We start from the raw sequence: 72,089 nt of genomic DNA, 5'->3' as shown, positions 1-72,089 counted from the left end.
CTATTCCGCCTCTTAAACTCCATTTCGTTGAAGGCGTTGCAGACCCAAGGTGTTTCTAAGGTATATTGTAGAACAAAAACAAACCTTTTTCGTTTCTCCTGCCTATGAAATTCTGTACTATGTTATGTTACAAGTTTAGAGGTGCTTTTGTTTTAGCACCATCCCCATCCCCTGAATATAGATGTTCATAATCCCCATCCCCTGAATACGTAATTGATAACATGCACCTCTGACTAACTCATATATAGTTCACAAAGATTAGTAGTAGTTTGTAACCAATTATTTAATAGAGATCCGTACGTTTTTATTTTATTTTCTTTATCAAATCAAGTTAAAAACAAACATATAATACGGAATAGATACTAGTTTCTTCGTAATTTTAAAAATACCAAATTACAACATTAGATTTTGTTTGAATACTCACTTACATCCATCTGATTTCAATATATAATACCAAATTATTACATCAATTTGTTTTGCTAGAAATACAAAATGCCTACTTGAACCAAGTCTCTATCAAAATTAATTAGTCAGACAATAATACCGTCCATTTATTTACGTAAAATTACTTTTTTATTTTAAAATATTTTATAAAAATATTTAAGACTTTATTTAGATGAAATCGCATATTATTTTTCTTACTCCTTTCTCATGAAATTCTGGCCAGGTTGGTAGAGCTGGTAGGTTCGGCACGAAAGGGCTTGCCGTAACGTTTGTTTCTTCCAGAGCAGATTGATACTTCCACATAGAGTATGTTCTCTTTTTATTCTGGGTTTATGTCATTATGTCTAGGGTTGTTCCTTCCAGCTTGTTTTGTTAGGCTAATATTAGGCTGCCATTTTAATTTATCTAATTATTTAAAAAAATAAATTAGCCTTAAAGTCAAATAATAATTAATTTGTAAAATTATTATTATTATTACAAATTAAATAATTATGAATAAATAATAATTTATTTTTAATTATTTTTTACTAATTTAATTAATTAAATAATAAAAAATAATTAAATAGGTATAAATTACATAAATATAGAAATTGATAATTATATATATAATAAATTATTTTTTGATTAATTTTTAATAATTTAATGAATTAAATAATAAAAGTTTGATATAATATTATCTAAATAAATAAATTAATTTAATTTGTTTATTGAATAATATTGTTAAATATAAATTACATGAATATAGAAATTGATAATAATATTTAATAAAAGTATAACATAATTAAGAATAAATAATTATATAAATAATAATTTAATTTTTGATTAATTTTTAATAATTTAATTTATTAAATTATAAAAGTTTGATATATTATTATTTAATTAAATAATTTAATTTAATTTGTTTATTGAATAATATTGTTTAATATAAATTACATTAATATAAAAATTGAAAATTATATTTAATAAAATTTTAAAAAATTATGAATAAATAATAATCTATTTTTAATTATTTTTTATTAATTTAATTATATAATTTAATTTGTTTATTGAATAACATTATCCAATATTAAATAGTTATAAATTACATGAATATAGAAATTGATAATTATATTTGATAAAAGTATAAAAAATTATGAATAAATAATTATATAAATAATAAATTATTTTTTGATTAATTTTTAATAATTTAATGAATTAAATAATAAAAGTTTGATATAATATTATCTAAATAAATAATTTAATTTAATTCGTTTATTGAATAATATTATCTAATATTAAATAGTTATAAATTACATGTATATAGAAATTGATAATAATATTTAATAAAAGTAGAAAAAATTAAGAATAAATAATTATTTAAATAATAATTTAATTTTTGATTAATTTTTGTTATACCCAGATTTCGAGCCATAGTAAGTATGGCCTCGAAAGCTGAGTTCGCATTAAATGATCTCGTGAGGGTTAGGGTGAGCTCTAGGATGGTAAATCAAGCATGCAAAGTATGATATATGATCTCGAATGCGATGACCTCGAAATGATATTGATCTCGAAAGGTAGCTCCGAGAACACCTTCATCTTCAGGAACTTCGGAGCATGGGTCTTGAGCTCGGTGTACTACCTCGAAAGCAATGTTAGCTCGGGAGATGTCAGTGGCTCGCACCATGACATGAAACCTGAGAAGCTGAAGCCTTGGAGATACGCTATAACCAAGTATTTTAGACATGAGATGTAATCCTCATTTATTGATGTAAATCCCCAAGAATCATGGAATATTATTTAGTCAGTTATGCGTCCCCTGGTTTACAGGGACGTTTCCTTTTTTATCTGATTAAAGGCATTTAAAGCCATTTATTTTTATTCACAAAAGAGTAACTACCCAAAATATGTGGGATAGTATTCTGCATCATTCTCTATAAATAGAGAAGCCATGCACCATTGTAAAGGACCGAAATTCTGATCCTTGAGAGAAAACTCTGGAGAATTCATGCTAAAGAATTGTTCAGAGATAATCTTAAGATTAATAACAAAGACTCGTGGACTAGGCAGAATTAACTGCTGAACCACGTAAAAAATCGTGTGTTTGATTTGTTTGTTCCGTTTGGCCATCGACATCCATTGTTTTTGTGCTCTTCTTTTATTTATTGACGAAAAACGGCGTCAACAATTTTTAATAATTTAATGAATTAAATAATAAAAGTTTGATATAATATTATCTAAATAAATAATTTAATTTAATTTGTTTAATTTAATTTCTATTCATGTCGAGTTTTTATTTCATATATTTGTTGGTAGCTTTCATTTACATCAGCAATAATAAATTTCTTTATTTTTTTTTATGTAACTTATCCATATCATATTTTATACTTTCATAAACTTAATTCCTAGAATTTAGTTACTCAATGTAATTGAATTTATTATTTTAATTTAAATTAAACAAGTGCATGCATTTTAAGCACTTGCAAAAGTTAGATTAATAAATTGACTAAAATAAATATACTTGTGTATGTCATTGTTGTAAGTGGTATAGAAACACTTGTTTTATACTCGCTACTTTTGTGCTCTCTGCTTTAATGATCTTCAATGGTGAATAATGGTGTAATGCCTAACCAACATATTGCATTTTTTTTATACTTAGTTTTATATTATTTTGGTTTGAATTTTTTTCGTGTATCTTTTGGTATTAATTTTTTTTTATCAGGACAGCGACACACCCACAACCCCGACACACACACGACCTTGGCACACCTTCAACAGGTGTGGATATATTTTTTGTAATTAATATCTTTTGTATTTTTTGAATAATTTATTTTGTATTTGTTTAGTGTATAATATTTGAGTTTTGAGTCCTTTAGTTAGTATCCTTGGTATGTAAATCTTGACATCTATTGTTAAGATATATATGTTTATTCTTACTTTATTTTGTAATCTTGGTATGTAAATAATTATAGGACTGTTTTGGTTAAAAACAAAATTTAAGTGATAATTTAAATTAATTTATAAAATATAATAATAGATGATTTAGTATTAAGTAAAATATAGTGTTTTTGTTAATATTGAATAAAGAGGATTTAAAATTGATCAATCAGATTATTAGCACCCATATTTTCTTTATCACCATTTTCTTAATTATATAATATTAATTAAACTAAGTGCTAGAAAAATATCCAAATTCAATTAAAATTAATTTAAATTTTAAAATATTTTTTTAATGTTTGAATCATTTTTAAATTTTAGTAATAAATTTTGAATTATTTTTTATTTTAAAAAAAATTGTAATTATTTTTTAAATTAAAATTGAAACAAACTAATTATATCACGTCTGTGTTACTCCATTGCCATTATTAGCGGCCACACCAAATTTTTTGAACTACTTATTAATTTTTGTCAAAAAAAAAAAGTATTTAGTCAAATAAGTGAAAGCTTTTATACTACTAACTAATTTTCACCGCAACTTGATATTTTTAATAGGGAAACTAATTTTGTTTAGATTGTGAAATTTTTTGAAACAAATTTAAGATAGTTTATTTAATAAAAAAAGTGAGTATAGAAAAAAAAAACAACAATAAGTGCATTTTATCATGTTATTTTGTTCTTTTTTCTCCTTTTTGCTTGAACATATATTATTATTATTATAATTTGTAAAAATAGAACAAAAAAATTAATTAGTAGTTAATTTATTTTCTTAGTCTCGGTGTGTTTGTGATTGATGGTTGTTGACTACAACCATCAATTACATGGATATCGGCACATAAATGATAAGTTAAAAATATTATTAATAAAATTTATCTAATTATTTAAAAATATAAATTAGTCTTAAAGTCAAATAATAATTAATTTATAAAATTATTATTATTATTATTACAAATTAAAAAATTATGAATAAATAATAATTTATAAATTACATGAATATAGAAATTGATAATTATATTTAATAAAAGTTTAAAAAATTAAGAATAAATAATAATTTATTTTTTAATTAATTTATAATAATGTAATTAATTAAATAATAAAAGTTAGATATAATATTTAATAAAATTTTAATAAATAATAAATTAGTCTAGGAAAAAAAAATTAATTTGTTTATAAATAACATTATCAAATAAAACATCATAAAATAGCATAAGATATTATAATATTGCATAAGATTTCAAAAATGATAACAAATCTCCTTTGTTATCCATTTCTATTCACATTACTAAAACTCACACTCTTATAACACTTTAGATGGCGATTGACAAGACTTGGACAACATTGAAAAATCGTGGTTGTCAAGAATATTGGAATGGTCTGCAAGCTTTTTCGAGGATGGCGTCGGAACATAAAGATTCTGATGGAAGAATTAGGTGCCCGTGTGTAAGATGCAATAATAATAGATTTGAATCTTTGGATGTAGTTCGGGCACATGTATTCGATAGGGGTTTTCATCAAGCTTATGATAAGTGGATTTTTCATGGTGAGGTGGAAGAAATTGTTGCTGATGAGGTTGTTGATGAGAATGAAGACGATGAGATGATTCAAGTTGTGGAAGACTTCCTTTTACCGACAACTGAGGAAGTAGAAAGGGATCCCGGTGGGAGTCAGTATTATGACGAGTTATTTGAGGAGATTGAAGCGGAGTTGTATCCTGGCTGTGATTGGATTTCATCCCTGAACTTTTTAGCAAAGTTATTGCATCTAAAAGTTAGAGGGAAGATGCCTAACAACATATTTGATGAATTGCTGAAGTTGTTAAAGCTTGCATTTCCTAAGGAGAACAAAATCCCCGGATCGTACTACGAGGCGAAAAAGAGATTGAAAAAATTAGGGTTGGGATACGAGTCCATTCATGTGTGTCAGTATGATTGCTGCTTATTTTACAATGAGCATGCATCTAAAGAGACATGTCCAGTATGCGGAAGTAGTAGATGGATTACTTCCGAAATGACGAAAGGAAAAAAAGTGCCACACAAGGTGATGCGTTACTTTCTGTTGACCCCTCGGTTGAAAAGATTATACAGTTCAAGGATTACAGCAAAACACATGATATGGCATCACGCCGGGAAATCAAAAGATGAAGGGGTGATGCGACACCCGGTGGACGGCTCTGCGTGGAAGGACTTTGATGCCAAGCATCCTGATTTTTCAAGGGATCCTAGAAATGTTCGTCTGAGCTTAGCTGCTGATGGATTTAATTCATTTGGCAACATGAATCTTGCATACAACATGTGGCCTGTGGTGTTGGCACACTATAATCTGCCACCTTGGTTGTGCATGAAAGACAATTATTTCATGTTGACCCTCCTTATTCCTGAGCCAAAATCACCCGGTAAGGACATGGATGTATTTCTGAGACCATTGGTGGATGAGTTGAAGGATCTGTGGGTTAACGGAGTTGATACAAGAGATAGTACGACCAACAAGATGTTCAAGATGCGGGCAGCCCTTTTGTGGACAGTGAACGATTTTCCAGCTCGCAGTAGTTTGTCTGGATGGAGTGGTCAGGGATACAAAGCTTGTCCTACGTGTAATGAGGACACAACTTCCATCCGAGTGATCGGTAAGACTTCTTACGTTGGTCACAGAAGATTCTTGCCAAGTACTCATCGAATGAGAAGAGACAAAGAGTTCAATGGAGAAGTTGAGAGAAGACGTCCTCTGAGACGGTTTACTTGTGAGGATATACTAGAATAAGTTAATGCTCTTGCAGCGCAAGTTCCAGGAAAACATGTCCAGTTTGGGGGTGTGAAACGTAAAAGAGGAGTAGATGAAGGTAATTGGAGGAAAAAAAGTATTTTTTACGAGCTTGAGTATTGGTGTACAAACAAATTAAAACACAATATAGATGTCATGCATGTTGAGAAGAATGTGTGTGATAGTCTCCTTGGCACCATCTTAGACAGTGATAAATCTAAGGACACCACTAATGCCAGACATGATTTGAAAAAGATGGGTGTGAGAGAATCATTGTGGATTTATGAAGATGAGAATGGGAAGCTGATGAAGCCGCACACTCCTTATGTGTTAACTCCGGCGCAGAGGCAACAATTTTGTCAGTTTATAAAAGGAGTTAGATTTCCAGATGGTTTTTGTTCAAATTTGAAGAAGAAAGTGTCCGAGAATGATACAAATATTCTTGGGTTGAAGTCACACGATTGTCATGTGATAATGCAACGATTACTTTCTCTCGGTGTTCGTAAGTTTCTTCCAAAATCTATATCGACCACTATTGCAGAATTGTGCAATTTCTTCAGGCAAATATGTTCGAGGACTTTAAATGTTAAAGATATGGAGGAAGCACAAAATGATCTTATTCAGATATTGTGCAAGACAGAGTTCATTTTTCCTCCAGCTTTTTTTGACATAATGATTCATTTGGTATTGCATTTGCCAGAAGAAGCAATATTGGGTGGTCCGGTATTTATGAGGTGGATGTATCCTTTTGAAAGATACATGAAAAAATTAAAGAATTATGTGGGAAATAAAGCTCGCCCTGAAGGGTCGATCGCCAAAGGCTATGTTGCAGACGAGGCTTTGACCTTTTCTTCAATGTATTTCAAAGGCATTGAAACAATATTTAACCGTCTTGATCGAAATGAAGATGCAACTTATATCCCACGAAATCTTGCAGTTTTCCAATCTCAATGTCGTCCACTCACAAAGGGAACTTTGAAGACTCTCGATCATAAGACTCGTGAAATAGCTGAGTGGTTCATACTTGAGAATTCTCCTGAAATTGAGCCTTATTTAGAGTAAGTTTATTCTCTTATAAATTAGAACATGTGTGGTTATTATCATTTTTTTTGTTATCAAGAAACGTAACACTATTCTAATTAACAGCGAACACCTACAAGAGATTAAACAAAAATACACAGATGGTGATCATAATCGTTTGCATAGGAAAAATTTATGTTCGTGGTTTCATAAAAAGGTAGCTTTGAACTTTGAACTTTGAACAGTGATTTTATTAATGATATATTTTGTGAATCTAATATCATTCTATGTATTTAGATATATGACCTGCACAAGCTTGGGTCTTTGGATAACGGTGATGAACTGTTAGCTTTAGCATCTGGGTCAGATCATTTGTCAACCTTTTACCAAGGTTGTATAGTCAATGGTGTTCGATTTATTGCACACGATCGAGACAAAAAGCGCACCACACAGAATAGTGGAGTGTCTGCTGCCGGAACAGAAGGTTTTAATTTTTACGGCACGCTTGAAGAAGTGGTGATACTTTCTTTCACTGGTGCATATTCAGTGGCATTATTTCGGTGCAAATGGTTTAATACAAATCCAATAATGAAGAAAACAGTCATTGAAAATAATGTCACCAGTATAAACGTCAATGGTGAATGGTACAAAGATGAGCCGTACATACTTGCTACTCAAGCTAAGCAAGTTTTCTATCTCGATGATTTACTTAGAGGTCGTGATTGGAAAGTTGTAGAAGATGTGAATCATCGACAGATTTGGGACATTAAGGACAATTCTGATGAGGTTAATGCTCAACAATAATAGGCATTTGCACAACCCTTTCTTCTCCGCGTCTCTTCTCTTCTCCGAAAGAAAACTTCTCTTCTCCGACGAGAAATTTTGCACAGGTTTGTTTTGGGTCTATTATATATATATATATATTAATTCTCTTTATTTCTTTTCTTTTTTCGTTTGGTTTTGATAAACAAACTCCATTTCTTGTTTTCTTTTTTGATAAACAACTCTATTGTTTTTTCTTTTCTTTTTTGGGTTTAGTAATAATGTTCTTGAAGAACGAAGGAAAAAAGCTGGGAAACCATTGGGTCTAGAGATTGATCCTGTGACCAACAAAGTGGTTGGGCAAGAGGATCAAGCTTTTATTCGCATGTTGGGAACTCTAGTTTCCATGTTGTGTCCGGGGCATTATTTGGATTTTGCTGATGTACCTCAACAGTTTAAGGATCAAGTGCTTGATCGTATGAGGGTAAAAAAATTACAAATCTTGTACTTTTCATTATTTAATTCCATTATTTACAAGTTATCTAATTTTTTTTTTCCTAATGCAGTATTACTATAATATAGACGGTCATCCACAACGTGAGTCAGTTCTGGCAACTCTCAACAAGGAGATGGGGGAAAGATATCGCGAGAGAAAGAACTATAGACATAGACACTTCAAAAATCATTATGCTGGACCAGAAGATTTGGAGAATGTCCTCTCTAAGCCACCTAACCATTGCACTAAGGAGGCTTGGCAGCTTATTTGTGAAATGTTTTTGAGCGAAAGATTTTTGGCTCGTTCCGCTAAAAATCAAGCAAACAGAAGACAAATGAAGTATGTAACAACACAAGGCACAAAGTCGTTGGCAGCTAAGCGTCACGAATATGTAAGTGAAGATGTTAATTTAATTTTATAAAATAACACATTCTGAAACATTTTTTTTACATTTGTATAGGAGAACCCGCATGCGCATGTTGTTGATACTTGGAGGGATGCTCATATGAGAAAATCGACAAAATCTTTTGTCAATGAGGCAGCTCAACAAGATTATGTAAGTGAATAGTATTTTTTTCTTGTTTCTAATGTTTATAATGTTTCTAATTTTTGTTTATAATGTTATCTTTATACAGGAAAAAATGGCGGCTGAGGTTGAGAGGTCACAGAATGAGAGGCAAAGTCAACAGCAGAGTGAGGCATCTCTAAATGTATCTGGTGTTGATTCGTCCCCGGTCGATCAATACGAGATACTAAGTAAAGTACTCGGGGAGAGATCTGACTACCAAAGAGGAGTGGGTTATAGGGTGAAAGGGAAGGCAAAAAGGACATCCTCTAGCTCTACAGATCAAAGTCAGTCCCAAGCAAATACTGCTGCTTCGCCTAATGAAGATATGAGAGTTATGACTTTGCTGGTGAAGGCAATTCGTGAGACGTTTGAGACTTCGACAACTGTGCATCCCAGTAAACTGTATAACCCAATGTTTGACAGTTTTCTGCAGAGGCATTTGCCACCATAATCCGAAGGTGCTTCGTCTTCTCAGTCTCCGTCACAGCAGTATCAGCCTCCGTCACAGCAGTATCAGCCTCCTTCACAGCAGTATCAGCCTCCTTCACATCAGCAGCATCAGCCTCCTTCACAGCAGCAGTTCCAGCCTCCTTCACAGTATCCGCCGCAGCAGCTGTACCAGCCTCATCCAATGTATACGCCACATATGTCGTCGCAACAACCTCCTCAGTATCAAAACCAATACATTTTTGGACCCCATTCTCAGTCTCCTCCACAATATTTTAGTTTTACCGATTTTCCAGGAGGATCGATGCAGCCTCCGCCACAGCCACAGCCTCGAGATCTGTTTGGGGACCTCACGCTCGGACGATCATCACAACCACCATATATTCCTTCACCGCCACCGCCACCGCCGCCACAGCCACCGCCACTGCCATCGTCGCAGCCATCATCCTCACAACCAGACCAAAATGTTGAAGATGAGGACAATTTCAATATTAATCTTAATGACTTTCTTTAGTTACTAGTTTATATATTTGGACTGAATTAATACTTTATTTATTTTTAATGACTATAGTGATATTTACTAGGATGATAAATATTAAAACTATTTATATTAATTTTAATGTTAGTTATGTTTAAATTAATTAAATGTTTATTTTTATTAAATTATATTATAAATTATTTTTAAAAATAATTAAATTTAATAAATATTAATTTATTAATTTATTTAAAATTTAATTTAAAAAAAATTATAAATACAATAATAGTGGCGGACCCCGCAGCTAATATTAATGCCTCGGACATAGTTATTGTTGACGCCGTTTTTCGTCAGCAGATAAAAGAAGAGAGCACGTAAACAATTAAAGACAATGGCTAAAACAAACAAACGAATCAGACACACGGTTTTTACGTGGTTCAGCAGTTAAATCTGCCTAGTCCACGAGTCTCTGTTATTAATCTCAAGATTATCTCTGAACAATCCTTTAGCATGAATTCTCCAGAGTTTTCTCTCAAGAATCAGAAATTCGGTCCTTTACAATGGTGCATGACTTCTCCATTTATAGAGAAGGATGCAGAATACTATCCCACATATTTCGGGTAGTTACTCTTTTGTGAATAAAAATAAATGGCCTTAAATGCCAATAATCAGATATAGAAGGAAACGTTCCCCAAATATCAGGAAATGCATAACTGACTAAATAATATCCCACGATTTTTGGGGATTTACATCAATAAATGAGGATCATATCCCATATCTACAACACTTGTAGATATTCAAGGTAGTCATTGCGTATCTCCAAGGCTTCAGCATCTAAGGTTTCACGTCATTGTGCGAGCCACTGACATTTCCCGAGCTAACATTGCTTTCGAGATAGCATATCGAGCTCGAGATCCCTGCTCCGAAGTTGTTTCTGAAGATGAGGGGCTCACAGAGCTATCCTTCGAGATCAAGATCATTTCGAGGTCACCATATTCGAGGTCTGTACCATACTTTGCAGGCTCCGATTTACAATCGTAGAGCATACCCTAACCCTCACGAGACCATTTAATGCGAACTCAGCTTTCGAGGTCATATTTGCTACGGCTCGAAATCTGGGTATAACAGTTATTAGCGGCGGAACCCGCCGCTAATGTTCGCTGCTAATAATTGCTTATTAGCGGCGGGTGTGTCAGTCCGCCGCTAATAATCATTATTAGCGACACTTTTTTAGGCGCGGGGTATTAGCGGCGGAGGCCCGCCGCTAAAGCCTATTAGCGGCGGACGTGACATTTATTAGCGGCGGAGTCCCCCGCCGCTAATAATGAAATTTGTTGTAGTGGCAGTAAGAACTTGTTCGTTTGAAATGTCTCTTTCTTCCAACAATTTTGTATGCTCACTACAGAGATCAAACTGATATAAATTCATAAGTGAAATATATTTGTATATATATTGTTGGACTAGTAAAGAAGATTTTTACTTACTCTAGATATTCTTGAATAACATCAACACAATTATTCAATAAATACCATTGAACCACTTTACTAGAAGAATCCAACAACTTGACAAATGATGCACCTAATGGACGAACACTGGAATTGAAAAGATCAAATTGATGACTTGGAGAAGGTAAATCCCAATTACGGTAAGATCGTTTGTATCTTATCTCTATGTTAGAAACATATCTTGACAAGAAAGTTACAGCTTCGTCTATAACAAAAGCTTCTACAGTTGAACCATCAGGTCGTGACATATTTTTGACATACTTTTTGTACAACCCCATATGACGTTCTGTCCCAAACATCCATCGTGAAGCAAATTGGCCACCTAACAACATTTGATTTGGTAGGTGCACAACAAGATGAACCATTATGGTAAAAAATGATGGAGGGAATTAGAGTTATAAATACGGGTCGGGCTTTCTAGCACGACACGAAACCGGCACAAGCCCAGGAGGCACAAGCACGACACGACACGAAAAAATATGGGCTTGGGCCAGGCACGATACAAATTGAAAATTGGCACAACACAGCACGACGTGACATAGGCCTGAGCACGGCATGGCACGAAAGCACGAACAAGCTAGCCTGAAAGCATGATACGATAAAAAGCCCAATATTTTGACATTAATAATGATAATAGGTTTTTATTTGTCAATTATCTATAAATCAAAATGATAATAACAGTCTATTATTTTTCTCAATGTTTATAATTTTATAATTATATTAATTTATTTTAAGATTTGTGAGTTAAAATTTTTAGCATTTATTAGTAGGTATTCAAATTCTCCTCACATTTTTTTGGCAATAATAAATGGGTCTAAAAGTGAGCACGAATAAGAAAAGTGGGCTGGCCCGACACGGTACGACATGGGTTGTGCTGGGCTTACTCTTTCAAATATGGGCAGTGTAACGCCCTGGTTACCCCAGAACAGTTACGGTGAACAGTGAACCAGAAATTTGACTCGCTACCTGAGTCCTTTGGTTAAAAACGTGTTCTAAGTGCTATTATCAGGTTAAGGTGAAAAACCAGTAAAAAGGAAATGATACATTTCATTAAGTAACTAAAATGCTCATGAGCCTTTCAAAATGTTTACAAGATGTCCATGATACAAATGAGTCACTACTGTTTCAAATTTACAGTCCCCGCCGGCCTAAGCTGCAAAAATAGGGTAAACCCCTAGTCCCTCTGAGAACTCCTTGACCGTGGCAGTCAAGCGGCCCTGTATGTACACAACATCGCCCAAGCTCTCCACTCAGGGTTGGTTAAGTTTCTCCTTCCCTTTACCTGCACCACATATCACCCATGAGCCAAGGCCCAGCAAGAAAACACAATAAAGCATGATATAATATCAACAACGATCATAATAACCATTCAGGACTATCAGTCCAACAAATAGGTGACAATAGCCAAAAGTCACAATAATGAGCATCGCTCCCTCTAGCCATGTGACGATAGGGTCACCAGGGCTTAACTGATAAGTGATTCTTTCATAAGCTTGTTCAGGACAGGTGTATGGTGATTAGTCACCAACATAACCTTCCTCACGACTCTAGAGTCGAAACTATGGACAACGTCCCCTAGCCATGTGACAAACGGTCACCGGGGTCATATACCTTGGCTATAGACATCTGGTCGTAGACCAGGCAAGCGCTTATAAGTTCTTCAACCCTAGGGTCGGTCTAGCATTAATGCCATAGAGCCATTCAATGCATGATTCTCGACTTTAGAGTCGGTCCCTGACTAGTCAGTATCTTAAACAGGTAATCAGCATACATCAGCATTTAATATGCAATCCACGTCCACATATATCAACCAACATGCCTCAATATCAAGCCATGCATGTCATATACCTATACAGGGTGCAACTGTATTCATACACTGTTTTCTTATCTCTGGTTCGAGTGAGAATTATTATATGAACGATCCCTGAGAACGATCAACCTTTAAATTCCTTGAATGTCACCTGGTCATAACCAAATTATAGGATTCATTAATAAAAATGATAACTGAGGGTTCCCAAACCAAATCTCAGCCCCCGAGACATCAAATACTACCCAACCGGGTACTAGGTTCAACCTCGAGGCCTAAGGTTTGAATCCCCAAGCTAAAAATCACATTCTGGCAAAATTGGCCTTAAGGGTCGTGGCCCTCCCCTGCTGCGCCGCGGTGTGCCCTCAAACAGAGAGGGACTCCCCTTGCCAGACGCCAAGGGCCGCGGCGCTCCCCTGCTGCGCCGCGTCGCCCAGCCCAGACCAGCTAAGTCGGCCACATGCACCAGAATTTTAACCCTGTGTTTTCCCTCTCAAACCAGTCCTTCAAACCATCTTTAACCCTCCTCCAAACATATAATTAAACCCCCAAATAACACCCATAGCTCACCCTCATCAAATCCCAAACAAACCAACACTAAAACTCCCTTTTATTCCACCTCCCACATCAAGATTCATGAGCTAAAAACTTAAACGAAAACAGAGCACCAACTGTAATAAATGAACAAAACTCACCTTGAAACCTGTTTTGAACCTCCCACACAAGCTAAATCAAGTGCATCAACCCAGCCTTTAAGTTTCCCTTGGTTGAATCCACACCTAGAGCTCAAAACCTCAAAGAAGATAATGGAGGAAGTTGTGTACGGGAAGTATGAGGAAGTGTCTCTGTTTTGTTCTGTTTAAATCTACCACCTTCTACAGTTACTTAAGTCACATATATCCACCCGTAAAATGACCAATTACCCTTGATCCATCTAAAGCTTCTCAAGCTATTCTAGGGGTAAAATTGGTACTTCTCGCTTAACCCGTTAATCATAATTAACGCTTTCCAATTCCTGCTAATCTCAATATCCTCAAACACCAATAATTCATATCCCGTTTCCCTAAAATCTCCGGTAACGCTATAATCATTAATATCACCCCGAGCCCCGAGCTCAAATCTGTTATGACCAAACCGATAAATCATGTTTAAAAATCGTCTCATGTCGAAATACTCGAACCAATCCACATTATAATGGGGTCTCACAATATATCATAAGCACGCAAACAAATATTCAATTATACCCTCAACAGGCCAAATTACCAAAATACCCCTGTAAACAAATGTGGACTCACATGCATGCATTTAACATTATATTATAATATAATTCTCATAAACATGCATAAACACATTTAATGTCATAATTAAACAGTTATGGCCCTCCCGGCCTACTAATCCAGCCATTAAACCATAATAGGGAATCCGGGGCATTACAGGCAGGCATGAATATGAATACGGGCCCGGCCCGAACCGACTTGAATTATACGGAGGCATGAAAATGCGGACCGTTCTGAGCCGACCCACATTTACAGCTCTAGAGGGATTATCTTTTCCAATTTACACAAGATAATAACAATTCCATCATTCAATTCATTTATATCAGAAACTTGAATAGTTTTTGCACAAATATTTTGGAAGAATTGACATAGCTCAATCAAAGTTGTTCGAATTTGTTTCATTAGAAAATGTAATATGGAAACTGGTAATATTTTTTTGAAGTAAAACATGACTATCATGGTTTCATGCCTCCTAGTTTGTCATTATCAGTTACACATCGACTTATATGCGAAGCATATTCATCTGGTAATCTAACACTTCGAATGAACTTACAAAATCCTTGCATTCTTCTTTAGTCAGAGTATAACTCGCATGAGGTTTTTCAAACTTATTATTGGATGACTTCTTCAACCAAAGACCTTGGAAATTTTTTAAATTTTCTAAATCTTTACGAGCCTTCAACGTGTCTTTCGATTTACCCTCAATATCTAAAAGTGTTCCAATAATGTTATCGAGTATGTTTATCCAACTATGATCCATATATAACGAATCTAACCGTTGAAATGTTGGCGACCCTCCTAATAACAAAGACTCTTTAAAAGAAATAGAAAAGCCAAATACATTAATATGGTTAAGCATTACAAATGTCAAATAATTGGTTAGACACTATTTTAGGATATCATATTTGACAACAGATTTAAATCCTTAGAAGACAATGTTATGTTAAAGTAGATGGAAGTGTAAAAAAATTACAAAATTGTTTTTGGTTACTAATAGTAACTAACTGCGTAACTAATTTTGTTTGTCAAACTGAAGAAAGAGTTGGAATATTCCAAAAAATTATTCCGTGAAACCAACAAATTTCCTTCCATCTCCATCTCCATCTCATGGCCACTTTTACTATAAAGGTGAAAGAAGATATTTAAATATTGTTAATAAGTTGAGAGTGATGTATAGTTCACTATTTTAAGAAATATTCAAGATTAAAGGTAGGGCATAGTAATAGGAGGTGGTTTAAATTTGTGTGGTAATTAATCGATTACCACTTAGTCCGATCGTTATGATGAATAACTAATATGCTGTGATTAATTGTAACCAAAATCAAATGATTATTACTCTTATCATTATTATTGCAATCCATATCGATCCATGAGAAAGAGCATCCATACCTTTTAGCTGGACATTGAATATCTTTTTCTACAGGTTTGATTCTTTTACATCTTCTTTGACTAATCTCTTTTTTCACAGGTTTATACAACCCTTTTTTTCATATATATATATATATATAATTATTTCTTGAGAAATCATATTGATCAATGAGAATTGTTTAGAATTTTCCAAAGATTAATTTGAGCCCATAAGAACGATTTTTGGTACAATATTTGTCTTTAATATATATTTATGAATATAAAATTACACAGATAACATTGTGCAGTGTTACTTATATATATTAAGGTTTGTGTTAAAGCACTTTATACCTATGTATATTGTATGGTATATATATGAGTATATATAATAATCAACACATGATATGTTTGCATTAATTATTACATTTTTTATTTTGATGATTTCAAAAAACTTAGTTTGAAATATTGTTTTGGGCTTAAAAGCCAGCTATATATATATATATATATATAGGCACAATATAAAAGTGAGATGAAAAGAATATGGGTGGTGGTGATTGCTTTGTGTGTGGCTTCAATGGTGAGAAATGATGGAGAAATTATTATGATTAGATGTGTCCATGCACAGCCAGAACCAGAACCAGAACCAGAAGTGCCTTGCTTCTTCATCTTTGGTGATTCTCTATCGGACGGTGGAAACAACAACAACCTTTCAACTTTGGCAAAAGTCAACTACTCACCCTATGGAATTGACTATCCAGATGGCCCTACCGGAAGATTTACCAATGGCCGTACCGTAGTTGATATACTTGGTATTTCTTCCATCAATAATATTATATATATGAAATTTTTTATACAGAGGCATCTCGTTTCAGTATGGGTTTCTATTTTCGAACCGGAGAAATTATAATTCAATTTTTTTAATATTGATAATGTACATTGTAATTCTAGTAGATATGCAATCAATAGTCGAGAAATTATGAATAATTTATAGTATCGGAATTAGGGTTTAAACCGTCTACTGCACGTGTGTCTGTTTTTTTTTTTTATATTCGTGTAAAATAAATTTTTTTGAACTCTGATTTTGACATTGTAAACTATTTAGAATTTCTCGAAATTGTTAGAAGGATGTCTACTATATATAGCTATATATAATATACATCACCATTTAAAAAAAAAATTGGGTTATGTTTGTTATATTGTGTAGTTAACAATACAATATCCTTTACAAAAAATATTATGTAGTTTATTACCTGGTGTATCATTGTATCAAATATATACAAAATAATGTATTAGCATACACAAATGATATTTCATCATACGAACATATTTAAGAATCTAATAGAAAATTTGTGTATTTAAATGTCATTCGTTAGATATTATTTCAACGGTTGAGATTATAGGCCACATCGTGTAGTAGCTAACTACATATTATTCTTATCCTATTATATATATATATATATATATTTACATATATATGTACTCATCAATTAATCAATTTTTTTCAATTTCCAAACCCTAACCAATTATTTGTTATTAATTACATGCAGCTGAGTATATGGGTTTCAACGAGTCTATTCCAACCTTTTCTTCAGCTAATAAGGGCTCAGAAATGCTTCAAGGTGTGAATTATGCATCTGGGTCAGCTGGAATTCTCACAAATACTGGACAACATTTGGTACTTATTATTCTATATATTTATATATTGGAATTAATATCTTCTTTTATTTATGTTATGATTAAAAAAAATTTATATTTTATAATGATTTTCAAACAATTTTATTTGATTCTAACAAATTCGAGCTATTCTAGAGAAACATTAAAGAAAACATATTTAATCAAGTTTCTCTTTCAAAAATTGAAAAAATTAATTAAAATAAATACTAACGTTTCAAAAAATATATACTTCTTCAATTACACTCTACATCCCCTGAAAAGACTATAAAGGGAATATATATAGAAACATTATCATCTTATTACTTATTTGATCAATATATTTAGAAACATTTCATGATTAATTAAAAATGTATATATTTGTTTAATTAAATTTGTAGGGTGAGAACATCAACTTTCGAACACAATTAAAGTACCACAGAATTATTATGTCACGTTTGGGTGAGAACTTAGGAAACAAAAAAGCAGCCAGAAGACACTTAAACAAGTGCTTATATTGGGTTGGAATAGGCAATAATGACTACATCAACAACTACTTCTCACATCATCACTACTACTCTTCAAGCCATGCTTACTCTCCTGACGATTTTGCCCTTCGTCTCATTGAACGATATCGTACCTTTGTCATGGTAATTCTCTACTTCTCATCATCTATTCTTCCAACATTATCTACTTTCTCGATATCCTATTCAAAACATTTTCGATATACTATTGTAGGTATGTGACACCTTGTCGGGAAGGCGAGATATCTTAATGAATATTGTTATGGGGCATCATAGTATTTAACGTTTCTTGATTTGGCCTATTATGGTGATTAGTATAATTTTAGACCGGATATTAAATTATACCAATATTAATATGCAGAGATTGTATGATTATGGGGCAAAGAAGATAGTGTTAGTGGGATTGGGAAGAATAGGGTGCACCCCTAATTCGGTGGCTTTGTACCAAACCAATGGCTCGACCTCGTGTGTAGATGAAATGAACGAAGCAGTCCAACATTTCAACGTTAAGCTTTTAACACTCGTTGATCAACTCAACGCCAATTTCACTACCGCTAAATTCATCTACATTAACTCTTTCGGAATGGATGGCGGTGATCCTACTGTCGCTGGTACGTAATCTCATCATTTTTTTTTATAATTAATTAGACGAGTAGTGCTAAGGACACATCCAATTTGCACACAAAATTTTTGACTTTTTATAATCCTAAATTTTTTCCATATTCTAAAAAATGAATGGAATTGTAATGATATAAAACATAAGGTAACGATCAATAATTTGGGAAAAAAATTAACAATTTTTAAAAGTGTCACATCATGCATGTCGTTCATTAATATTTAGACCTAGGTAATAAGAGAGAATCAAGATTTTCTGTCAAATTAGTGTATATCATATTAGGTCAAACTAATATAATTGTAACACCTCATATTAAAACCTAACATGTTGTGAAATAGCTGTAGCAATTTTTTTATAAATGAAATATTAAATATGAAGTGTCACAATTACATTGGTTAGACACAATATAAGACGCACTAATTTGACAGAGAATTTTGATTCAATAAGAAAAGAGGCGTATCTGTTAACAAATTTCAAAACGATATAAAAGAAAAAAAAATCAAAGAATAAAACTCGAGGAGAGATCATTTGTTTTACTTTTAAATAAAGTTATATCGATACTACATATCGGTCTCTAAGAAAAATACGATATAATGGTCATAAGTATAGCTTAGTGAAGTACGTACGTATATATCTACTAATATATATATATATATATATGAATAATTTTCAGGATTTAAGGTTTGGGATGTTGGATGTTGCCCAGTGAACAAAATAGGGCAATGTGTTCCATTGGGAAAGCCATGTGAGAAGAGAAGAGAATATGTATTTTGGGACTCATTCCATCCAACTGAGGAAGTCAACATGATCACAGCAAGTCGAATATACAAAGCTTTCGACCTTTCTGACAGCTATCCTATGGATCTCAAAAAGCTTATTCACCTTTCATTAGGCCACCCTCACCCTCCACTATAATTTTTTTTATTCTTTTTATATTAAAAAATTGTTTTCAATACTTTTTTAATATAGACGTTGTATACTATATTTGTTTATATATATATTATATAATAAATGTGTAGAAAACGAAATTTCTTAGTTTTAATGATTTTTTATTTTTTTAATGTTAATTTTAACGGACTATTTTTATATTTAATAGAATATTCTTATATTTAACAGTAGTTTGTAAACATTTAAACTTAAATAAAATAAAATAAATAATTAGAAAAATTAAAATAGGATATTTTTGAGATATTTTACAATAATGATAACTATTTAAAAATAATAAATAATTAAACAAATTAAAATATGATATTTTTGAGATATTTTACAATGATAATTATTTAAAAATAATAAAATCATGCTTTATATAACTTAAATATGTTGACGCCGTTTTTCGTCAAACAGTGAAAGAAGAGCACGTAAACAATAACTGAAAATGGCTAATTGAAATAAAACAATGTAAACACACGATTTTTACGTGGTTCAGCAGTTAAATCTGCCTAGTCCACGAGTCTTTGTTATTAAACTCAAGATTATCTCTAGGAATTCTTCAAGAATGAATTCTCCAGAGTTTTCTCTCAAGGTTCAGAATTTCCGTCTTTTACAATGGTGCATGGCTTCTCTATTTATAGAGAAGGCTAAGAATACTATCCCACATATTTTGGGTAGTTACTCTTTTTGTATAAATAAAATTTATGGCTTTAAATGCCTATAATCAAATATAAAAGGAAACGTCCCCTGAAGACGAGGAGACGTATAACTGACCAAATAATATCCCACGATTCTAGGGGATTTACAATAATAAATGAGGATTACATGTCATATTAATAACATTTGTAGATATTCAAGGTGGTTATCGCGTATCTCCAAGGCTTTAGCCTCCCAGGTTTCCCGTCATCTATCGAGCTAGAAACATCTCCCGAGGCCACATGACTTTCGAGATCGTACGTGTGTCGAGCTCGGGACCCCTGATCTGAAGTCGTCCCTGAAGATGAGTGTGTTCCCGGAGCTATCTTCCGAGATCATGAATACTTCGAAGTCACCATACTCGAGGTCGTCTATATTCTGCAAGCTCGACATACAATCCTGGAGCATGTTTCCAACCTTATGAGTCCACTGATTTGCGAATCCAACTTTCGAGGTCATAATTAACATAGCTCGAAATCCGGGTGTAACAAAATAAAATTTAATTAAAATTAAACTCACTTATTAAAATAATATCATATTAAACATATAATATAATTATAACTATAATGTATGTACACAATACACATTATATATGATTTAATTACAAATTGACTTGTTCGCCGTTCATATCTCTTTTATATAATAAGTATGTAGATAACGAAAATTCTTGATTTTAACTGTTTTTTATTTTTTTTTAATAATAACTTTAACGGAATATTTTTATATTTAACAAAATAATCTTATATTTAACAGTAGTTTGTAAATACTTAAACTTAAATAAAATAAAATAAATAATTAAACAAATTAAAATAGGATATTTTTCATATTTTTTACAATGATAATTATTTTAAAATAATAAATAATTGAACAAATTAAAATATGATATTTTTGAGATATTTTACAATGATAATTATTTAAAAATAACAAAATCATACGTTTAATAACATAAATAAAATTTAATTAAACGTAAACTCACTTATTAGAATAATATGATATTAAACATATAATATAATCTAATGTGAATTAGCAACAAATTACTTTTTTTTTAAAAAAAAAACTAGCAAGAAACTTAAATTTAAAATAATTAATATTAATATATATAAATACTAGATACAAACAACGTGCAATATACGCGTTTGCTTAGTTTTATTTATAGAATTTATTAATTATTTTTATTAAATTTATATTAATGTCATATAAATTTTAAATAAATATCTTATTTTAATTAAATAATTTATTTATTTTTGTTCTAGTATATATATTTATATAACAAGATACATTAGAATAACTATTTATAGTATGTAGATACAATAGGATAAATATTTATGTTTAAATTAAGTTGATAAAGTAAGGTATTTTTGAACATTTTAGAGAAACATTAATGTCATCTCCTACAGGCCGGTGTGGGTTGGCTATGCCGTTTGTGTACAAGAAATCAAGGATTTGGAAAGATCATAGCCACACCAATGTTACTTATCAAAATCTTTTTTTCTTTCTTTCTTTCTTTTATATATAATTAGTTGACCATCCATATATATAAATATATATATATATCTACCGTGTGGGGCAAGGCAGCCATTAATTATATACAGTTGTAACTTTAGATATCTATACCACGTTTTGTTTAATAAACAATGTTTAGGCAATTAACAAAACTCTAACATAATAAATAATAGTATTGACTTTTGAGCTTTGAGTAACTATATATAGGTTTCACAAAGGCTGGTACTGGTGCTTACATTTTTGGGATCTTAATAAAATTATATTTAAAGGTCTATAATCTTATATAATAATTTAAATTTTAAAAAATATCTTGTTTTAGTTTTAATCAAATTTTTAATGTTTGGAAGTGTCTTAGCTATATGCCAAGCCTGACTTAACTCAGAGTCAACCCCTAAGTAAAAATAATAATAATTGTTATATCTTAAAATTCGAGCTAAACTATTCAGCTCAGGATATTTGACGGTAAGTCGGTTAATTCATTTATATCCCCACAATTACCAACATGACTAGTCCTATAAACCAACATGAGTCTTTCTAGGAAGCCGTCATAGTGACGTGGGACGTTCCAAATGGTATTAGAGCCTTGACCCATCCAGACATGTGGCCGACGGGGACGTCAAACCCCTAAGGGGGGGTGACTGTGATAGTCAGAATCCTGTGATCCGTAGAGGGAAAGACCGGGTAAAAGTTGTGCACTCCCACATCGCCTAGGGAAGGTCAAGTGTGATGATTCTAAGACTGTGTATGTATGTGACTACATAGTTGAAGATGACTTAAATAGATTGATGGGTACTACCTATGCCGACAAAATGTATCTTCTTTTTGGTACACTACAAGAAATAAGGTTTTTGCCGGCGCATTTAGTGAATCATGCAGGCAAAAACAACCACTTTTGCCGGCGCAATTCGAGGTTGCGTCGGTGAAAGTCAACCGTGCATTTTTAAATTTGTGCACGTTTTCAACAAAGTAGGTGGCTAGACTTTTGCCGACGCATTTCGTTGCGCCGTCAAAAATCTATTTTGCATCAGTAAAAGTTGGACTAAATAAAACGACACCATTTTGTCCTAGGGTTTTATTAAGGAATTTTTCCGGCGCAACGAAATGCACCGGCAAAAGTCATAGCGATTTACCCAGCCGCCGAGCCCCTTCTTCCCCATTTTTTTCTTCTTCCTTTTTTTTTCTCTCTTTCTTCTTCTCTTCTCTCTTTCTTCTCAATCCTCCACCACCCTCCAGCCACACCACCACCAGCCGCACCCCGACGGCACCCCACCCGAGCCCCCACCTCACCCCACCCGAGCCCCACCTCAGTTCCACCGTGAGCCACCACTGCCACCCCTCCTCCTCCAAGTTGCCCACTGTAAGTATTTTAATATACTTTTGTATTTTATTTTATTTTATTTATGCATTAATTTTTTTTTGTTTCTATGGAGTCCCCGAGCCACTGCCGGAAAAGTCAGAGCGAACCACTGCTGGAGCGGAGCCACTTCACCCACTGTAATATTTTTATTTTTGCTTGTTAATATTTATTATATTGTATTTTGTGATATATGTATTTTAGTTAAAGTATGAATTTAAAAAAAATCAGATTAATAATGTATGTTTATATTTTTTAATTGTTTTATATTAAATGTGATATATTTGTAAATACGTATTTAATATATTTTTTTGTATTAATAAAAAAATTAGTTTTGGTATTTTTTTTTTGTGGTTAAATATTTGTATATATATATATTGATGTATTTGTTAATGTATATATATGTTTTGTATGATCTAGGAATATTCTGGTTATATATGTGTTTAATTTGTAGGTTTTTAAATTTTTGGGATAGTTTGAAATATAGTCGTTATGCTGCCCAAATTTTGTTAGAGTTAGTAAAATTAATAAAAGTTTAATAATTAATTAAATAAAAATTTAAGTATAATTAAAAAATACATCAAAAAAATAATTTTTAACTATAATTTAAATAAAATAAAATTACCAATCATAATAATTAATAATTAATTTTAAAATAAAAGTAATAAATAAGTAAATGATTTAAAAAATTGTAATAATTAATAATTAGCTACATATTTTTTGGTAAATATAAATAATTATTTTTGCCAGAGATAGGATATTATTATCACTTAGTGATAATTAGAGAGACAAACAGTCATGAAATATTTTGACTATCATTTCCCTCATTTTAAGACAATTATTAATATTTTATGAATTATTTCGCTTAAAGATGGCGAGCGACAGAAGCTGAATGAGTACGAGGAATCGTTGGTCTCTGGAGTATAGAAATGGTGTTAAGGAGTTCTTCGAGATTGCTAAAAATCAGGTGAACGATCGGGGTTTGGCTCGTTGTCCGTGCAAGAAATGTGGGAATGTTAAGTTCCAACCTATAAATGCAATTTTGATGCATTTATTCAACAATGGCATCATACAGTCCTACAAAGTGTGGCATTACCATGGAGAGGCGCTGCCATTGCCACCAGCTGCTGTACGAGATCAGGATAGAGATGAGATAGCGGATATCCTGGAGGATGTTTACGCTGAAGATGACAATCCCGCTGGAAACTATAATGATCCTCCCAAAGATGATCCTCAACATCGCGACAAGTATGACAATTTATTTAAGGAGATGTCAAGTGAACTGTACCCGGGTTGCCGAAAGTATTCCGCGTTGAACTTCTTGGTGAAGTTGATGCATCTGAAAGTTATTAACAAGTGTAGCAATCATTACTTTGATGCTTTGCTCGAATTGTTAGTCGACGCTATGCCTGACGAAACAATTTTACCTAAATCTAACTATGAGGCTGTAATGACCCACTAATCTAGACTTTTTGGACCATTAACGAAACTATACATAAACTTACATTTTTACGAAAATACCATAATTTTATTGAGTAACTTGTAAAATAAGAGTTACTTACAAATAAATACTAAAAAGGATATGGGATCCCATTGTATTTAAAAACAAAAAAACATGATTTAAATGAAAAGAATTACATAAGAAATGCGGAAAATACATATAAAACCATAAAAAAATAAAATGAGACTACATCCTCGAATGGAATAACGCTCGGCCCCTTGACTCCATTCACCATCGATACACATCCTCTAAGCGTCACGAATCTTACCGCCTCTAAAGCTATTTTCCTGCACATAAAACAGAAAGGAATGAGCCTAATGCCCAGCAAGGAAAATCTAACACATAGTTATAAACATAAATTTTATAATAAACGTAAAGACATATCATAACACTTACTACATACACTTATTATAATGGCCATTATGACTTGGGGTCCCATAGACTAAACAAGCTTATGCCCATGAGATTAGTGGGGTCCTACTAGCTAAGTAGGCATATGCCCAAAATCTTTTTGGGGTCTTGTTAGTCAAATAGGGCATAAGCCCAAGCCTACAAACATACACATTTATAACATATTCATAACATAATACATAAGATAACATAAGCAATACACATATAGATTCTGTCCTATTTTCCTTACCAAAGTTACCGGGATATGATGGACTGAGTTGGGACTTTTGGAACACTCCTAAAACCATATGAGAAAGAGTGAGTCTTAAGAAGAAGAAATGAAAATGAATAGAAAGACTAAACCATTGAGAAATATGCTTACCACAACTTATGTGCTTAAGAACTTGGATTCCCTAACCAAAATAAGAATGAGGTTAGGGGACTGAGTAGAAGGCTTTGAGAAAGAAAATAACTTGAAACAAATGAATAGAGTTTCGGGTTTACCTCAAAGACTTGCAAGACCAATCTAACCACAACCGAAATACTAACGAACCTTACTTCCCAAAGTGTTTGATAAGCTAAAGATGATTAAGCTTATGACTTTCCCACCCAAGTGTTTAACTCTCACACTCTCCTAGCACTTGCAGCTTCTGAACTTAGAGCAAAAGGTGAATAATGGCTGGGTACTAGGTCCTATTTATAGAGTTTGGGAATAAAAGTATCTTGATTTTACTTGAAAAAAAATAATGGCTATTTAGGTGAAAATAATTTGAATAATCGTTCAGCAGAGGCTGAAGACTCGTTCAAAAGATGCTGGACTTATGAAGGAGTTTGAATGGCTGAAAGGAAAAGAATTCAAAAGTGTTTGAATTTATGCTGGAGGAGGCGATATATCGCCCCCTGTAGGCGATATATCGCCTGGGCCAGTATGCCCAAGGCGACCGTGCATCGTCTCGTGTTTTCCGTATCTACGTGCTGAGATATATCGCCCCCTATAGTTGCGATATATCGGCACACGCTGAATATTTAAGCACGAAATTACACATTTTTAGCTAAGTTTGAATGGAGTAAACAACCTTGACTAAGCCTTCAACGTATTCAAAGCTGCTGACTGACCCTATAACATTCAAACTTTACTCCTTATTAAATTAAATCCTCAAAAATACTTAATCCTTAATCACCATTCATAACATGTGCTTAAAATCCTATTGGTTGATATCTAAACCTTATAGTATAATAAATATAATCCTTAATTATCGGTCATATAATCAAACCTTAGGTTATACTTAATATTCTTAAACTATAGGTTAAACTTAGAAAATCTATAAGTACTACTATGAGTGTCCAAATAATTCCCGGTCTGAACCAAAAATCCACAGTTACAAAGATAACACTAAACATACTATAATACTACTAAACAATTAGCTAAGTAAAGTTCTTGGACTCCACAGAGGCGAGGGCAAAGTTGCGGAGTATTGGATTGAGATATGAGTCCATCGATGCTTGCAAGCATGACTGTGCACTATTTTGGAAGGAGAATGCGAATTTGGAATTCTGCCCGGTTTGTGGTGAGGGTCGCTGGCAAGATAATCGTGGGAACGGGAAGAAAGTGGCCCATAAGGTCATGCGGTACTTTCCGTTGACGCTAAGATTGAAAAGGATGTACAATTTGAGATATACTGCAGATGATATGAGATGGCACTATTCTAAAAGGCCAAAGGAAGATGGTGTGATGAGGCACCCCGCTAACAGTAAGGTGTGGAAGCACCTTGATGAGTTGTACCCATCTTTCGTAGCCGAACCTCGAAATGTTAGGCTTGGGTTGGCTACAGATGGTTTCAATCCTTTTGGGAGCATGAGCAACTCTTACAGCATGTGGCCTGTGATACTTGTCCCATACAACTTGCCAACGTGGAAGTGCATGAAACCACAGTCATTAATGTTGTCTATTCTAATTCCAAGTCCTTCTTCACCTGGAAAAGATATCGATATCTATATGAGACCTTTGCTTGACGAGTTGAAGGAGTTATGGGTGAATGGTTTCGAGACACGAGAAGCATACAATTGTACCTTGTTCAATATGCGTGCAGCAATCTTGTGGACCATTAACGACTACCCAGCTTATGCTATGATGTCTGGGATTTCTCAAATTCCGATGTTGATGATACTAAGACCACAAATGATATACCAATATTGCAAGAAGTTAATTCTTCTTCATTTCAGTTGTGGGTAGAACTTCCAATTTTTGATAATCTTCAGTATGATCGGGTTGATGTCAATTCTACTGAAGTGTACAACGTCGATGATTTGGTTGGCGAAGCTATAGATGAATTTGTTGTCGATGATGAAGTTGAATTTGAAGACGACACGTTGGCCGAGTATGAAGACGATGAGGATGGCGACAATGTTCTAGTCGATAGTGGTGTTCGTAATGATGTTGTAGTTAGTGATGATGAGGACAGTGATATGTCATTTAAACAAGTATATGTAACTTTTTATTTAACTCAATGAAAACTTTATTTATTATCATTAATTATTGATAGTATCATATATAGGTACACATGCACCTATTGGATGCCTTGAGGATAATCAATGTATTCATGTATTGGTTCTCATTTTTTCAAGATATTTGATGAAATATCTTGAAGAAATGAGAATTAGTACATGACTGCTTACTATCTCCAAGGGATCCACTAGGTCGGAATAGGGTAGGTTGGGAAAGACAATAAGTAATAAAATGTTAATTTTATAATAAAAAACAATAGACATGCACCTAGTGGATGCCTTGGGGATAGCCAATGTATTCATGTACTGCTCCTCATTTTTTCGAGATGTTTGAGAAACATTTTGAAAAAATGTGGAGAACTACATGACTGGTTACTATCTCCAAGGGATCCACTAGGTCGGAATAGGGTAGGTTTGGAAATGCCATAAGTAATAAAATGTAATTTTTTTTATATATATATAAAAGTAATAGACATGCACCTAGAGGATGCCTTGGGGATAGCCAATGTATTCATGTACTATTCCTCATTTTTTCAAGATGTTTGATAAATATCTTGAAAAAATGTGAAAAAGTACATGACTGCTTACTATCTCCAAGGGATCCACTAGGTTGGAATATGGTAGGTTGGGAAAGACCATAACGAATAAAATGTTAATTTTATAACAAAAAACAACAGACATACATAATTTGAATTAGTTAATTAATGAATATTTTAATGTAGAATGACCGAACCAAGTAATGACACAGGTGGTGGCTCCAAGAGGGGTAGGGGAGCTTATTACGGTCCCAATATCGAGAAGGAGCTGGCCACCAAAAAAGTTAGCCATTTGAAAGTAGAGTTTGATGCACAAACAGGAAAAGCTATTCAACCGTACGACAAGTGGTTCAACAATTCCATGGCTCGTTATTTGCGTAACACCGTACCCCCAACTACACTAGCTTGGGAACAAGTAAAACCAGCTGATATCCAAGTTATTCGAAAGAGACTATTTGTAAGCATTTTTTAAACCTTTAATAACTCACTATTAAAGATTTTTTCTATCTTTATAATATTTTAACAAATTCCAAATTTAATTGTGATTTTAGAACAAATTCATTTATCCACAAGACAATCCAGTAATCAACAATGCCATGGTAAGACAAATGCAAAAGCATCTGGCTGATTGGCACCACACGATGAAGAAACACTGGGTAGAGGTTGGAGGAGAGGTGGACAACGAGAGAGCGAACTCAAAACCTTTTGGGTCGATTACTTCTTCTGATTGGGCAATTCTATGCGATTTTTGGGCTTCTGATTCTCAGCAGGTATGCCGTAGATTTTACATTAATTTTTAATTATAAAATTACAATCTACATTACTTAGTACTATTTTCTGTTTGGAGCGTATATCGAAGAAAAATAAAGAAGTTCGAGCAAAAATGACCATAGCAGGAGAACACATTTCCAAATCCATCATTGCCCATGTTTATGATCACGTAAATTATAATAACCTATATCCTTACATTTACGAAAATATTATAAATGTCACAATGTTTAAATAATTTGCTTTTTTAGATGTACCCGTCTACTGGTGAGCTTCCGAGTATGATCGACACATTCGAGCACCTCCACAGGAAGAAGGATAAGTGGATTAGTGATGTAGTGGCGACAAAACATGTAAGTTGCATAACCTTAACTAATTTATGATCATTTAACTTTAAAAAAGTTTAGTAAATAATTAATAAATATTAATTATTAATTAGTTGTTGTCAATTAGTAATTATTTATTAATTATTAATTAAATTTTTAACAATTAAATCATTATAATCTATGTGCCAATATTTTTATGATTAATGATTGTGGACTAAGATAAAAGAAGAATGTAACTAATGTTGTCCCCATATCAGGGAGCTTGTGGGCTAAAGTAAATTTGGTCATGAAAATTCATATCTAAATCAAAAACATGCAAATATAGTTGATGTATATGTTTAGAGACGTCAATTCCCCATTAATGGAATTAACTGCACTTACTGTATATATCAACAACATCTTAATGATTTTGATTTAGATATGGATTTTCATGACCAAATTTACTTTAACCCACTTGCTCCCTGGTACAGGAACAAAATTAATTACATTCTTTTTCAATCACTGGTCTGCAGTCATTAATGATAGGATGTTGGCAGATAGATAATAAAGTTATATTTTATATGTTGTTATATTTAAAATTTATAAGTTAGGTTTTCAAATAATGTTATATTGGTGTAACACCCTCACTTATTTGAGTTAAAACCATATTTGAGGTGTTACGTTTTAAAACTATATCATAATTTATTACTGCGGAAGTCTGGACATTTTTTTTTAAAAACTTGAAAACTTATTTCACATTATTTACATTAAACATAAAGTGTGTCTCAAACATATTATACATAAGTATTAAATAACCCAATTTATTTTCAAAACATAACTTCACACTTTATTACAAACATCTCACTGATAACTGAAATAACCCACAAAAGGTCGATATGTTCATATGTACAAATCAGGGTCAGGACCATGCTTCAGTTCTCCTCATGTCATTCACACATTTCTTTCTCTACCTGCAACACAAGACAACTGTGAGCCTAAAGCTTAGTAAGCAAAGTAATGCATGCAATGCTAATGATTACCCAATACCAATGGACAGACACAACTTCTTTTTAAATTTTGGGCTCCTTAATATTGTGCACACTGTTTGAATTGGTCAATGCCTGCAGGGCTTGTTACACATATAATACAAAATCTCATGGGTTCTCCTCCGGCTAGCCATCACCACAGTAGGGCACATTAAAAACCTTATTCCATCGTTGCCCCGTCGGGCTCAAGAGTTAAGGCGGCCACACACTGTGGTTTCAATACATATAACAATAACTCATATGGAGGAGAAATAAAATGGAAACATGGCAAACAATATAATTGGTTCACTAAAACCTAGCCCAAATTATTGGGCAGCCACTATAAGCCTACTTGTTGACTGTGAATTTAGCCAACGACGTGAGAACGTCAACTACGACAACCTTCAAGAGAATTATAAACGACAACAGACAGTTTTTTATGAACTAAAGTAAATAACACGAGGTTTTTATAGTGGTTCAGCCCCGATGATCGGTAATAGCCTAATCCACTTAGAGATTTTATTACTGTATTTGCACTCAAGATCAGATGAACCGTGTCAACTGAGTTTCTTCAGTGTGAGATATTCTAGAACGCAAAAATGGGTTTATCTCAAGAACAACACACTTTCTCTCTCTAGAATACAGATTCACTCTTGATTTTGCCAAAAAAGTCCCTTTACGATCGTCCCAAGTCCCTATTTATAGACCTGGGTTCTCAACTGATATCCCCTTTTAATAGGGATATTCTATTATTTACCTAATATTTATATTACAAAATAAACATTCAAAATATAACTGATCCCTAATTTCGAGTGAGGATTGAGTGATTCCCGGATGCTTGGACCGATTCTCACTGAAGTAGTTTTGGGCAGTTTGACGTAGCTTCTCATGCATGTTGGCTATTCTTCAAGCTTTACGTAGGTCAAAGGTGGCATACGCATGGCTATCCTTGGACCAAAGGCCAACTACACTCGAGTTATACTCCTCCATTGTGTCCGATCGGACACAATGGTTGTCTTCTTTGGCTTAAGGTGGTTCAAACCACCTTATTTGACTCCTTCAATCAAGGTCCAAAATGACCTTACACTTTGCTCCTCGGACCAACATGGTCCGAGCCATCTTCTTCCTAGCATATCCTCGGACCAACATGGTCCGAGCGCTCTTGCAGGTGTCTTGCGCGATCGGGGGAGGTCATGTGCGATCGGGGGAGGTCTTACGCGATCGGGCATAATGCCCCTTGGACCTAAATGGTCCAAGCTTCCTTTGCTTAACCAAGGTCCGATCGGACCTTGGTCCTCTCTCTTCGGACCTAGGTGGTCTGAGCCACCACCTTTCCTTGATCAAAATGGTCCAAGGTACTCATAAGTACCACGTCCGATCGGGCACACATCCTTCTCCTTGGGCCAACAAGGTTCGAACCTCTTCGCTCAACCAAATGCTCGATCGGGCATTAGACTTTTCTCCTCGGACCAAGGTGGTCCGAGCCACCATCTACTTCTCCTTGACCTGAATGGTCCAAGGTACCTCCTATGTGTATGTTCGATCGGTCATAGTCATCCCTTTGGACCAAAATGGTCCAAAGTATCCACACGCATCATGTCCGATCGGACACCACCATTTCTACTCACCTCATTCAAGCCCAAGTTCACTTCTTCCATATCATACCCGATCGGCCACTATGTGGCTTTCCCCTTGAGTAAAACTTGAGCCTTATTCTTTTTGAACTTATTCGAACCAAGCTTAACAAGAGGTCTCCTAAGCTTAGGTCCGATCGGACCTACTGCTTTTATATCTTGAACCAAAATTCATACCTCCCTTTCACTTTCTTGGTCTTGGCACCAATTTAATTATATGGGTCTTTAAACTGAGGTCTGAGCCAAGCAACCCCCAGTCTAAATACTCTCTTCGATTGGGCGTATTTGGCTTGACCCTCTGTCCCATTCCTTAACTAATGTATTAGGCTATTACTAAGCCAGATCTCCCTACTAACTCATGCCACGTGTCCATTTCACCGCCACGTCATTCTTTCCAAATTTTTGGGATAACATTTGCCCCCCAAGTTTATTATATGATTTATTCACGTAATAAACTTTTTCTTCAGCTGACGCCATTATGAAAAATAATAACTGTTCATCTTCATGCAGCAGACCCACGATCACTTGCAAAAATCCACCCAAGATCGTGGGGAGAAAAATTGTCCCAGAATATCAAAGGTCCAAAAGTAAATGAAAAACCCACTTTTTTCCCTTCAAATATCCCCACTTTACATTCTCTTCTTCACACATACAAAAAAAATATATATATATTCTAAAAACCCTTCATCTTCTCCCTTGGCCGAAACCCTCTCAAGGACTCCCTCCTCTTGCCGACTTTACAATCTTCAAGGGGAGCTCCTCATCTTCAAGCATCCTCCAAGCAAAATCAAAGCTCTCCAACCTTGGGTAAGTCTTCTTCTCCATGCCTCTTAGATTGCTACATTTTCTTTTCTAAAAAAAAATGCCATGGCCGAATATGCTTGTCCCTTGGATGTTCTTGAAGTTCTTGAATATGTCTTGTTCAATGTGTTTGCTCATTGCCTTGATGAGGTTTGTGGCATGGGTAACCCGAATTTTCCCTTAAGCTTTTAGGAATTTCAAGACATTTTTGGTATTTTGACATAAACATGAATATGGGTTTTGAGGGTTTTGATGGTGTAATGGGTTTTTAAGAACATGAAGAAAACCTTTCATTTATATGTTTTGATCTTGTTTTTTGTTTATGTAAATGATGGAATGTGTTTAGACTAGGGATTTTTAGGGCTTTGCCCATTTGGTTTGGATTCGGGGTAGGCAAAGTATGCCATTTAGGGACCATTTTGTACATGGTTTTTGCCCAGAAATTCTGGGCATAAGCGTGTGGTCCGATCGGACCACACTTTGTCCTCATGGTGAACCCATGTTCGATCGGGGATGATGAACCATGGTTCAAGCTTGAGGCGTGTATCTCTTCTGAACGAGATGAGACAACCACCTCCGATCGGGCCTTGAAAAGTTTCAGATAAATGTGTGGTCCGATCGGACCACACGCTCCTTCCTTCGCTTTTAAGTGCCCAAGTCTTTAACAGTCAATTCCGAACCTCCCTAGACACCCATGCCCGATCGAACCTGACTTGTTGCTGCTGGTGGCTAGGAGTTTTGGAGGCACGAGGCACACCAGGCGGATTCTCAGACCCTGGGTGCACATCTTCTCCTCGGGCACGCTACGCCCGATCGGACGTCCTAGGGACTTCGCGTGAGGCTCGTGCGGTGGCGAGGCAGGACGTCTCCTGGCCAGAATGTGTCTGATCGGACCAGTTTTATTTTGTTCTGGGCGTGTGTGGATATATGGTTCCTCCCATCTGCTCTGAACACCCCTTTGGTAATGAGTATCCAACACATTTTGGCAGTCGATCGACTGCAATATGCTAAGTTATCCCCTAGAGTAAGCACACGGTCCGATCAGACCATTTTCAATTTTCCTTGGTTTATACACCTTTGTGGTCATGTCCACTTAGTGCCTCTAGGCATCCGATCGGAGGTATAAAACCATTCCTTTGAGCCTAAAATGTGGTCCGATCGGACCACACCTAACTCCTTAGACCTTGGCTCCTTTTCCTTCCAAATGTATAACCAACCTCTGTATGTTACTACACACATAAGGAACTTAGCCTTATAGGAAAACCCCAAAAATGCCTCCTTCTATAAGCTTTAATAAGTTCAATACTTTAAGTACTTTTAGGCACTTTTGAGCATTAAAATTATATTTTCCATATGTGTTATATTTTTATAACTTGGACAAAATTTTCCAAGCATATAAATAATTCTTATTTTTGATGAATTTTTTCTGTATGGTTACTCACCTCCCCATTTTTTATTCATTTTTGTAGATGAATCGCTCTGACTATAGGGGAGGTGACAATCATACGAACTCCGAATCATCCGCCCCGCAAACAATCGAGACTCCCTTGAATAGCGATTCCTCACCAGGCTCGTCTACTGGTTACACTCCAGAGGACCGTCTTCGCCGCTTCAAGCAGATCCTCCCTCGCTCAGCCTTATATCTTCTTCACGAGGAACAATTTCTTCGACAGGCTTCTCAGTCGACGATGAGGGTGAAGCAATCTAACAGGCTCCCTCAGGAACACGATCCGCAGGTTGCCCGCAGAGCAGTACAGAAGGTGGCAAAGCGCAATCAAACCTGCACTACCACAGCTTCAAGAAAGCCTTCTCTGAAATTTGCTACTGCGATCCAGGATTTGGCTGTTCAGAAGCCACGTGATGAGGGAGAAGAAGAACCCTCCTGGTTCGTTGCCGAAGCCTCAAAACTTAATCCCGCTCTATTCCAGAAACACATTGAAACTTTAGGCTTGAGTGGGGCAAACGTGACGTGTCCGGGCTCGCATCAAAGAGCCAATAGGCCCGGTGGAAGGTACTGTGCCTGGTCCAGGCACCATGTACAAGCTGGAGCAACACTCCCGCTGCACATCTATTTCCGGTCCGTAGCAGACTACTTCAACATCTCCCCATTTCAGATCACGCCGAATGGGATACAGGCACTCTCTGCGCTGTATATTCTTTATTTTCTGAATGGTTGGGACGAGCCCACCCCTCATGAGGTGCATTACCTGTTTGATCTTCGGACCAACCCTTCTCACAACAACTCAGGTTTCTTCCATTTCTATCACAGGCATAGGGGGGTTACATATCTCAATGGCATCTCCCATAAGTCAAACGCCGGGAAATATCATAAGGAATACTTCCTCACATTGGATATTGAGGCCAACAACTTGGCTTTTACGCGCTCGGGTCCGTTTGAGCGACCATTGCCTACTGAAGGGATGTTTAGGCGGGCCAAGAAATTGGCTAACATGAGTCTTAAAGAGAAGGATGTAAAAAAGTTGGACACGCTGGACCTTCTTCAGATGGTGAGTCTGGTGCCATGTGAGCAGGATCTGGTGGTGGAAAGTACCACCGGGGAGAACGACACGCCTGGTCGGTCTACCGAGGGCACAGAGCAAATGACTGATCGGCATTCTCCTGGGCCTTCTCCGCTTTCCCGTAGACCTGGCGACTTAGTCATTAGAGAGCCTGATCCTCAGCGTAGATCTACTATTCCCGCTCAACCTGGGAAAGGAAAAGCTATCCAGGTTGAAGGGGAACTTAGCTCATCCTCGGACGACGAGGATGAGTTCCTTGATCAGATCTTCAACGCAGGTAACACATGCTTAGTGAAAATAGGCATATTTTTTATAATTGGTAATTAGAGAGTATCACAATTGTAGTATACACTTGCATATGTTTCATTATGTTTATTTCTCTAACAATCTTGTTTTTTCATCCTTGGCAGATTCAGACATGTTCAGAGATTGCGTTGCTTCAAAGAGGAAAACTGGTGATGGAAGTGGCTCTATGCCTCCACAGAAGATTCAGAAGGTAGTACCGCCAAGTCAAGGGAGGCAACCTGGGGGACCGACTACACTTCCGCCACTGACCCCCTCTTCCCTTCCTCCTTCTGCGAGCCTAACTCCTACTCACCAGGGTAGTTCGAGTGAGCTCTTTCGTGCTGTTAGCGACCTGGGCAAGGGGCTTCTTGAGGATATTGGCCGTGATGCATCGACGCTTCAAAGCCTAGACTCCTACCCTCGACTTAGTGTCGAAGTTGTCTTGAAGAGAGGACTCGCTCAATTGATGAAGGTAAGCATTTTTCCTCGAGATACTTTGTTATTAGTATTTTTACTTGTATTAACTTTTTGTCTTCCATGCAGTCACTTGTCACCATTGGTCATGCTCAGCTTCGAGCCGTGGATTACAAGGAGCTGATCAAGGTGCAGGACGATCAACTGGTGGAGGCCAGGTCCAAGCTGGAGCAAGCAGAGAGAACTATAGCTGAACGGGACGAGTCTCTCAAAAAGCAGGCTCAAAACAATGCTTCCTTGACAACTCAATTGGAGAAGCAATCCTTTGATATTAAAGAGTTAGTTCGAGACAATGAGAGGTTGATTAGCGAGAACGAAGAGCTGAAGCAAGAAAAAGAGCTTGACTTGATTCGCTTTGAGGAGGCCAGTTTTGACTGCTTCTATAAGGTCTGGAAGCTGAACAAGCCTCTTAATCTTGATTGTTTCCCCAAGGAGGCCCAAGCAGAGGATCTTGCCAGATGTGAAGCAAGAGCCGCTGAAGAAGCTGCCAACCCTCCTGCACTCGCCCCAACCTGCTCTGCTATATCATTTCGAGCGAGAGGAGCAACTGATGCAGAGGAGGGAGTCGATCAACCCTCTAGAGGAGCTCGCCTGTGACTCCCTCTCATAGTTCATCACAGTCTACTTTACTTTGTATTTTGTTGCTCGAACTAGTGAGCTATTTTGACATTTAGCACTTTACTCTTTCCTTGCTGACAATTTCAAACTTCTAAGTTTTTATTGTGCATAGCAAAGTTTTTGGATGCCTTTAATTTCACATGAGAATTTAGTTTTTTAACTTAGAAATTTTTACCATTCCATAAGTTCACACCAAATATACTTCCTCATGCTCTTATTGCTCTAACTTTTTATGAGCATAAATGTCTTGTTACACGAATATCAGTTTTTAACTTAGAATTTGAAAAATTCTAAGTTACTTAAGCTTTGTAAAACAAGTTAGCTTAACGGCTATTTTAGACTCCTAAACTTACAAGTCAGCCCAAAAACAAACATATTTGCTCGTGCTCTTATTGCCTGTGTTGAAATACATACCAGTATACCCTATGTGCCCCCCAAGTGATTGAGGGTGGATAAATCCTTGATCACTTACTACTTGATCGGATTTGTTCGAGTAGTTACTACTCGTGAAACACATGAAATATACGAAAATATATCAGTAGTTGACCACTACATAAATATTATCTAAACGTTGGTCCTCCATATTATGATACCGACCAGTTGAACACTGTCCAGTACATTAGTTTTTAAAAGACCTGTTTTGTTTAAATTATTATGACAGTTGAACACTGCCCAACAAAAATAATCAACACATATGCAAAGTTTGTAGCAAGGTACGACCACAATGCGTGTGGTCTCTTTTATTACTCGTAATAATAAATGACAAAACGTGTCTAACAACGAGTTCCAAACAAAATAACATTGTTCAAAATAATGCGACTGGGTAGCAAATAACCAGTTCACAAACAAAAAACTTAAATAACAAGTTAAGCACTTGATACAAAGCTACTACTCTGCAAGTAGTATTTATTGATAATATTTTCTCAAGTGCTCGCCATTCCAGTAGTTTCTGATCAGCTCCCCATTCAATCGAGCAAGCTTGTAAGTGCCGGGCGGTAAGACCTGTTCAATTTGATATGGTCCTTCCCAGTTCGGTCCTAGCACACCAGCTGCTGGGTCTCTAACAAACACCTTCCTTAGGACTAAATCTCCAACCTGGAACTTTCGATCTCGCACTCTGGAATTGAAGTAGCGTGCCACTTTTTGCTGATGAGCTGCTACTCTGAGGCTTGCCTCCTCTCTTCTCTCTTCGAGGAAGTCCAATGATTCAGCCAACAACTGATGGTTCTCCTCTTGGTTGTAAACGGTCCTTCTATGAGAGGGTGGATCTATCTCCACAGGTAACATGGCTTCATACCCATATGCTAAAGAGAATGGGGTATGGCCAGTTGCCGTCCGAGCGGTAGTCCTATACGACCAAAGGACTTCTGGTAACTCATCTGCCCAAGCACCCTTAGCTTGTTCCAGGCGCTTCTTCAAAGTGTCCTTCAATGTTTTGTTCACTGCTTCAACCTGCCCATTGGCCTAAGGATGGGCCACCGAGGAGAAACTTTTGGTGATGCCATGCCGAGTGCAAAAATCGGTAAATATGTCGCTGTCAAACTGGGTGCCATTGTCAGACACTATCTTTTTAGGTAGACCATAGCGACATATTATATTTTTAACAACAAAGTCCAACACTTTCTTCGATGTAATCGTGGCTAATGGTTCGGCCTCAGTCCATTTAGTAAAATAATCTACTGCGACCACAGCGAATTGCACTCCTCCCTTTCCTTTGGGTAACTTCCCGATCAAATCAATGCCCCATACTGCAAAAGGCCACGGACTTTGCATTTGCCTCAAAAGATTTGGTGGTGCTCTGGGTACCTTAGAGAATCTTTGGCATTTGTCACACCTTTTCACATATTCCATAGAGTCTTCGTTCATAGTAGGCCAGAAAAATCCTTGCCTCAAGATCTTTTTAGATAGACTCTGCCCCCCAGCATGATCTCCACAAAACCCCTCATGCACTTCAGCTAATAAGCTCTTTGACTGGTCGGGGGTTATGCACCTGAGGAGAGGTAAGGAGTATCCTCTCCTATATAACACTCCATCCACCATGGTGTACCTAGCAGCTTGCCTCATAACTTTCCTTGCTTCATTACGACCATCTGGGAGCGTCCCATGTTCAAGGTAGGCAATGATGGGAGTCATCCAGGTGTCGACTATCGTAATCGGCATGGCCTCTTCTCTATCAATACTTGGCTCTGCCAAGTACTCTACTGGAACTATATTCAGTGTTTCGGCATCTTTCGCACTTGCAAGCTTTGCCAGAGCATCAGCATTGGAATTCTGCTCCCTTGGTACTAGCTTAATGGTATACTCCTCGAACTGGGCTAGTAAATCTTTAGTTTTGTTTAAGTATGCCACCATGCGTAGGCCCCTCGCCTGGTACTCCCCTAATACTTGATAAACCACCAATTGGGAATCACTGTTTATCTCCACCGACCGGGCACGTACATCTCTAGCCAGTCGCAAGCCTGCTAAGAGGGCCTCATACTCTGCTTCGTTATTAGAAGCATTGAATCCGAACCTCAGTGCACAATGAATTCGGTGCTTCTCTGGTGTGACTAGTATAATCCCAGCTCCTGAATGGTGCTCGTTTGACGATCCATCAACGAAAAGTTGCCAAGCAGGAACTTCTTCTTTTAACCCAGTAACACTCTCCTGTTGATTAGGGACCTCAACGATTCCGGTACACTCAGCGATGAAATCCGCCAAGGCTTGACCCTTAATAGCAGTCCTTGGTTGGTACTTGATTTCAAATTGGCCTAGCTCGACCGCCCATTTAAGTAGCCGACCAGACGACTCCGGTTTTTGCAAAACTTGGCGAAGAGGCTGGTCAGTGAGGACCTTGATGGGGTGTGCTTGGAAATACGGCCTCAACTTTCGTGATGCAAGTACCAAGCAGTAAGCCAACTTCTCAATCATGGGGTATCGGGACTCCGCTCCTATCAAACGCTTGCTAACGTAATACACTGGGTGCTGCACCTTATCCTCCTCACGTACTAAAGCAGCGCTAACAGCGTGTTCCGTGACTGCTAGATATGCAAGTAGGTCCTCTCCATCAACTGGTTTAGAAAGAACAGGAGGTTGAGCCAAATGTTCCTTTATTGCCTGGAAAGCTTGTTCACACTCTGCGGTCCACTCGAACTTCTTTCCTCCTTTAAGCAGGTTAAAAAACGGGACGCACTTGTCCGTTGATTTTGAGACGAACCTGCTTAGAGCCGCAATCCGCCCAGTCAAGCTTTGCACCTCCTTTATTCTTGTGGGAGACTTCATCTCTATGAGAGCCTTGATCTTTTCAGGGTTTGCTTCTATTCCTCGGGAGTTGACAATAAACCCAAGGAATTTCCCAGAACCCACTCCAAACGAACATTTGAGGGGGTTTAATTTCATGTTATACTTCCTCAAGATTGCAAAGCAATCCTCTAAGTCTCCCACGTGCCCCCCAGCTTCTTTCGACTTCACCAGCATATCATCTACGTATACCTCCATGCTTTTGCCGATTAAGTCACGAAACATGCCATTCACCAGGCGCTGGTAGGTAGCTCCTGCATTTTTTAACCCGAAGGGCATCACTCTATAGCAATAGAGCCCTATATCCGTTCGGAAGCTGGTATGTTCTTCATCAGGAGGATGCATGCTGATTTGGTTGTATCCCGAATATGCGTCCATGAAGGACAAGGTCTCGTGACCAGAGGTTGTATCCACCAACTGGTCTATTCTCGGTAAAGGGAAACAATCCTTCGGGCATGCTTTGTTTAGATCAGTAAAATCTACACAAGTCCTCCACTTTCCATTGGGTTTAGGCACCAAGACTGGGTTTGAAACCCAAGCTGGGTAGTATGCCTCTCTAATAAACCCGTTCTCCTTCAACCGCTCTACTTCCTCCTTAAGAGCCTTTGCTCGATCCTTGTCAAGTAACCTCCTCTTCTGCTGTACCGCTGGATACCTTTCATCTACGTTGAGCACATGGCTGATCACAGTTGGTGAGATACCCACCATATCCTTGTGAGACCAGGCGAAGACATCCTGATTCCTTCGCAAGAACTCTATCAGCTGTGCTCTCACCTCAGCTTTCAATTTCTTCCCAATCTTGACCCCTCTTGTCGGGTCATTCTCATCTATAGGGACCTCTTCTAACTCCTCGGACGGTCCCACATCACTCTCATAATCCCCAAAGCGAGGATCAATATCTCTTTCCTCGCTTTGGGCAACGCCCTATTTGGTGACTTCATCACCTGATGGGGTCTTCTGCTCTTTCAAACTGGGAGTGCTCTCCTGGTCACACTCCTTCAACACTTCTTCATCGTTTACTACGACAAGACTCTGGTCTACGTCCATCTCATCCACTTCCCCTCCTTCAACACACACAATCATGTTGTTTTCCTTGGCACCTTTCTTTGCCTTAGCTATGGAGGCATTATAACACTCTCTAGCTTCCCTTTGGTCTCCTTGGACGTAGCCTACGCCAGCGCTGGTCGGGAACTTCATAGAAAGGTGCCAAATTGAAACTACCGCATGCAAGTTGGTGAGTAGTGGTCGACCAATAACCACATTGTAGGCAGACGGGCAGTCAACAATCAAAAATTCAGTCATCACGGTTTCATGCTTGGGAGCTTCCCCCGTGGTGACTGGTAACTTTATTGTTCCAGCTGGTGATAGTCCCTCTCCAGTAAACCCTTAAATGACGTGAGAGCATGGTTTCAAGTCATTGATGGATAGCTTCATTTTTTCAAAAGAGGACTTATAAATAATGTTTACGGAACTTCCCGTATCAACCAGACATCTTTTCACCTTCATGTTAGCTATTTGAACTGTCACTACGAGAGGGTCATTGTGAGGATACCTCACGTGTTTGGCATCCTCCTCAGTGAAGGTGAGGGACTCACTTTCATACCTTGGGTTCTTTGATGGTCTCTCCTCCATCGTCATAACCTCGGATGTGGACGCTGCCTCCAACTCATGACGAAGGGTGCGAGCATATCTTTCCCTCGCCTTGCTGCTATCACCCGCAAGATGTGGTCCTCCACATATTGTATCTAGTGTGAAGTCCACAGGTTCAGGTTGCAAAGGTGGGGACCGTTGTCGCTTGAACCCAGGATTATTGTTGCTTCCCTCTCCCTGGGTTTTCTCTGCCTTATATTTTTTTAGTTTCCCCGAACGGAGGAGAAACTCTATCTCATCCTTAAGGTGGTTACACTCGTTCGTGTCATGACCATAGTCTCCATGGAAACGACAGAACTTGTTCTTATCCCTCTTACTCATTTCCTTCTTGATTGGAGGGGGCCTTCGGTAAGGGACCTCCTGATGGCTGGCTAGATAGATCTCCGCTCGGGTTGCCGAAAGAGTAGTGTAGTTGGTGAATCGAGGTTCATACTTCGTAGGTTTGTCATTCGACCCAGACTTAGCTTTCTTCTCACTGCGGTGGTCAGACCCGTTATTCCCACGTTTCTTACTACCGCCTTGATCATTTCCGCTATCCTTTGGAGTATCCCCCGATCCACTTGGGTTGTTCAACCCGTTCTCTCCTTTCTCAATGGCATCGTCCAACTTCATGTACTTATCTGCACGGTCCAAGAACTGTTGTAAAGTTGAAATTGGATGGCGGTGAATGCTGTCCCACAAAGGACTTCGATAAATAATACCCGAGGAGATCGCAACCATCTTCCCTTCATCTCCAACAGCGGTAGCCCGATTGGCTTCTCTCATAAACCTCTGTATGTAGTTCTTGAGAGATTCATCTTTGCCTTGCCTAATATCCACCAAGTGGTTGGCATAAACTGGAGGGGTTCGGGCAGTGCTAAACTGCCTGCAGAACTCCTTCCTAAAGCTCTCCCAAGAGGTGATGGAGTCGGGTTTGAACTTCCAGTACCACTCTTGGGCAGTGTCTGACAAGGTGGTGGGGAAGACTCTACAGCGGTAATCGTCACTCACCCCAAGCAGCTCCATCTGATCCTCGAACTTTCCAACGTGTCTCACCGGGTCTGCCTTTTCTGTATAAACTGGCAATACCGGCGCCTTGTATTTCCTTGGTGGTTGGGCTGCTCTTATTCTAGCACAAAAAGGGCTACCACTTCTGTGGTCTACTGGATCAATAACTGGTTGTTTGGATAAACCTTGTACTGCCGCCGTCAAAGCATCAAGTTGGGCTTGGATGGCTGGGGCCACTGCTGGGGATGAACTTTCGGGACCGCTAGGTCGGGCACTCCTATCCAGCGTATCTACGTCAAGTATTTCTACTCGACTAGTAGGACGGATTGGCTCCTGCCCTTCGAACGGAGCGGTCCTCCTTCTGTCATCAATGATGTCCCTTAGGTCCTTCTGAGCAGTGTTCTTTCCCAACCGGTCGAACACCGTACTCCGAGTCTTTTCGGAGGGTCTATTAGGTGGAGCGTGCTCCTTGCCATTACGCTGGTTGGGATGTCGTGGTGGCTTCCCCGTTTGAGCTGGTTGATTATCTCCCCCTCGTCGGTTATTATTCTTCTCTTTCGACTGGTTGGTGTGGTAACTGTCACCTTCATCACGCCCATGTCCATCTTTGAAGTGTGAAGTTTCCTTGCCACGAGGGGCTTTGTTGTGCCCCTGCTCAGAAGGTGTTTTCTTACTGCCAGACTTATGACTTCCTGACCTGGAAGTCTCTGATCTATGGCTCCTTGAGGGGGTCTTAGAATTCCCCCTTTGGGTAGAGGCAGTGCGTGATCGTACTCCCTCCTCCTCATGACCAGGCGGGTTACCACCACCTCTTGCTGGTCTATCAGCTTTCTTTTGACCAGCCTCTATGGTCCTTGCTTCTTGAGTGGGTATCAGCCCAGGCATAGCTTGAGCATTGGCTCGGGTCAACTGCGCAGCTGCCTCCAGAGCAAGTGCAGCTTCGCGGTGTCGCCTGTCGGCCTCCTCCTGCTGTCGACGGATCTCCTCGCTCCTAGCGTCCATCTCTTGTCTCTGCTTGGCCATTTCCTCAGCAAAGGCCTCCTGCCTAGCATTGAACTGGGCCAACTCATCCTGGAACGCGCTCATGGTCTCCTGGAGCTCCTCAACTTCAGGAGCTACATCCTCAAGCACGACCCTAGGCTCATTCTCACGATCTTGAACGTTAGGATTTTCCGATCTAGCATGCTCCCTGGAGGTGCTTGCCCTCTTGGAGGCCGCGGTGGTGTTCTTAGGCGCCATATCGCTTTAGGGACTGTCTGTTTTCTCTTCAGGCTCTCAATGAAAGCACCAAAATGTTGACTGTGAATTTAGCCAACGACGTGAGAACGTCAACTACGACAACCTTCAAGAGAATTATAAACGACAACAGATAGTTTTTTATGAACTAAAGTAAATAACACGAGGTTTTTATAGTGGTTCAGCCCCGATGATCGGTAATAGCCTAATCCACTTAGAGATTTTATTACTGTATTTGCACTCAAGATCAGATGAACCGTGTCAACTGAGTTTCTTCAGTGTGAGATATTCTAGAACGCAAAAATGGGTTTATCTCAAGAACAACACACTTTCTCTCTCTAGAATACAGATTCACTCTTGATTTTGCCAAAAAAGTCCCTTTACGATCGTCCCAAGTCCCTATTTATAGACCTGGGTTCTCAACTGATATCCCCTTTTAATAGGGATATTCTATTATTTACCTAATATTTATATTACAAAATAAACATTCAAAATATAACTGATCCCTAATTTCGAGTGAGGATTGAGTGATTCCCGGATGCTTGGACCGATTCTCACTGAAGTAGTTTTGGGCAGTTTGACGTAGCTTCTCATGCATGTTGGCTATTCTTCAAGCTTTACGTAGGTCAAAGGTGGCATACGCATGGCTATCCTTGGACCAAAGGCCAACTACACTCGAGTTATACTCCTCCATTGTGTCCGATCGGACACAATGGTTGTCTTCTTTGGCTTAAGGTGGTTCAAACCACCTTATTTGACTCCTTCAATCAAGGTCCAAAATGACCTTACACTTTGCTCCTCGGACCAACATGGTCCGAGCCATCTTCTTCCTAGCATATCCTCGGACCAACATGGTCCGAGCGCTCTTGCAGGTGTCTTGCGCGATCGGGGGAGGTCATGTGCGATCGGGGGAGGTCTTACGCGATCGGGCATAATGCCCCTTGGACCTAAATGGTCCAAGCTTCCTTTGCTTAACCAAGGTCCGATCGGACCTTGGTCCTCTCTCTTCGGACCTAGGTGGTCTGAGCCACCACCTTTCCTTGATCAAAATGGTCCAAGGTACTCATAAGTACCACGTCCGATCGGGCACACATCCTTCTCCTTGGGCCAACAAGGTTCGAACCTCTTCGCTCAACCAAATGCTCGATCGGGCATTAGACTTTTCTCCTCGGACCAAGGTGGTCCGAGCCACCATCTACTTCTCCTTGACCTGAATGGTCCAAGGTACCTCCTATGTGTATGTTCGATCGGTCATAGTCATCCCTTTGGACCAAAATGGTCCAAAGTATCCACACGCATCATGTCCGATCGGACACCACCATTTCTACTCACCTCATTCAAGCCCAAGTTCACTTCTTCCATATCATACCCGATCGGCCACTATGTGGCTTTCCCCTTGAGTAAAACTTGAGCCTTATTCTTTTTGAACTTATTCGAACCAAGCTTAACAAGAGGTCTCCTAAGCTTAGGTCCGATCGGACCTACTGCTTTTATATCTTGAACCAAAATTCATACCTCCCTTTCACTTTCTTGGTCTTGGCACCAATTTAATTATATGGGTCTTTAAACTGAGGTCTGAGCCAAGCAACCCCCAGTCTAAATACTCTCTTCGATTGGGCGTATTTGGCTTGACCCTCTGTCCCATTCCTTAACTAATGTATTAGGCTATTACTAAGCCAGATCTCCCTACTAACTCATGCCACGTGTCCATTTCACCGCCACGTCATTCTTTCCAAATTTTTGGGATAACACTACTATAGGCCTCCGTTTACACTTATTAACACTTTCATTTGCCTTTTCAAAACAGTGGCACTGAACTTAAACTTCTTATTACAACTTTCTTTTATGTTGCACAAAACTTGCAAAGGCATCATATAATTAATCATCATAATATCACGCATGGTCTTATATCATATAATAATTTACCATATCACTATTATGCCATGCATACAAATTTATGATGAAGTTTCAATGTATGTTAATACCACTTTCTCACAAAATATTCATATAATGCATACTTTCACATAACATGTAATTCTTGTGTTGCAGTTGAGTACTTTACTTACCTTCTGTCCAAAATATAATTCACCGTGTAACAAGTGGTGTCTTAGGTATTGATATGCTTATCCTGACAATGGCATGGATCTCTCATCACAATGAAGGCAGTAAGACATTGAACTATCATTTAAAAATACCCATAAAACATCATATCAACTTTCATATCCAAAACATGCCTAAAATGCCTTAAACCACCTAGATCGAGCATTAGATTTATTTTAGACATTTGGAGAAATTTTGACAGAGTTTCCCCTTAATTTTATCTATCCTCAAATATCAAAATCAACCAATAATCAACATCAAATAACCTTCCATAACCATATATATCCCAAATACCAACATAATTCATCATAAAGTTATCATATACTGATTTTGATAAATTTCTAATTTCCTAGATCATCACCTAAAATTAAATGAGTCTCCACATCTATTCAAACATTTATAAACATATATACTCTCTTATAAACTCAATCAAATAACGAAAAATCATCTTGTACTCCAAGAACCCCAAAAACCTCATAAAACACAAAATTTCACTTACCGAGCAACTTTTCGGCGAAAACAATCTCTTCAAGCTTTTCTAAACCTCAAACCACTTGGAAACCCCAAGAAATATCTTAAAAAGGATAAAACACCATATATAAGCTTTCAGAAAAATTCAAAAACATGGTTTAACTTCCAAGTACAAGAACTTACCATAAAAAGGCTAGAATTAAGCTTAATCTACTTCTTTAGCTTTGCTTTCACTTGGATCTCCTTAGAATTTCTTCAAACCAGCCAAGAAATGGTTTTTGGTTTTCTTTTCTCTCTGTTTTTCAGAGTAATGGTCGTGCAAAGTGATAAGGTTGATGAAAATTCCTTATTTTCAATGATTTAGCCTTATTGTATCAAAATTTGACGCCTTTCATCTCATCATTTCACCTTTTGACTTATGAAACCCTTATCACTAAAATAATTTCGACTTAATCATCTGCTAGGCCTATTATCCTTATGTGTAAAATACTCACACCAAACCTTAGGTCCATATGACTTCATACCCAATAGTTATGCTTACCCGATCGAGCGTAGCGCACTTATGCTAAGCTCATTTTGACTTTGCATCAATACCACTGATTATGTATACCTCCCATCAAGAATTGATCTAATGGTTCTAAAACCATTTTTACATCATCAATGAGACCTTAATCATACCTCGATTACATTTGGTAAATCCATAAATACTCAATTTTACACCGAAATACTAGTAATCGACATTGTACTATTTTTCACTACTTAACCTATTTTGCCTTCTATATCTCACTTTCACCACTTAATTCCATGCCTTGTCCATATTTTTCATACTTTCTTATATCTTGAGCACATCAAACACTCATAAAAGACAACTCAAATGCCACAAGGTTAATAATATTGAGCATACATAAAGACATCACATACACAACTTTTATACTTAAACATGAAAACACTTATAAGAATATGCATATGCTCAAATTATACATATTGTATGATATGTAATGCAATGCAATCATGTGATTATTGGCTATATTATATCAAAATAATGTGGGTGCTACAATTGGAATTCGAGATACGTGCTTTTTATTGTGCAGACTGAGATGACCGAGCGTCGAGCATCGTAGAGTACAACCCCTGTATCATCTGCTGCTTCTTGTGTTGGCGATAATGTCGACGGTCAGTTCCCGCCTGATATGGATATTGTCATGGATGTCCTTGGACCCCGCTCGCGTTATAAGAAAGTGTTTGGGGGGTTGCCTAGGTTGAAGGCGATTGGCGCAAAGAGGGCAGCATCTTCGTCAACTTCTCAAATGTCCGAGCAATTGCCACTTGAAGTGGACACCATTTTGCTGCAAACTCAGGACATTATGCTAGAAAATCAGAACCTAAAGAAGTATACGACTAAACTTGAGAGTCTTCAACGGCGTCAAGATGTCCTGGTGCAGTGCTTTGTTGAAGCAGGTTGGTGAATTGACTCCTGGTTTTACTGTCGACTTACCAGAACAGGATCCGGACGAGGACGATGATGCTGACGGGGGCGGGTATGATGAAGCGGGCAGTACTCATTTGTAGAACCTTTTATTTATTTATTTAAAGTTTAATTTATTAGACATTTAATTTACTAAACTACTTTTATATTTTCATGTTTGGTGGAGACAATAAATATTAATAGTTGTAATTTTATTTATTTATTTATAAAAGTTTAATTTTAATTTTATTTATAATTAAATAATATTACTAAAAAATTAAATAATTATTAATATATTGAAAATAAAATTAGTAATATAATCAAAAAATTTATTTAAAAAATACTTTTACCGGCGCAAAATTACGTCGGCAAAAGTCTCAACCATCACTACATATATACACCTTTCTCGACGCAAAAATGCGCCACTAAAAGACACATCTTTTACCGGCGCAATTTTGCGCCACTAAAAGAGTCATCTTTTGTCGCCGCATTTTTGCACCACTAAAAGTGTTTACCACAACAACGTGACAAAAAAATTTCCCGGCGCATCTTTATTTTTTCCGGCGCATTTTTTCGTCGCCAAAAGATACCATTGCCAGCGCATTACGTTTTGTGTTGGCAAAAGTATCATTATCGACGGAGGTACGTCGCGAACTTTTGCTGGAAAGTGACGTTTTTTGTAGTGGTAGCCCATCACTTGAGAACTCCAAAGTTAAGCGTGCATGAACTGGAGTAGTCTCATGGTGGGCGATCTTCTGGGAAGTTTTCCCAGGAAGCATGCGAGTGAGGACAAAGCACACTGGAAAGATTCGTGTTGGTTTGCAGGGCCAGTCGTCATTCCAGGAAGCAGTCATAGTGACGTGGGGCGTTACAAATTGTATCAGAGCCTTAACCTAGCCGAAAGTGTGGCCGACGGGTACGTCAGGCCCTAAGGGGGGGGGGGGGAGGGTGATTGTGACAGTCAGAATCCCGTGATCCGCAAGGGGAAAGACCAAGTAAAAGTTGTGCAATCCTACATCGCCTGGGGAAGGTCAAGTGTGATGATTCTAAGATTGTGTAGGTATGGGACTACACAATTGAAGAAGGCTTAAATGGATTGACGGGTACTACCTATGCCAACAAGATGCATCTTCTTTTCGGTAGCCCATCATTTAAGAACTCCAAAGTTAAGCGTGCTTAACCTAGAGTAGTCTCATGATGGGTGATCTCTTGGGAAGTTTTCCCAGGAAGCGCGTGAGTGAGGACAAAGTACACTGGAAAGACTCGTGTTGGTTTGTAGGGTCAGTCGTTATTCCAGGAAGCAACCATAGTGATGTGGTGCGCTACATGTTATATATTATGGGTTTGTTTCTGATTTGGGCTGCCTGAGTTTGATCTAAATTTGTGGTGAAGATGTGATTGTGATCTAGAAATCAAGTTTTTGAGATCTCTAAATCAAGAACATTGAAATGGTTTTCATGGTGTGTTTGAGATTTGGAAGTTTTCGGGTTATCGGATTTATGGTGATGAAGAACATGGGCATTTTGAAATAATTTTTGGGTTATTGAAATAATAAGTTTAATCTAAAACTTTAAATCATTAATTCTTTTCTTGTTTTAAATTTAGAATATTACACATCATCACAAGTGATTGTCACATCATCAATCACATGGAGTAATAAATCAATGACAAATGGACATTGTTGTTCTAGACTGACACTTAACGTCTAAAAGTGGACGACTGCAAGAAAAACGTAACAATCGGAGGTATTATCGTCAAAAAAATTTATTGGAGTTATTGATGCGTCAACTCTAAAAGAATAAGGAGTTTTACCGCAAATATCTCTTTATTATATTTGGTAATTGAGTCCCTAAAAACATTTGACAATCAAGTCTTTGAGATTTATAAACAATAGCAATTAATTTCTTAATTATCGTGTTTATTTTTTTTTTTTTAAATCTTAGTTTTTGAATAATATTTTTAATTTTTTAATAGAATATTGATGTGTAAAAGTATTTAAAATGTATACTAAATATTTTAATAAAAATTCAATTTTAATAAATATGTGGATAAGAAGAGTGCATCGAAAGGTGTAATAGAGTAGCTTTAGATTAATAAATATAAGGGAAATAGTTGAGAGAATTTCATGCATATATACGTACATATCTTACCTCACGGCACACAAAAAAAAAATTAATACGTACACATATATACATTAAACATTAAATAAAATACACAATATTCCTTCAAAAAATAAAATAAAATAAAATACACAATATATAACAGAATGTATTCTGTTTTTTTACAAAAAGAACAAAATCGATTGCATATATCTTGATTCTACTAGGTTAAAGCAACGTGCAATACACGTTTGCTTAGTTTTAAAGTTGTAAACATTGTCTATAATTTTAATAAAATCTTATTCTCTGTTTTAAAAAATATATATTTATTATGGAATAAATTATAGTTTTATAGTATATATAAATATTTATATTAATAATTTTTATATATATGATATCTAAACACAACGTTGATATAGATATATATATATATATTTACATGACTACATGACATATATATATAAAATACAATAATATTTAAAAAAAAATTAATAATAGAAATAAAATAAGAATAGAAAAAGTCATAGTGTAGATAGTAATACATGCATCAACTATTTCTGGTTTCTAATGTATCTCACAATGTCATTTGGTGAATTTGATGAAGAAAAAGAGTTTCAATCACTTGATTAAATATAAACTATCACACAAATTTATAAGATAAAAAAATGATGCATGCCTTAATTATTTTTAAATAAATATGATTTAATTATTTAAATTATCATAAAATATCTTAAAATATTATATTTTAATTTATTTATTTATTTATTTTTGTTTAAGTTTGTTCTAGTTTTTGAATTTGGTAGTGACTACAAAAGATTATATATTATATTTTAATATAATATTAAGTTTAAGTTTAATTAAATTTTATTTAAGTTATAAAATATATGGTTTTATTATTTTTAAATAATTATCATTGTAAAATATCTCAAAAATATTATATTTTAATTTGTTTAATTATTTAATTATTTAATTTTATTTAAGTTTAAGTCATGTTTACAATCTACCGTTAAATATAAAAATATTCTGTTAAATATAAGAATATTCCATTAAAGTTAACATAAAAAAATTTAAAACCAAGAATTTCCGTTATCTACACACTTTTTATATAAAAGAGATATAAAAAAAGTGTGATTTTAACCGTTTTTTTAATTTTAACAGAATATTCAACTTAACACAATATACCTTTCAAATTTCTTAAAAATAAATATTTATTAATTATACTAGGGTTATTTAGGCAAAAGTGCCCAAGTTATTAAGTTTGTATAGCACTTAACTACCCAAGTTATTTTTTTTGGCGGCGAAAGTACATTTCGTCTATGTTTTTGTGCAGTTTGGTACAACCGTCAATTGTCACAGTTAAGTTCGTTTGTGACACATAATAGGCAAAAGTATCAAATTAAATAGATATTTGTGGCGAAAATATCTAATTTAAAAGATGCTTACGCCGAAAGTACCTAATTTAAGAGATGTTTGCGGTGAAAGTACTCAAGTTATAAACAAATTTGCCACTATGTAGGTGGAGTTAACGACGAAACAAACAAATGCACTAAACAGCACCAAAACATGGACAAAATGTATTTTTCCCGCCAAAAAAATAACTTTGGTACTTAAGTGCTACAAACACAATAATTTAAGTACTTTCGCCGCAAATATCCATTTTTTCTTGATATAACTTAGATATATATATATTCATATTGAAAACAATAAGTATTATAAATATATTATAAATAAGTGTCCTGTATATATAAATAATATGATTGTGTAACTACATAAGAAATTAGAATAATATTTATCTTTTATCAAGAATAAACAAGCTTATTCTTCAATCATTAAGGTGTAATTTGAATAATATCATGAATGTTAAATAGGGTAGTTTGTAATAAAAAAGGTTGTTGTATTATATATATATATATATATATTTTAAAAAATTATAAACAATGTATTGGTTTAGTTTTTTTATTTTATATGTTTATGTCAATTTTATATATATATATATAATATTATTTATTTATTTGAAATTTATATATGAAAATCATACAAATTTAATAAAAATTATTAATAAATTCTATAAATAAAACTAAGCAATATTGTATCTAGTATATATATATTTATATATAAAAAGTAGGACTGTTCAAGAATTTTCGCCAAACCGCCCAAACCGAATAACCCACCCAATAATCCAAACCGAATAAACTAGTAAAAATCGCAACCCAAATAACCTAACGAAAATTCAAATCACCCAATCTAATAATTGGGTGTGTTGGAATTCCAACCCACCCAAATAACTCAAATAAACCAAATAAGATTTTTATATATATATTATATAATATTACATAAATTATATATAGTTTATCTTTTTTAAAAATAAAAAAAATGAAACCCTATATACTTTTAACAATGATTTTAGAATATAATATTTTTAAGGTTAAAAGAGATATATACAATATTTTTATTTTATTGAATTTGATTATTTGAAAGCTAAAAAAAACATTGAATATCGGTTTAAACGGTTTACCCAACCAAACCGCTAAAATTATTGGGCGGGTTATACTTTTTTTTTCTTATTTGGGTGGGTTATAATTAGATATTTGCAATCCAATATTTATATTGGGTTACTTAAAATATGTTATAACCCGGTCAAACCAACCAATTACAACCTTAATAGAAAGTGTGTATCTAACAAATTATTGGTTTAACAGTTTTTTTTAAATAAAAATGATCATATTATTTATTTTTTAAAACTATTGAGAATATTTTAGTTTAATTTGTTTAAAATATGTTTATGTCATTCTTTTATAATATATGCTATTATTTATTTAAATTTATATGATAATTAAAAAAATATAATAAAATTAAACTAATATATTTTTTTAAATAAAACTAATAGCAAACATGCAGTTATTTATAAGTAGTTTATAGTGATGTGTAGGTGTAATCATATAGATATACACACACAATTATAAGTTTTATATTATTCAACACCTAGCACATGACAGAGATGATTAATTGGTCAATTTCGCTTTCTCAATTATTAAGATTTATCATTATATATATTGTTAGGGTATTGTTATGGTACATACCTAAAAAGGTATGTACTGGTGTATACTTTTTGTGATTTTTTGTGTTTTTCGGTTTGTGAATAGTTTTAAATGTGATTTTTTTTATGACTGTGTTTATTGTAGTTATTTAGAACATCATGCAAATTTTCAGAAAATTCCAAATAATTTACATTGTCGTAAATTCAAACAAGTTATTGCACACATGATTAATTTTTTTTATATGCTTCAAAAATAATCTTATTATCCGATATTGTTATAGTAGAGCAAGTTGGCCCAAATTTATGATGCACTGTTATCACGCTGACCAAATTAAACTCATTCCGTTTTAGCTAGGTTGCAAAACTACCTATCTATTATTAATTCAATAAAATATTATATCTTATTATGATTTTTCTAATATAATACAAAGAAATCAATCTAGCTGGCATTATATATAATATATAATTCCATTATTAATTTATCAAGCCTATATATATATTTGGTACCTCTCTCCATATTGACATATTTAGTTCCAAAACCCATACAGAGATAAAGAGGTTAATAATAATAATTAGTTTTTGGGATTTTATTTATATATATATATATGGCTGGGAATAAACATATATGTATATTATCAGTGTTGTTATTAGTAGTATTATTGGATAAGAATAATAATGGTGTTAATGGAGAAGGTGAATCAGTGCCATGTTTTTTCATATTTGGAGACTCTCTGGTTGATAATGGAAATAACAACAGGCTTCCAACATCTGCTAAAGTGAATTATCAGCCTTATGGGATTGATTTTCCCGGTGCAACTCCCACCGGAAGGTTTTCCAATGGTCTTAATCTCGTTGACTTTCTTGGTTTGATCCTCTCTCTCTTCTCTTCTCTTCTTTTATTATAATATAATTATATATAAATACATATATAGACAAATAATACTCTTTATATATATATATGTATAGTCCTATTTCATTTGAAGGATTTTTTTTTTTTAATTGTTAAGGGGTATTATTAGTGTTCAATACCACAAGAAAGTGGTACGTCACTATTGGTAAAATTTAATATCGGATTCCACACATTTTAATTTAATAATTATTATGTGATATTGCTAACCAATTATAAGGTATCACATCTTATAATATTGGCACCTTAGAATGAAAAATAGCATTACTTGATTTCTTTTAGGGAGTCTGCCATGTGAGAATTAATGTAGTGCTATAATTAAAATAATAAAAATATGTTAAGGGCATATGTATATGTGTAGTGTATAGTGGGGTAGGTAGGAGTGTTCATCATTTTTACACTATTTCACATGGCTAAATTAGATTAAATTAAAACATATATTAATAAGAATTAACATTTTCATTTATATAATTGAATCCATAATTATAAATGGGATTCAATATTAATTTAGAATAAAACTTTCATTATTGATGATGACTAAATATTTGCTGCATGTCAACGATTTTATAAAGATTCTTGAAATATATATAGTAAAAATTAAAGTTTCATTATTATTGTATAAGTGAAATATTATTACATTTATTATAGTGTGTATGTACGTATAATTATATACCTAAATAATATATATGTTTCTGATACATATTTAAATATGAAGATAACAGTAACTTTTTGTTTTAACGGTTTGTTCTAAATATTTTATAGAATATACTTTCAAAACTAATTAAATATATATTTATTAATTATATTAATTTAAATTTAAATATTATAAAATATCATTATTATAATAATATTTAATTTAAGACTACATATTTAATAATTATATTAATATAAATTTAAATTCATATATTATAAAATATCATTATTATAATAATATATAATACAAGACTAGATATTTAATAATTATATTAATATAAATTCAAATGTTATAAAATATTATTATCATAATAATATATAATCCTATTTTTTTTACTAATTATATTAATATGAATTCAAATATTATAACATAATATTATTATTATTATTATATTTAATACTTATATTAATATAAATTTAAATATTATAAAATATCATTATAAAAATAATATATAATATATAATTTTTATTTTTATTTTTATTAAAATAATTATTATATTAAAAAGGTTGTTATATTATATATACATATTTTTAAAAAATCATAAACAATGATTTAATTTTTCCTATTCTTTTATATATAATATTGTTTATTTATTTGAAATTTATATGACAATATAATACAAATTTAATAAAAATAATTAATTAATTCTATAAACAAAACTAATCAAAACATGCAATATATATTGCTTGTATATAAATGCGTGAATGAATTAAATGTATATTGGAAGAAAATTATATTGAAACCACTAAATAATAAATTCGTGCATGAATCACATTCTATTTAAAATATTGAAAAGAGTTTATTTGTTTATTTTTAAATAATTTAAGCAAACAATATTAGATATTATGCATTAATCCGAATTTTATGAGATTAGAACACAACATACATACATATATACAAGTTTAGATATAATTGATTTTAATCAATCTGCTATAATTAATTATAATCGAACTCATATTTTGGAATATTCTTGTTTCTCATTTATTATTTAGTATTATGTAATACTTACATTATTTTTTTAAAATTATTATTTATTATTCATATAATAATAAAACTTATTTAATAATATATATATATACATTTATAGGTCAACTTCTGGGCTTTAGAAACTTCATACCACCCTTTGCCTCTGCTAGTGGAGATGTGATACTGAAAGGAGTAAACTATGCATCTGGGGCAGCAGGAATTCGTGAAGAATCTGGGCAACATTTGGTACATTAATTTATAAATATATAAATTGCTATCAACAACCTCTTACTCAATCCCAGCTTTCGAAAACACATGTTGGAGTATTTTCTTTTTCATTTTTTTATGGTGGTGTTCGTTGTAGTTACACAACATCCTTCTTGCAATTTTTTCAAAAAATTCCGAATAGTTTACAATGTCGAAAATAAATTTGTATTTTTTCAAATAGGAGTGGTAAACCTGAATATCAAGAAATATCAGAAATTTTGTTTTCGTCACTTTAAAATTTGGTTTAAAAAAAATACAACGAACACCACTATAAAAATTTGGAAAAAATAAATACTCTAGCATGTGTTTTTGGAGGCAAGGTTGACTAAGAGGTCGAAATAAGAAATTAATCATAGAACTCTTCAGCTACTATATATTTATAGCTGCAGCTCTAGAAGAGTACACGATCTTGACCATTCATGATCATATATTATTCTACTAGAGTGTCTAATTATTGATGAATAGTCAAGATCCTACCCTATCTATAGAGAGTAGATATCCTATTATAATTGCTCCTTATTTTTATATATATAGTACCAATCTTATCAAATAATATATGAAGATTATTTATATAAATTTATAGGGAAATTTTATGTAGGTGCTTCAAAAAGGGCCCACCCCACTGGTGGGACTTTTGTGTATTCCCAACCTGTGAACACTTTTCGGCATGTGTTTTTTTATGACTATATATTTTGTAGTTATTTAAAGTATTTTTCAAATTTTCAGAAAATCCTAAATAATTTACACTGTTGAAAACTAGATTCAAACATGTTTTTTTCCACTGGCATAAAAAAATTAATCATGCGTGCAACAACCTGTTTTGAACCTAATTTTCGCTACTATATAAATTATTCAGAATATTCTGAAAAATTTGCAGAATGGTCTAAATAACTATAATATACATGGTCATAAGAAAAATTGTGCCGAAAATTGTTCACAGGTCGGGAATACACAAGAGCCCCACCGGTGGGACTCTTTTTGAAGCCTCTACAAGAGAATCTCCCTAAATTTATATAGATATTATGTGATTATGGGTATAAAAGCCCCTATCAAATGCCCAGATGAAAAGTATATAATCAATCATGATTAGAAATTAATCTCTGCTTAATTATTTATTTTGTTAAATTTTATTTTTGACAGGGTGCTCGTATCAGCATGGATAAACAATTAGTGAACCACCAAATCACAATTTTGCGTATGAATGACATACTACAAAATTATAATAGATCAAAAACAGTGTCAACCCAAGAGTACTTAAACAAATGCTTATACTATGTTGGAATGGGAAGTAATGATTATCTCAACAACTACTTCTTACCTCAAATTTACCCTACAAGTCGTATGTTTACACCTGACCAATTTGCTACTCTTCTCATCAATCAATATCAACGACAAATTCAGGTATATATATATCATATATCATATTTTATTTATATATATATATATATTATTTAATCCACTCCTTTATTAATTAACTAACATGAAGATATTCTTGTATTGGTAATGAGACAAGAAAATAAACCTTTTTATATATAGACCATATTAATTACGTAGTAAACATGCATGAGATTCTGGGAAAATGATTTTTTTTTTAATAACATTTTTGTAAAAATGATAATATTTTGATAATTAATTCTTTACAAATAAGTATTTTCTGACTATAACTCGACATGCATTATATCAACTAAGAAAGACTATTTTAATTATAAAGAATTATAAAAAAATTATCGATTATTATATATTTTATAATATTAATAAATATTATATATATATATATGTGTGTGTGTTTCACAGAGATTGTATAGCTCTGGTGCAAGGAAGGTAGCCCTATTTGGATTGGGAGCCATTGGTTGCATCCCATATGCAATCTCATCATTTGGGACAAAAAATGGATCAGTGTGTGTGGATGAAGTCAACCAAGCAGTCCAACTATTCAACCAAAAACTTGTATCACTTGTTGACCAGTTCAACAACAAATTCAATAATGCAAAGTTCATTTATGTCAATAGTTTTGGAATAGGCTCTGGGGATCCCACTTCTGCTGGTACATTTGATTCAATCTCAAAACACTTATTAATTTTTTTTATTTAATTATTATTGATTTATTTTTTCTTAATTTTATTTCAGGCTTCAAGTTTTTGAACACAAGTTGCTGCCCATCAAATAATATTGGTCAATGCATACCAAATGGGAAAGTTTGTGAAAAGAGAGACTTGTATGTGTTTTGGGATGCTATTCACCCAACTCAGGCTGTCAATGGATTCACTGCAACAAGATCTTATACTGCTCTTCTTCCTTCAGATACTTATCCCATTGATATTAAAAGACTTGCTGCCTTACAGCTCTAAGCTCTTATATATAAATATATATCATTGAATCTAAAATAATATATATACACATTTATATATATATATATATATTTATATCATTACAATAAGATGGAATTTGTTTTGTTCATCATATATGTATACCAATAAGGTGTATCACCCAAATGAATATAATGAAAACTATATGTAACATTTATGATTATATATTATAAATATTCCACCTATTTATCACTTTTTTTCCCATGTGTGTATATAAGATATATAAACTATGAAGAATATCAAAAGCTATTATATGTTGAGATAAGTCATCATTTTAGAGTGGACTTTGTCACTTATATGTTGAGATAAGTCATCATTTTAGAGTGGACTTTGTCACTTATACATGGTGGTCAATAAACTGCAAAATAAATATAAGAACAATAATTTTTTACTAGAATTGGTTATCAAATTATTAACTATAAGTTATGTTTGGTTAAGCTTCTTTAAGTTTTTTGTTATCAAATTTGCTCCAAAAGGATATCTCCATCTAATTGTAATTGTTTAGTAGACTGAATGACTAGCAGGATTAGATCTTGGAGCAGTAGAAATCTTTCTTATGTTGGGCGTGTGGTTCTCATTAACTCGGTTCTTCTCTCCATTAACTCTTATTGGTCTCAGATTGTTGTCTTGCCTAAAAGTGTTGTTCAGAAAATTAATCAGCTTTTTCGTGCTTATCTTTGGAAAGGTAATGACATGTTTAATGGCTCTAGGAATGTTTCTTGGACTAAGATTTGTTATCCAAAGAAAGATGGTTGCTTGGGGTTTAAAGATGTTGCTATGTGGAATCTTTGTGCTATGGGGAATCATGTTTGGGATATCTTCAATAAGAAAGATAATCTCTGGGTGAAATGGGTTAATTCGGTTTACATTAAACAAAGCCTTTGGTGGGATTATGAAGTCCCTGCTGATGCTAGTTGCTACTGGAAACGTATTGTGCAGATTAAACATAAACTCAAGCAAGTGTTTAATGAATTGGAGTTCCAGAAGTTCCATTACTCTGTTGCTGCTCTCTATTCAAAATTACAGCAGAAACCACCTGGAATTTGGCATTATGCTCTGATTTGGGATTCATTTTGTACCCCAAAGCATAGAGATATTTCTTGGTTAGCTTTGAGATTAAGACTCCCAACTAATAAAAACAGACTTTATCGGTTTGGAGTGGTGAATTCTTGTGCTTGTGTGGTCTGTGATGATTATGATGAAACTCATTCTCACCTTTTCTTTTCTTGTTGTTACAGTAGGAAAGTTAAGGATGAAATTGGAAGGTGGATTGATTGAAATATGCAAAGTAAGGACTTGAACTGTTTAGTAAAAGGTTTAAAGAAGAAACAGTTGTCTCAAGGGAGAAGGAAAGTGTAACACCCCAAGTTGTTAATAAGGTTTAGGACCTTAATTAGCGTGCCTGGAGGGCAATAAGTGAATTAACATGATAATATATGAATTTGAAGAATATGTGATTAGAATGCATGTTTAGGTGATATAAATATGCATGTGGGCCCCGTTTGTATGTTAGGGGTAAATTGGTAATTTTAGCCCGCTAAGGGCATAAATGTGATAATTGTATTATGTGATTTGTACCACTTGAGTGTGGTGATGTTAGTGTGATGCACGTGCCGAGACGGTCCTAGGGAGCTAGTTAACTTAAAACTCACAACGGGATTTTATACCCGACTCGGGAGGAGCCTAGGGGTACTTTTGGAATTTCGTAAGTTGAGTTGAGAATTAGTGGTTAATGGTTATTGGTGATTGAGTAACCTGAGTAACCATTAGTAACTCTGAAGAGTAACAAGTTGTGATGGGAAAATGGTAGAATTGTAAGAAAGTGGAAATGACAAAAAGGGCCTTGGGGTTTAGTTAGAAGGGGAAATAGATGGAAGGGTAAAGTGGTCATTAGGCAAGGGTTAGATAAGGTTCAGCTGAGGCAAAAAGGATTCACGTTTTACACTTGGTCACAATTGGGTTTATGCTGAAATTTGAGGAAATTGGTTGAGAGCTTAGAGAAGAAAGAGGGAAAAACTAAGGGCAATCTCTTGGGATCAAGAAGGGAATTGAAGCTGAGGGAACTTGGAGGATTACTCAGTGAATTGAGGTAAGGAAATTCTGTGTATATGTTGTAGAGTTTAGTTAAGAATATCATGGAATTGAGGAATGAATTATGTGCTTTGTTTGGGGAATTCTTGGGATGAAATGAGGTTAGGTTCAGCAGAAGGTTGTGATTTGAGCTTGGAACTTGATTGGGAAGGGCAGCTCAAGTTGAATTCTTGATTGACGTAAGAGTTCTAAACATGTTTGAATTTTCATAACTGGTATGGTTTAAGAGTCTAGAAGTCTGGTTTACACTTCTCTCAAGCTTTGGTTTAAGTGTTTGAAATCTGAAACTCAAGTGTGGATTTTGGGTGTGATTGCGTGTTTGAGCTTGTTGGTGGTGTTTATAGGTTGTATAATGGTTCATTTGGGGTTTTAAATTGGTTTTGGAATATAGGTATGTGTTTGGGTTGAGTTGGAGGTGCTTTGGCTCGGGAAAAACGCAGGGGAAAACCCAGATTTCTGGGTTCACGAAGGGGCGCCGCGGCCCTGTTTTTTGGCACCGCGACGCGAGGATGTTTCAGGGCTGGGGGATACTCTCTGACTTTCTAGGCGCTGCAACCCTCAAGGGCAGCGCCGCGGCGCTAGGCTATTTTCAAAACAAGGAATTTTGCATTTTTGGGCTTTTGCTCCGGGGGCTCGGGGGATGTTTCCGATGCATTGCTTTAGGAATTTAGGGATTGGTCCCGGGAAGTGGTTTTGGATTGGTTAATATTAAAGGATGTTTTATATGTGTTGTGACTAGGTCTTCGGAGAGGCTCGGGATAGAGGACCGTGCTTGTGGCTTTGGTGCATTGTGAAGCTCGGGATACAGGTAAGAAAACCACTGTCTTCCATAGAGCTTGTATGCAGGGCTAAGCCCTATATGTCTGTGTTGCAGGGCGTAGCCCTTTGATTGGTTTGTTCATAATTAGTATTTTCTTTGTTATGCTATGTATGCATATGTGTAAATGTTCGGCCAGAGCCGGGAACGGCGCAGGCCGAGTTCGGCAAAGCCGGAAACGACGTTAGGCATGAGGAGTGCAAGGCCGAGAGCGGAAAGGGGCCGGGAGCAGCGTTGAGCACGTGGAGTGCGAGCTGCCAGGGTGAGACCCTAAAGGATACCTGGGATATCCTCACGGTGCGGACCGCGAACCCAGGGCATGGTAAAGCGCCTGGGACGGCATGATCGTATGTGTTTAGCCTGCTGATGGCTTGTTTAACTGATAAGTGTTTGTTGTGCATATGTTATCTTCTTGTGAGAGTTTTCTTGCTGGGCTTCGGCTTACGGGTGCTCTGTGGTGCAGGTAAGGGCAAGGGGATAGTCAACCAACCATGAGTACGGAGAGCGTGAAGCGGCGCGTACATGTTTGGCCTGCCTGGTTGTCACAGCCAGTGGTTTTGGGAGATGGTTGTATTAAAACTTAGATTTTGTCATCTAGTCGACTTAAAGTTGTAAATTACATGTTGTAAATATTTCTAAACAGTATCTTGGGATCCCAAGTGTCAAATACTCAATAATTTATGGAAAATGGAATTATTTTCAAAGTTCATTTCACTGTTTATGATTTAATTACACTTTTGACCTAAAACCTCGATTAGCGAGTTAAGTGCACGTTTAAAACTCACTTAGTAACGGCTCTAAGGAAGTAGGGCGTTACAGAAAGTTTGCATGAGTGTTGTTTCTGCCTTGGTCTATTTCATTTGGCATAGTAGGAATAGTGTTCTTTGGGAGCACAAACTCCCTGCTGTCCAGGTCACTGTCAAAAACATAAAATACTCTGTTTGTAATAGAATTCAATTCATGAACACTAATTGCTTAAGTAGAATAGATAAGGATTGGGTGGAGTCATTATACAAAGTTTGTAACTAGTGGGTAGCTTTTAGCTATGTTGTAATATTTTGTTTTGTGATTAATACAATTTCTTCTGACTTTCCAAAAAAAAAAGATTTTGAAGTTGTTTTAGTAAAAAATAAAAAGTCATTTTTTAATAAAAAAATCCTTTTATAGGGAGAACCTCGATAACCCTAACTTCTTTCAAAAAGACTTTTGAAAAACTATTTTATAGAAAAATTCATTAAAAAAAATATTTACATGATAGTTATCCAAACATAAAAAATAAGCTACAACTTTTACTCATTTAGCTATAAGCAAAAGTAAAAATTTAGACAAAAGTCTTTCAATTTATGATCATGTTTACTACTAGTAAAAATATATTTTTATGTCCATTTTTATTTTTAAATTAGAAAGATCCACTATATATATATATATATATTGATAATATACACATCCTAGTTGACCAATTAATTGCAGTTGTTATATTACTCTTATTTTTATTTCTCAAATTAAGGGATCATAATGCATATTGATACAAATGGTTCAATACAAGAAATTTTATTTTCTAAGACCAAACCACTTTAATTTAAGGAAGGAGTAGCCATTCAAAAGAAAATACGCAAGGAAAAAGAAAATATTGAAATAGGGGAGGGGAAACACCGAAGGGAGAAGGACGAGGAAGGAAAAAGACAAGAATGACACCACCCATCTATTAGTTCTTTCTATGCTCTTTACTCTTTTTGTATTTTTACTTTCTATTTCATATTTTGTAAAATGATCTATTTTGGGTATTTTTATTACTTTGAGTATGAGCTAATTTTCTAGTATTTGGAACTTTTAATGAACTCTGGAATATGTTTTTTTTTTATTGATTCATTCCTCTATAACATATATTACATTGAAATTTGCATTCTAAGAGGATTCAATAGTTCTAGCTCATCATTATTATCTTGTTCAATTTTGTTATTTAATTTTATTTACTTTCAAGCATAGCTTTTAGTTTAATTCAAATCATTACCAATTATTTTATCCAAATTATTAAGTGTTGATTTTTCTTAATTTGTTGCCAACTTAATCCCTCTGGAGACAACACTTAGCTTATCATTATATTACTTGTGTAATTATGTACATTGCATATTATTAGATTTTTTTTCGCAACAACTTCCTTATATACTAGTCTAAAGACCAAAGCAAGTGGTCAGTTAGTTTGAGGCTATAGACTAAATTAGTTAGAACAAGATAGCTAGTAGCTGTCCAATTATTCTTAATCTAACCATAGTTGATTAGATCATCAAGCTAGTGGTCCCTTGATGATATTTTAGCTAAATAGCATATTAATCTAGCTAGGCATAGGAAGGTAATGTGTTTGTCATGTGCATGCATAGAGAGAAAATGGGTGTGCCTGGTCTAGTGTTTCATTAGAAGTATTGAATATGCTTCTAGATGTTGGTGTTAACATTGGAATTAATGGGAAATATTTACTTTATAGAGTGTTGTTAAGAGACGCTAATGATGTCCAACACCATCTGACATGTCATAATATTATTGGTGCGCAATTTAGTATCGGATACTACATATTTTAATTGAAAACATAATATATATATATACGGGACATGATACTAACTTGTATCAATCAACATAAGATAGTGTTGGCACTACTACAAAATTGATATGAGACGATGGTTTTAAACCGTCGTATGGACTCTTAGACGTCGGTTCTAATACTGTCGTCTCATGCAATGTCTTGTCATGTAAAGCATGAAACGACAGTTTAAATAAAAGTGTCATCTCTTATTGTATATGAGGCGATTGTTCCTATACAAATTTTGTCTCTTGTAGTACATGAGATGACAGTTTTTCTGCAAGCGTCATCCACAGCAGTAAATGATACGACAGTTCCTACTCAAGCGTCATCTTCCTACAGTATATGAGATGACAATTTATGTGCAAGTGTCGTCCACTGTAAGGCATAAGACGACAGTTTTGTAGAGACCGACGTCCCATGTAGAATATGATAATTTTTTTATTTCTCTATTTTCAAACACTATATTCATTCATAATTTCTTGTGTAATTACAACATAGTTCAGACAGAATCAATAGGCAGACAAAATCAATAGAATTCAGTATGTTCCAAATCTAAAAATTACAAGATCAAAACATACACCTGGAATAACTATGTAAGTACTAACTAAAAACTACAATTAGTATATTTTTTAATTCTGATTTCAAAAGTTACTCTAGCTATGACTCATCCGCTCAAGAAGCTTGGATGTCCATTCATTTCGAGTTTCATTATAATTTCGTCAAGTGTATATGTATTCTTCCCACCACACTACAAAACACAAAATAAAAAACTAAGTCAGAATGTCCTATAGAATTGAAATGTGCTTATAATGGCCCTACGTAACATTGGAATGGTTTAGAGTAAAACTTGCAACCAACTTAAAGGGCCACAACTAAAAAGCTAAATAAACCAATCACAAACGAAATTTTGAGAAGTAGTCTAAGCTTTGAGCTCATGCATAGGCCATTTGACTTTAATAATTAATTATAACATATATTATTGTCACAGTATTGTTTAGGCTAATATTGAATCAATAGTTAATTAAGAGGGGGACCACTAGTATTAATTAATGCTAATTGAGTTTTCCATGATGGCATTTTTTCTTCTTCTTTCTATTGGTTTAGATATATATCACTAGTCTAAAGCAGCATATAAACCATGATGTGTATATAAAAAGATATCATATAAATTAGGAAGTATTGTTTATTATCTTCCTCTCAATGGGTAGTGAAAAGAAAGACATGTTCCCACAAATGATAAAATTTGTTATGATGATATTGTTATTGTTGCATGGTGTTGTTCATATTAATGGTGTTAATGGAGATCATCCGCAAGTGCCATGTTTTTTCATATTTGGTGATTCTTTGTCTGACAATGGAAATAACAACCAGCTTCAAACAATGTCTAAGGCTAATTACAAACCTTATGGGATTGACTTCCCTGCTGGTACTCCAACCGGCAGGTTTACCAATGGTCAGACTTCAGTCGATATACTTGGTATGTATGACTATATATATATTTATCGAATTTAGTTGTTTATTTACATTTAATTATTTCTATTTTGCTAAAGTATGTGCTCCTTGCTGATTTTTTTTATTTATTTATTTAGTTTATAACATCTGAAATATACATAATATATCACACTACATATATTTAGGGATGTAAACGGGGCAGGTGAGCAAGGAATGACTCTTCCATTCCCGTCTCATCTAGCTAATCCACAGTAGGAGACTGAGACAGAGAATCCCATGCATGTTAATAAAATAAATCATAACATGTATAAATATATGTACTATATGAAGAAAAAAATTATCACAATATGTACACTAGATAATAAAAATAAAATAAAATAACTTTAAATGGGAATACAAATAAAGACAAAGATATAGAGTAAGGAGTGGCACCACTCTCCTAACCTCGCATCTGGGGAAAGGAATGCCTCTCACCCCACCTTTCATTTCCCATTTGGGCGTGGAATCCCCATCACATCATTATAAACGGTCCCATGGAAATCCCCTAAAATTTCTTTGGTTTTTGAATATATTGTCGTATATATTAACCTTATATGTTTATTGATTTGTTGAAAAGGGATTTATGTGTGTGTATACATGAATTTTTGGAGTTAAAATAAGGAGAATTGTGGCGAAAATCCATATATAATCATGTTTGTAGCACTTAAGTCTCTAAGTAATTATTTTGGTAGCAAAAGTCCTTGCTGTTAGTGTTTTGGTACACAAATGGCCTCTGGCCGTTAAAATTATTAACGGTGCCACGTGTCCATTTCAGATTGGATAAAAAATACTACACAGGAACGTAATAACCAGTGCTACAAATATGATTACTTAATAAGGATTTTTGCCGCACATATCCATATTCCATATTATTACTTTTAACTACATTTGTGTTTTATATATAATTTTACTTCTAATTAATATATCTTTTTTTATCTAATCTGGAATGGACACGTGACACCATTAATATAGTTAACGGTCATGAACCAATTGCGCACCAAAATACTAACGACGGGAACTTTAACCACCAAAAAAATTACTTAAGGATTTAAATGTTACAAACATTATTATATAGAGTTTCACTGCAATTCTCCACTAAAAATATAATATCCATATATATATATAAGTGATATTCCATAATTTTACAATATCATCAACTAATAATTTTTTGTATTTATTTGTCTTCATTATAAAAGGTCAACTTCTAGGGTTTGATGACTTCATACCACCCTTTGCCAACACTACTGGCTATGACATACTCAAAGGTGTAAACTATGCATCTGGATCAGGTGGAATTCTCCGAGAATCAGGCAAACATTTGGTATAAATTAATATTCATATATATCACCAATTTTATTGTGATAATATTACTACAATTTTAATGTAGCTAGGATCAACCATTATTTGATCAGTTTATAACCCTTCAATTTTTTGTTATTCAAATCATAAAATCACACCAATTTTTGTTTTTGTTTTTGTTTTTCTACAGGGTGAATGTATCAGCCTGCACAAACAATTAAACAACCACAAAAGTACAATCTCTAAAATAAAAAATAGAGTAGACTTAGCCCAAAATCACTTAAAAATGTGCTTATATTATGTTTCAATAGGCAATAATGACTACCTTCAAAACTACTTAATACCTAAATTTTATAATACAAGTCTCCTTTATACACCTCAACAATATGCTGGACTTCTCATCAAACAATACGAAGAACAAATTTTGGTAATTTTTCTTTTTAAATTTAATTTCATTATATGTATATTTCCTCAAAATGTTCATTTCATTTATACTTGATTATACTATATTTTATATCAAATACACAAAACAACGTATCAACGGACACAAAAGATGTTTTATATAGATATAGTTATGTGTATCTGATAGAATTTTTTTTGTTTTTTTATCAAATATGTGATGCCCCACGTGATTATGGCTGCTTCTTGGAATGACGACTGGCCCTGCAAATCAACACGAGTCTTTCCAACGTGTTATGTCCTCACTCGCACGCTTCTTGGGAAAACTTCCCAAGAGGTCCCATCATGAGACTACTCCAGGTCAAGCACGCTTAACTTTGGAGTTCTAAGGTGATGGGCTACCGAACAGAAGATGCATCTTGTTGGTATAGGTAGTGTCCATCAATCAATTTAAGTCATTTTCAACTGTGTAATCTCATACCTACACAATCTTAGAATCATCACACTTAACCTTCCTTAGGCGATGTGGGATTGCACATCTTTTTACCTGATCTTTCCCCCTGTGGATCACGGGATTCTGACTGTCACAATCACCCCCACCCCCCCCCCCCCCCCCCACCCCCCAGCGTGTTTTGTCCTCACTCGCACGCTTTCTGGGAAAACTTCCCAGGAGGTCACCCCATCATGAGACTACTCGAGGTGAAGCACAGTACCTACACAGTCTTAGAATTATCACACTTGACCTTCCCTAGGCGATATGGGATTGCACAACTTTTACTCGGTCTTTCCCCCTGTGGATCACAGGATTTTGACTATCATCACAATAATTTTTGAAGACTCGTGTTGGTTTGTATGGCCAGTCGTCATTCCAGGAAGCAGTCATAATGACGTGGGGCGTTACAAATGGTATTAGAGCCTTGAGCCAGCCAGTTGTGTGGTCGACGGGGATGTCGAACCCCTAAGGGAGTGATTGTGACAGTCAGAATCCCGTGATCTGCAGGGGAAAGACCGGGTAAAAGCTGTGCAATCCCACATCGTTTGGGGAAGGTTAGTGTGATAATTCTAAGATTGTGTAGGTATGGGACTACATAGTTGAAGATGGCTTAAATGGATTGATGGGTATTACCTATGCCAACAAGATGCATCTTCTTTTCGGTATCTCATCACTTGAGAACTCCAAAGTTAAGTGTGTTTGACCTGGAATAGTCTCATGATGGGTGATCTCCTGAGAAGTTTTCCCAGGAAGCGTGCGAGTGAGGACAAAGAACGCTGGAAAGACTCGTGTTGGTTTGCAGGATCAGTCGTCATTCTAAAAAGCAACTATAGTAACATGGGGGATTACAAATTACGTGTTAACTATGTTCATATGAAATATCACATGTCATTGATATATTGTTTTGTGTACTTGAAACAATGACTATACAAGTAATTAATTAATATTTTCTATGTGATAATTTTACAGAGATTAATCAATTATGGTGCGAGGAAGGTTGCTATGATTGGAATAAGATCACTGGGATGCTGCCCATTTGTTATTTCATCATTTGGAACAAATGGATCTAAATGTGTAGAGAAAGTGAACCAACAAGTTCAACTCTTCAACCAAAACCTTAAATCACTCGTTCATAAACTTAATACCAAATTTAGTGATGCTAAATTTATTTATGTCAACACTTTCCAAACACAGTTTGGTGATCTTTCTTCTTCTGGTAAATATTTCTACTCTTTACAATCCCTTTTTCATCAATTTCAAATAGGATTTAAAATTACTTTTATGTATGCTTATTCTAAGAAAATAAGTTTCTCTTTGTTTTTTCATAAAGTTTTTTTTTTAAAAAAATAAATAAATAATAAGCCAAGTTTTTTTTTAGTTTTAAGAAATTTTTATATTTCTTATTTTATCAATATTTTAGTCATAGATTTCTTATTCTATTTAATAAAAATAAACAAATATAATGAAATATATATTGTGATTTGAAAAGCTATTTTAAAAAATTTATATAATGTACCCAATAAAGTCTAAATGTAAAAGTAAAAATAAAAATAAATATTATGCCAAATGATGATGTAAGCAATTTTTATTTTTTGTTCTTAAAATTATTTATTATTCATTTATTTTAAGTAGAACTACTAAGATAATAATTTAAATTTTTTTAAGTACAACCCAATTCTATAGAAAAATATAAGCACCTTACAATAAATCCTTATTTTTTATAAATTTTTATTTTATTTTCAGGATTGAGTAATTTGAATGAAAGTTGTTGCCCAACAACTAATATTGGTCTGTGTATTCCTTCAAGTACTCCATGTGAGAACAGAACATCGCACATGTTTTGGGACAATGTCCACCCAACTGAGGCCTTAAATCAAATTACTGCTAATCGATCTTATATTTCTCACCTTGCTTCAGACAATTATCCCATTGATATCAAACAACTTGCTCAGCTACCACTTTAGATTTGTATACATAATTATTTCTTCTTTCTTAGGTGTCATCATTTTAATTAATATATTTTTTCTTTTACTATTGATAATCTAAGTAGTGTTAGTCTCTCTATCGTAACATACTGTCATCAATGCAATTTAATATCGAAATGTTGATTTCCTATTTCAACTCCATATGATTGTATACTTAAATTGTTGGGAAGTTTATTGAGATTTTTTCTTAAATACATATTTGTTTTTCCACTTTTTTACAGTTTCATTTTTTTCTTTCAAAAATACGCACTCAAATTTTCAAAAATACAATTTTTAAAATTTTATAATTACGAAAATACGGTTTTTAAGAAAAATAACTAAAAAACAACTCGCTGGATCAACTAAAATCAACCCAAGAAAAACCTAAAAACAACATTAAAATAACACAAAAAAAGAAAAAATACAAAACCGTAAAAATGTAAAATGCTTCTTAAAACCTCAAAATTAAAAAAAGTTTGACCGTAAAAACTTAATTTGTTTAGCAAAACTTAATATTTTATATAAAAATCTCAAGTTTATTTCTTACCTTATTATCCTGGATCAGATATACCTTAAAGCCCATTATTCTTAAATGGGTTAATGCTGGTTATTTTGGACTTTGGTTTTAAAGGTTGATTTTAGCCCATACAATTTTATTCCCCAACAACCACCAAACAAAAAATACAAGTATGGAAAACCAAAACAACGTGAAAAGAATATAAAAGAGGCAATGCACAAACAATTTAGAGGAAATTACATTTTATATGAGATTTTTAATAGAGTGTGCAAAAATATGGCTTTTTTAAAAAAAAAAATTAATCTATGGCTTTTTTTAAGAATTTTCACTTTTATGGGTTTATTTTCCCATATTTTTGTATAAAAGTTGGTTTATGCCATAGTTTTACTCTTAATCAAATTTGGAAGGGTATGTTTGTAATTTGATTATTATTTTTTTAGGTTATTTATTTTTTTATATTGTTTTTATATTACTAATTTTATATTAAATTTTTCTTTGGTTGTTTTGCACATTTTTTTTTTGTAATATGAACTGTTTTTAAAATTATTATTTATTTATTATAAACATGTTTTTTTAAGATTGTACGTTTTTTTTTTCAAATCTTGGGTAGGGTAACCAGTTACTTGATTGATCTTAAAAAAAAATCCTAGAGCTAGGTTAAATAACATACACCAGGAGGGGTAACCAGTTATTTTGAGATGAGTAACTTTCTGCCATAAGAGGGGTAACCAGTTACCTAATAGGGGTGCGAGTTAATCATATTAAATATGAAAAGAAACATCAAATTTGAAGGAAAAAAATGGAAGAACACTTCATTAAAAAATGAAGAAGAAGTAACTATGATTTTAGTAACATAAGTAATTAGTTATCATAAAGAAACCATAAATACACACACACCCATTCGTGAAAGTAACCAGTTACCCTCAGAAATATACACACAAAGTGTGAAGGTAACCAGTTACTCATTCACGTTTTCATATTTTTATTAGTTTTCTTTCCAAATTTTGGTATTCCTATAAGTGTTACACTAAAAAGAAAATGCTGAAAAAATTGATTTGAATTTTTTTTTATATATTGTGGAAAAACTATAAAAAAAAAATTACAATAATAAAATATAATAAATAAAAAAAAATAGTAGAATAATTATGTAATGTTAAAATATATGTGTGAAAAAAAATAAAAAAATAAAAAGAAATAGAATGAGAAAAGAATAAGTACAAAAATGAAAAGAAAAAAAAAGAAATGATAAATGAAAAAAATAGATGAATAAATAAGAATGAAAAGAAAAAGAAAAATAATGGAAAAATGAAAAGAAAAAAAATATGAATGAAAAAATTGGTAGAAAAAAAGAAAAAAAAATGGAAAAAGAAAAAAAATCTCATATGTGTGAAAAAAGAAAAAAAAAATGGAAGGAGAAAATAATAAATACAAAAATGAAGAAAAAATAGAATGAAAAAAAACTGAAAAAATATGAAGAAAAAAAAACAATACAAATGAAAGAAAAAAAATAGATAAATGAATAAAAATGAAAAAAAGAAGAAGAAGAATGAAAAGAAAAAAAGATGACGGAAAAAATTGGTAGAAAAAAAAAAAAAATGGGAGAAAAAACAAGTAAGAAAAAAAAATAATAAAAAAATGATGGAAAAGAATAAAAAAAAATTAAAAACAAAATTACCTTCAAAATCAAAGAAAACATAACTATAATAAAATAAACGTGACATTTCCATATTTTAGTTAGCTACTAATTGTGTTTCTCATACTCTTTTTCTTTAATAAATTTCACATACAAATTAAGAAAAGTATAACTCTCACAATTTTGCACATTAATAGTACAAAAGCCATATTTTTTAAAAATTCCCAACAACTTATTTCATTTGGATCACTAGGGCATACCCTAAACCTATGAGGCCCAATTCAAAAAATTTCTATTCTTTTTATAAAATTTAATATAAAAATGATATTTAAAAAAAAAATTAGTCTCTTTAATTATAAAATGGTATTTTTCAATCAAAATTGGACCCTTTAACTTGTCGGCCCTAGGCACTTGGCCCGCCTATAACCAAGGCGGATCACTTAAGATGAGAATATATCCTATATCTAAAGCCAAGAGTTCACACATGTACGAATCCATAATTAACTAATCTCAACAATGTACAATCCTAAAATTTAATATAAAAATTGGTATTTTTCAAAATTTGGAGCCTTTTTTATGTATATATATTTATGGTATTTTTCAAACAAAATTGGGCCTTTTAACTTGGGGGCTGTAGGAACTTGGTCGGACCTGGATAACTAAAGATAGATATATCCTAAGTCTAAAGTCAAGAGTTCACACCTGTAATAATCCATAATCAACTAATCTCAACAATGTACAAACTTAATATAAACTAACCATGATCTAAAAAACAATACAAGATATAGAATGATTACATCATGAGCTTTTGTAGATATAAGACTGTCCTTG

General features: G+C 34.5%; 4 protein-coding genes and 1 long non-coding RNA gene across 7 annotated transcripts; 4 read left to right on the top strand and 1 right to left on the bottom strand.

The window, feature by feature from the left end:
• Nucleotides 1-8,152: 8,152 nt before the first annotated feature.
• LOC133801703 (uncharacterized) lies at nucleotides 8,153-8,825 on the top strand. Its single transcript, XM_062239959.1, has 2 exons — nucleotides 8,153-8,380; nucleotides 8,463-8,825. Exons 1-2 carry the CDS (start codon nucleotides 8,282-8,284, stop codon nucleotides 8,811-8,813), a joined length of 450 nt encoding a protein of 149 aa, XP_062095943.1. The 5' UTR covers nucleotides 8,153-8,281; the 3' UTR covers nucleotides 8,814-8,825.
• A 7,522-nt stretch (nucleotides 8,826-16,347) lies between these two features.
• On the top strand, nucleotides 16,348-19,523 carry LOC133799299 (GDSL esterase/lipase At1g29670-like). Its single transcript, XM_062237317.1, has 5 exons — nucleotides 16,348-16,627; nucleotides 17,366-17,493; nucleotides 17,870-18,118; nucleotides 18,354-18,603; nucleotides 19,315-19,523. The coding sequence occupies exons 1-5, from the start codon at nucleotides 16,348-16,350 to the stop codon at nucleotides 19,521-19,523; spliced, it is 1,116 nt and encodes a 371-aa protein (XP_062093301.1).
• Nucleotides 19,524-29,897: 10,374 nt separating this feature from the next.
• Nucleotides 29,898-46,564, bottom strand: LOC133801261 (uncharacterized). 2 transcript variants are annotated; one of them, XR_009876802.1, is made up of 3 exons: nucleotides 46,359-46,564; nucleotides 46,204-46,278; nucleotides 29,898-30,067 (listed from the first exon to the last, which is right to left on the bottom strand). It is a non-coding gene; the product is annotated as an uncharacterized LOC133801261 (long non-coding RNA). The 2 variants fall into 2 exon arrangements; XR_009876801.1 differs by having other exon boundaries at nucleotides 46,204-46,564.
• A 6,794-nt stretch (nucleotides 46,565-53,358) lies between these two features.
• Nucleotides 53,359-58,280, top strand: LOC133801048 (GDSL esterase/lipase At1g29670-like). Its single transcript, XM_062239174.1, has 5 exons — nucleotides 53,359-53,640; nucleotides 55,465-55,589; nucleotides 56,751-57,011; nucleotides 57,405-57,654; nucleotides 57,738-58,280. The coding sequence occupies exons 1-5, from the start codon at nucleotides 53,382-53,384 to the stop codon at nucleotides 57,956-57,958; spliced, it is 1,116 nt and encodes a 371-aa protein (XP_062095158.1). The 5' UTR covers nucleotides 53,359-53,381; the 3' UTR covers nucleotides 57,959-58,280.
• A 6,332-nt stretch (nucleotides 58,281-64,612) lies between these two features.
• On the top strand, nucleotides 64,613-69,268 carry LOC133801049 (GDSL esterase/lipase At1g29660-like). 2 transcript variants are annotated; one of them, XM_062239175.1, is made up of 5 exons: nucleotides 64,615-64,939; nucleotides 66,150-66,274; nucleotides 66,443-66,679; nucleotides 68,114-68,360; nucleotides 68,888-69,268. In XM_062239175.1, exons 1-5 carry the CDS (start codon nucleotides 64,663-64,665, stop codon nucleotides 69,106-69,108), a joined length of 1,107 nt encoding a protein of 368 aa, XP_062095159.1. In that variant the 5' UTR covers nucleotides 64,615-64,662; the 3' UTR covers nucleotides 69,109-69,268. The 2 variants fall into 2 exon arrangements, with proteins under 2 accessions (XP_062095160.1, XP_062095159.1); XM_062239176.1 differs by lacking the exon at nucleotides 66,443-66,679 and having other exon boundaries at nucleotides 64,613-64,939.
• The last annotated feature ends 2,821 nt before the right edge of the window (nucleotides 69,269-72,089 follow it).

This window comes from Humulus lupulus, chromosome 9 (genome assembly GCF_963169125.1).
Source record: "Humulus lupulus chromosome 9, drHumLupu1.1, whole genome shotgun sequence".
Lineage (NCBI taxonomy): Eukaryota > Viridiplantae > Streptophyta > Magnoliopsida > Rosales > Cannabaceae > Humulus > Humulus lupulus.
The sequence above is the reverse complement of the archived record's forward strand: the minus strand, read 5'-3'. Positions and strand labels throughout refer to the sequence as shown.

Excerpts from the sequence above, each read along its gene's own strand:
- LOC133799299 (XM_062237317.1), top strand. The coding sequence starts at position 16,348 with ATGAAAAGAATATGGGTGGTGGTGATTGCTTTGTGTGTGGCTTCAATG. Across the intron at positions 18,119-18,353 it reads GATATCGTACCTTTGTCATG|AGATTGTATGATTATGGGGC; the intron begins GTAATTCTCTAC and ends ATTAATATGCAG. Across the intron at positions 18,604-19,314 it reads CGGTGATCCTACTGTCGCTG|TGAACAAAATAGGGCAATGT; the intron begins GTACGTAATCTC and ends GATGTTGCCCAG.
- LOC133801703 (XM_062239959.1), top strand. The coding sequence starts at position 8,282 with ATGTTGGGAACTCTAGTTTCCATGTTGTGTCCGGGGCATTATTTGGAT. Across the intron at positions 8,381-8,462 it reads AAGTGCTTGATCGTATGAGG|TATTACTATAATATAGACGG; the intron begins GTAAAAAAATTA and ends TTCCTAATGCAG.
- LOC133801049 (XM_062239175.1), top strand. The coding sequence starts at position 64,663 with ATGGGTAGTGAAAAGAAAGACATGTTCCCACAAATGATAAAATTTGTT. Across the intron at positions 64,940-66,149 it reads GACTTCAGTCGATATACTTG|GTCAACTTCTAGGGTTTGAT; the intron begins GTATGTATGACT and ends TCATTATAAAAG. Across the intron at positions 68,361-68,887 it reads TGGTGATCTTTCTTCTTCTG|GATTGAGTAATTTGAATGAA; the intron begins GTAAATATTTCT and ends TTTTATTTTCAG.
- LOC133801048 (XM_062239174.1), top strand. The coding sequence starts at position 53,382 with ATGGCTGGGAATAAACATATATGTATATTATCAGTGTTGTTATTAGTA. Across the intron at positions 53,641-55,464 it reads TAATCTCGTTGACTTTCTTG|GTCAACTTCTGGGCTTTAGA; the intron begins GTTTGATCCTCT and ends ATACATTTATAG. Across the intron at positions 57,012-57,404 it reads AATATCAACGACAAATTCAG|AGATTGTATAGCTCTGGTGC; the intron begins GTATATATATAT and ends TGTGTTTCACAG.